The sequence below is a fragment of the Populus nigra genome, chromosome 13 (assembly GCF_951802175.1).
Source record: "Populus nigra chromosome 13, ddPopNigr1.1, whole genome shotgun sequence".
Lineage (NCBI taxonomy): Eukaryota > Viridiplantae > Streptophyta > Magnoliopsida > Malpighiales > Salicaceae > Populus > Populus nigra.
The window spans coordinates 7546788-7618230 of record NC_084864.1 but is presented as its reverse complement, the minus strand read 5'-3'; the positions used below and the strand labels follow the sequence as shown (position 1 = coordinate 7618230).

At 32.9% G+C, this 71443-nt stretch overlaps 4 protein-coding genes and 2 long non-coding RNA genes across 12 annotated transcripts in view; 3 read left to right on the top strand and 3 right to left on the bottom strand.

Annotated features, from left to right (window-relative positions):
• Window positions 1-4226, bottom strand: part of LOC133670565 (uncharacterized) — a 14696-nt gene extending 10470 nt beyond the window's left edge. The window contains exons 1-8 of the long non-coding RNA XR_009834108.1: window positions 4141-4226; window positions 3632-3684; window positions 3331-3548; window positions 3138-3247; window positions 2136-2190; window positions 962-1844; window positions 782-849; window positions 608-678 (exon numbers count right to left, since the gene is read on the bottom strand). This is a non-coding gene — a long non-coding RNA (uncharacterized LOC133670565). The remainder of the gene's footprint in view (window positions 1-607; window positions 679-781; window positions 850-961; window positions 1845-2135; window positions 2191-3137; window positions 3248-3330; window positions 3549-3631; window positions 3685-4140) is intronic.
• Window positions 4227-11728: 7502 nt separating this feature from the next.
• Window positions 11729-15224, bottom strand: LOC133671133 (uncharacterized). The gene is made up of 2 exons (XR_009834210.1): window positions 13007-15224; window positions 11729-11909 (listed from the first exon to the last, which is right to left on the bottom strand). It is a non-coding gene; the product is annotated as an uncharacterized LOC133671133 (long non-coding RNA).
• A 4972-nt stretch (window positions 15225-20196) lies between these two features.
• Window positions 20197-31274, top strand: LOC133670644 (DNA repair protein UVH3). 6 transcript variants are annotated; one of them, XM_062091194.1, is made up of 19 exons: window positions 20197-20466; window positions 20565-20815; window positions 20941-21074; window positions 21159-21279; window positions 21549-21620; window positions 21713-21763; window positions 21939-22078; window positions 22163-22223; window positions 22584-22655; window positions 22766-22819; window positions 23076-23260; window positions 23570-25556; window positions 25968-26162; window positions 26481-26566; window positions 26783-27080; window positions 27167-27303; window positions 27729-27813; window positions 29303-29824; window positions 30409-31274. In XM_062091194.1, exons 1-19 carry the CDS (start codon window positions 20379-20381, stop codon window positions 31063-31065), a joined length of 5196 nt encoding a protein of 1731 aa, XP_061947178.1. In that variant the 5' UTR covers window positions 20197-20378; the 3' UTR covers window positions 31066-31274. The 6 variants fall into 6 exon arrangements, with proteins under 6 accessions (XP_061947178.1, XP_061947179.1, XP_061947181.1 ...); XM_062091195.1 differs by lacking the exons at window positions 20197-20466; window positions 20565-20815; window positions 20941-21074 and having other exon boundaries at window positions 21162-21620; window positions 21951-22078; XM_062091197.1 differs by lacking the exons at window positions 20197-20466; window positions 20565-20815; window positions 20941-21074 and having other exon boundaries at window positions 21162-21620; window positions 21700-21763; window positions 21951-22078.
• A 4634-nt stretch (window positions 31275-35908) lies between these two features.
• Window positions 35909-43628, top strand: LOC133670566 (cystinosin homolog). Its single transcript, XM_062091081.1, has 9 exons — window positions 35909-36108; window positions 36785-37033; window positions 37117-37249; window positions 39050-39139; window positions 39227-39351; window positions 42395-42437; window positions 42812-42929; window positions 43024-43073; window positions 43274-43628. The coding sequence occupies exons 2-9, from the start codon at window positions 36915-36917 to the stop codon at window positions 43418-43420; spliced, it is 825 nt and encodes a 274-aa protein (XP_061947065.1). The 5' UTR covers window positions 35909-36108; window positions 36785-36914; the 3' UTR covers window positions 43421-43628.
• Window positions 43629-51440: 7812 nt separating this feature from the next.
• Window positions 51441-57310, bottom strand: LOC133671337 (glucose-6-phosphate 1-dehydrogenase 6, cytoplasmic). The gene is made up of 16 exons (XM_062092060.1): window positions 57139-57310; window positions 56685-56904; window positions 56487-56572; window positions 56046-56103; window positions 55772-55958; window positions 54957-55114; window positions 54803-54871; window positions 54547-54605; window positions 54216-54252; window positions 53834-53905; window positions 53400-53547; window positions 53145-53240; window positions 52853-52923; window positions 52443-52558; window positions 51992-52037; window positions 51441-51909 (listed from the first exon to the last, which is right to left on the bottom strand). Exons 2-16 carry the CDS (start codon window positions 56856-56858, stop codon window positions 51742-51744), a joined length of 1545 nt encoding a protein of 514 aa, XP_061948044.1. The 5' UTR covers window positions 56859-56904; window positions 57139-57310; the 3' UTR covers window positions 51441-51741.
• Window positions 57311-60516: 3206 nt separating this feature from the next.
• Window positions 60517-65783, top strand: LOC133671563 (serine/threonine protein phosphatase 2A 57 kDa regulatory subunit B' theta isoform-like). 2 transcript variants are annotated; one of them, XM_062092340.1, is made up of 3 exons: window positions 60517-60759; window positions 61418-62840; window positions 64913-65783. In XM_062092340.1, exons 2-3 carry the CDS (start codon window positions 61626-61628, stop codon window positions 65270-65272), a joined length of 1575 nt encoding a protein of 524 aa, XP_061948324.1. In that variant the 5' UTR covers window positions 60517-60759; window positions 61418-61625; the 3' UTR covers window positions 65273-65783. The 2 variants fall into 2 exon arrangements, with proteins under 2 accessions (XP_061948324.1, XP_061948325.1); XM_062092341.1 differs by having other exon boundaries at window positions 61358-62840.
• Window positions 65784-71443: the final 5660 nt, after the last annotated feature.

The window sequence follows — 71443 nt, the reverse complement described above, 5'->3', positions numbered from 1 at the left end:
AAATCCACACCAACACAACAAAGAAAATAAAAATATTCGTGAACAACCAATATGGAAGCATAAAAATAAATCTTTTTTGGATGAACAACCAAAACAGTAATGAAATAAGTAGCCAATTATAAACAGCCTAATAAAAAAATTAATCAAAATGGTTGATCTATGTGATAAAAATATTCACAAAGTGTCATGTGCACTTTCGAATAAGAAAAGAGTAATCAGGTTTCCTTTCACCTTTTGAGGGTTGGGAGGGATGAAGAAAATAGAGAGAAAAAAATTGTACAGAGCACCTCTTACAAGGTTTCCAATTTCATGCATGGATGGAAGGATAATGGCAGAATCTTAGATTGCTATCCCAATCGATGGTGGCCATAGTTTGACTTTCTGAACTACTCAAAGAAAATTATGCCTCGCGACAGAACAACTAATTCAAAAGAAATTCTGGAGCATAGTGGGAGAAGATTTGTAAAGATAAAAATAAGCTTATATGTTAGAAGAAGAAAAAAACGAATATAAAAATCAGGATCCTTCTCCTTTCGTAATAAGATGTGGACCATTATTTACACTTCATACCTCAGAAAAGAAAAGGAAGTAGGTTATGAAGTATTACCGAGATGCCATTGTCAGAATTATCAACACAATATCAATGAAAGCAGATAAAACTTGATGTCCTGCACCTCCCTGTTAAATAACAGCAATCATTAGAATACAAACTTAAAAAGGTGACATTGGAAATACCTCAATCTCATAGATCGGAAATGAGATAGTGTATGATGAAACATACATCGAGTAGTTAATGCTTGTCATAATTGCATAGGTTGTGGAAGAGATCACTCAATACAAAACGAATGGCTACTAAAGAAACATATTGTAAGCTCATAACAAAATTTTGATATCAATTAACTCCAATAAAAGTTTATTGAAAGGACACCAACAAAAATAAATCAAGGACATGATCACTCACAATGAAAAAAAATATTCTTGTCAGGTCTGTTATCTCCAACTGCAGAAGACAGTTGTAAGAGAAAGCAAAGGGTAGCCCACTTAAAATGGATCAAGCCAAAGTCAAATAAATTGACGAAACAAAGAAAGCACAAAAAAAATTAATAAATTAACCAAGATCCAATCAATTCCTGAAACAAGGAACTACAATAAAGAAATGCATCCCCCATCCCCGTCTTGATCCTCGCTCCCCCACTTTTAACTCCCATAAGGTGCTCTTTTCAGCCTCCCAACATCTTTGAACATATAACTCTCTATACAGTGTTAATATTTCCAGAATTTCATGATTTCAAAAGGATTACACACAAACACATGTATGATGACAAAGTGATGATATACATATTAAATGACCATACTTTTAATAAATGACAGATTTATGGAACTACCATGCTTTCTCGGCATGAATCTCGGTGCGCTAGATTACATGATGGACAATTTCTTACAGAAGATGCAGGAATTATACATTTCATGGGAAGTAGTTTCTGATACAGTTACATTTCTCTAGTAGTTTCCGATGACTTTGTACACTCTTTACTTCTTTAAGTATGTAAGATATGGATCTTGAGCAATGGTTAAAACATCTGGTCTCTCTGCTTGGTTATAGGTCAGACATTGACAAATCAAATCATGTAATCCATCAGATGCACGTACAAAAATCATCATCCACTGTTGCTGTGAGAATAAGACCTAAGAGAATATGCTGTGAAAACTACCAGACTCAAATCAAACTCACCTTCGCCTCATTTGAGATAATAGGCTTCGTAGGGAATTCAACCCTGCAAGCTTTTATAACTGTGTCTTCGCGTAGTATTCGTTCTTGAGTTTGGTCATGCCCAAAAGGGCGTCTGCCAAAGAGCATTTGGTAAAACAGAACTCCAATTGACTAAACATCAACTTGTATCCCAAGAAAGGCATTTTAAAGAAGGTTAAATAGATGAAGCTTAAGCAGTCAATTATATACGGTGATAACCAACTCTTTGGAATTCTCATGGAGACTCAATCATTGAACAGCAGGTGAGCAACGAGTCAGAGGACCATGAATCCCAAAAAATAAGGGACATTCTCATTTCAGTAAATGCATTTTATTCTCTTGGCTATGGTTGTGACTGAATGTCCTTAATGGGGAGAAAATATACCTTCAATGATATTAAAGGGGTCTTGCTGAGCTCAAAGCATGCTGGTGGAAAATACCTAAAATTACAAAAGAAAACGGAATCAGAATTTTGCCCATATAGCTAAACTAGAGAAGATTTATCGAGAGTAGGAAATATTTGTCTAGGAAACTGCAAGTGCATTTATTTCTTGAAGCAAAAGATCAAACATTTACAACATCCAAAATCACAGATGACAAACTTCAGTGTTACTTGCCAATAAGTTCCAGCTCCCTGAGATGTAAGTTCCATTCCCTAGGACCCAACATCTTTGAGATCAGAGCCAAAAGCCTTTAAGATCAGCACCAAATCCCCCAAAAACAGCAAGCCAAAACCAAGACAAAAGGAAAGAAAAAGAAGGCTGATAAGTCACGCCATCATTGCAAGGCAAATAAAGACACAAAAGCAATCCCACCTTACCCTAACAACTCAGTTCTTGGTGGCTTCGATGGAGAAAGAGAAGAGGAGTGCAGGAAAACAAGGAGAGAGAGACACAAAAAATTCACATAAACAAAGGAGAAGATGAGCTTAACCCAATAGCTAGCAGCCCCAATCCCAGCCCCAGCAAATGAAACCCAAACCAAAAAACATAATGTCCTATGCCGAATGAAGGGAAATTAACACAAGAAAAAAAATATAAGCATGCTCCTTGCCCAAGCCCACCAACATAAGCTGAATAGAAGGGGGGGAAAGCCAGCCAAAAAGAGCTGAGCAAGAGGTAAAAAAGCCAGCCAAGAAGCAGTTTGCATTGTTCCATTGAATAGGAAGTTGTCAAGATATACATTGGATTCACCAATCCTTTTACTTTTTTTGTTATTTCTTCAACGCATCATGCATGTTATACAATCCAAAACTTGCAGCCTGGATTATCTAATTTGGTGGTCTTTTTTATCAATATCTTTTATCTCTACTTTTATCACTCACAAAGAACACCAAGAGAGATCGTTCAAGCACATTCAGGACAAGCTTAAAAAGATGTGAGTATACCCGATAACACCCACACTACCAAGTCTTAAGGAATCTTGGTGAACTTTAATCCTGGCTTGTCTCTATTCTTTTGAAACAGATATCAGCAGATCCGATATGATTTTGGTTCTCTACATCAAGAAGAAGACGAGCATTAGATATGGTCACAAATCTGCTAATGAAAAACTTGTTACACTGCTGAATGAGTGGATACCCTGCCTATTGTTGGTTGCACAATGAAGAGAACTAAGCAAGCAGGTTAAATGCCTGAAAAAAAAAATGCCAGTATCAAGATTCCAGCTAAAGCCATATGCAAATGCTATTAACTAACAAGTTGAAATCAAGTCTTAAGGAATCTTGGTGAACTTTAATCCTGGCTTGTCTCTATTCTTTTGAAACAGATATCAGCAGATCCGATATGATTTTGGTTCTCTGCATCAAGAAGAAGACGAGCATTAGATATGGTCACAAATCTGCTAATGAAAAACTTGTTACACTGCTGAATGAGTGGATACCCTGCCTATTGTTGGTTGCACAATGAAGAGAACTAAGCAAGCAGGTTAAATGCCTGAAAAAAAAAATGCCAGTATCAAGATTCCAGCTAAAGCCATATGCAAATGCTATTAACTGACAAGTTGAAATCAAGTAAATCAACAGGCCCAGAACTCTTCACCGATGACATGCAAGAACGCATGCCTTAAATGCCATTGCCTTCAAGCTAAAACAAAGTTAAATGTTTTGTTCTTTCCAAGTTTCATCAACTCTATAAGCTTCCTGCACCATTTATACATTCCTTTATTGGGAGGCCATATTTAATCTCCTCCTCAACATTACATTTCCCACTTTAGAATATCCAATTATTAGTAAGGGTGCAAAATAAGAGACACCAAAAACTCAACCCTTTTGCTAAGTATCATATGGCATCATAGCATGCAATGAAACTTGAAACATTTGGGTAATTTTATTGCCATATACTACTTAATGAGAAAGTGACTCAATGAAAATGTTAATGAACCAACATTACCTGCTTTATATACATCCTGAAATTACAGAATCATCCGCCTTCTATCAAAGAGATTAAAGAGCAGCACCATTAGCGGAGTTTTCTTACTGTTAGAGACAGAAAAAAAAATAATTTAAATTTTCAAAATAAAAAAAAAAGGGATTAGCATGCCTATCTCTGTACGATCCAAAATCTGAAATTATTCCATGCTTTTTTAAGCAGGAAATTAAAAATAAATAAATAACAGTTTCCAAGATTAAAAAATAAATGCTTAAAAAAACTAACTGCTAACTAGGGTTTCAACTTCCAGAAATTTACAGAATATACAAAAATCGGAGTCTCAAACCCTAAGTTCTAAGTAACAAATACAGGCACTAAAACCACGGCGTGGCGGAGCAAGATTAGCAAGAAAACTTACGAAATTGTCACTCCATCGACTAGAAAGGGGTTTGGCTTGAAGAAGAAGAAGATGAGGAGGACTGGGTTTGAGCGGGCGAGTTAATGGTTTAGGTGTTGGGTGGGTGCGCAGGTTAAGGCCGTTGAGCAGAGTGCTCCAGCGGTGTGTTTTAGCGCTGGGCTTGCGGTGTGTCTCTATCAGATGCTTTGACATGTCTTCCTCTTCCACTAAGTTCTTGACCGTTGTCGCTGCATAATATGATCCAAGAAATCCTTCCTCTTCGCTACATACTTCTACTTTGTCTCCACCGTGGAACTCCAGTGTTGTTACAGAATTTAACAGGCAAAGAAAAGAGGAACTTGAAAGATCAAGGAATTATTTCGTGTACTGTAAATCAAAATCAATGAAGTGGAAGTGTAACAGACGGGTTGTTTTTTAACGTTACTATTTTCCTGCAGGGAAAAGGATTGTGATGTCGATTTGATATTTCTAGGCTGTTAACGGATAGTTTTCTTTCTTGTTCCTCGAGTACTAATGGGATCCCCATGAATCTAACACCCGTATTATTATAATATGTGATAAAAATATTTTCATTTTAATACACGGGTCTTCTTTTCATGTCATTTTGAAGGAAAAAGTTTTACTCATAGTTATTAAATTTAATTTGAGATTCATGTCGATAGAAATAAATTTATAAATCAATAAATCAATTTAAGTTTATAATAAAATGATATTATTTTAATAAAAAATTAAAAATAAAATTCATTGAAATTTATAATATTAGCATATCTCATTTTAGTGTTCATATATATTCAAAAAAAAAACCCTATATAGATTAGATTTGAGCTGATTTTTTGAATGATGTTAGGTTTGATAACTATGATTTTAAATAAGAGATTACTCAGGTAATGTCATGAGAATTTATATGCTTTAAGGATTGAATTGATAATTGAAATTTGTTTTATAAAATATTTATTTCTTAATAATGTGTATATTAATTCATTAAAGAAAAATAGCAGATAAATTATTATAGTTTAATTTAAACGATTGATCTCCGAGGAAAACTTCTCTTGAAAAACTTCTTAGGTATGGATGGTTATTGAATTATTTATCTCATGATTTGCTATCATTTTTTTTATAAGAAAATTCAAGAACATTATAATTCTGATTTACTTTCTTATTGAATATTCTATACCAATGGTGTTGTTTCTGACTAAATATCATCATCATCACATTTTTTTGTTGTTATTGATATCCACAACCATTATGCCCCCTAATGTTTCAAGATTCCTCAACCTCTACACGAAGGAGATGATTCTAGATTGCCGTCGTGCAACGTTACTAGGGGAGTTAATTTTTTTTAATAAACAATATTAGAGATAATTAAGAATTTTGACAATCAAGTTAAATTTTGATTGATTTAATATCACAATAAAAAATGAGGTAACAAAAAAATTAATATATAAAAATATTAAAGACATTCAATGTAATTAAAAAAATAATTACGATTTTAAAAAGGTTAAATAAGCTAAAAACTAACTTAAAAGGGGTTTCAATTGAAAAAAAAAATAAAAAATATTTTATTAAAATATATAAAAAAGGTAATAGTTGAAAAAAAAACAAAAAAAAAAGTAATTACAAAAAGGAAAAACGATCTGAAAACATAAAAAAAATTTAAAAAAAAAAACAATTTTAAAATTTAAGGGAACGCGGTGTCCCAAACATGCTTTTAATGGATGTGGTCTTCACTTTTAATAATGTCTAAAAAAGTAGATTGAATCTCATAAAAACTTCTTAACGTGATTAATTTTGAGTTTTTGAATTGATTATAATGTGTTTTGTTGTTAGAAATAGGGGTATAAAGGTTGATAAAATAATTTTTTTATATATTTTTAAGTGAAAAAAAAAGTTAAGATTTGGGTTTTTAGATCTAAAATATTGTTCAGATAATATTACTGAACAATATTATCAGATCACCAAAACAAAACTATTGTCCAAATAATTTACAAAAAAAAATGGCAAACAAACCAACCTTTAAAGATAAGAAAAAGAATTGGCGGTGTTATCTAATTATGCTATCATTTTCATATATGAAAATGTTGTTTCTATATGATTTTTTTCAAACTTATTATATATTTACATTAAAATAATTTATTTATTTATTTATTTTATTTAAACTTGCTTTTAAAATTATGAGAATTTTTTATAAAACAAGTTTTGATAAAAATATTAAAAATAATGCATTAATAAGGAAAAAAGTTTTTAACTAAACAAATACTTTTTTATCCTTATTTTAAGTCGTTTAATTTTTTTTTTGAATATTAATTTTGATCACTTTTAATTTTTATAAAATAAATATAGCTGAATAAAGATATGTTTTGAAAAACATGTGTTAATAAAAAAAATAATTTATACTAATAAATATAGCTGAATAAACATGTGTTATTAGAGATAATTAAAAATTTTGACAATCAAGTTAAATTTTGATTAATTTAATATCACAATAAAAAAATGAGATAACAACAAAAAATAAAAAAATAATTTTAAAGACATTCAATGTAATTAAAAAAAATAGTTACGATTTAAAAAAGATTAAATAATCTAAAAACTAACATAAGAGGGGTATTAATTAAAAAACAAAATTAAAACATATTTTATAAAAAGATATATAAAAGGTATTAGTTGAAAAAAAACATCAAGAGAGGAAAATCCCAGGCGCATGGGCCTTTAAGCCCAAGCCAGCGTGCTTGGGCCTGCTATTGTTTTCAGGTCATCTGTTCTTTTTCTTAAAAAAAAAAAAAGAATTGACAGATGACACGTCGCTCGTTATGGTAGACGACATGTTATTTGTTAGCCCAAAATCCAACAACTATTTTGATAGCTGGAAATTTGGGTTTATGGGTTTGTTTTACCAAACAAAACTTGTTTTGCAACCATTTCAACCACAAAACACCGTAAAAACATCTTTAAAACATCAAGAAAACCAACCTATCAACCTAATTAAAAAAAGGTCCAAACCACTAAAACAAACTGGAAAAAATATTGCATCATTAACCTAGATCTAGTTTTTAGGTTATATTGAGGCTTAAAACAACCACTATAAAACTCTCCTCACCTTGTGAAACTCGTTGACATCAATTTTAATATTTTTTGTGGTTGGGATCGTTGCTAACGAAGATCTCTTTCTTTCTTTCTCTCTCTTATAGAATCTAACGACTCCTCTCTCCCCTCCAATGAAAAAATTGCTGAAAAAAAAGAAAATAATTTTTCATACCAAGATGTATTTTTAAAAAAATTAAAGGGACCATGTAAACCCTCGTAAATAAATAAATAAATAAAAACAAACATAGGATCGAAGTAATGAGGTCTCAATGAGTAATGAAGATTCGGTATGAAATAAATGAATAAATAGTAGGAATGATAATAAATGTGTCATGTGAGAGAGAGAATGATCTCCATAAATAAATTTAAAGGTATCGTTGAAGTTGAAATGAAAGTCATGATTTTTAGTTTAAAACTCGTAACGTTGGTGAAACCAGTGACGAGTTTCATTGGATAAAAGAATAAGAAAAATGAGAAGATATGTAAACCCGGATAAAAAAAACTTATTTCGACAAATTAGTGATAAATGTGGTAATATTGAATTTATAGAGATAAATAAAGGGGAAATGTCACGAGAATCTAAGTAAATAAAATAATGCATGAAATGTGTGTTAATGGGAAAGAAATGAAGATGTAGAATAAGCATGTACAATGAATGATGTGTTGTTGAGGTTTTACATGATTATGATATGATTGAGAAATGAGTATAACTATACAGGATGATTGTCGTTAATTTGGGACCTCTAGGTATAAGGGAAACTCTACTGAAATTTCAGAGGGAATTTCAGCAAGTCTCAGATAAGTTCGATGGAAGAAAAAAAATACCCTTTTTTTTTAATTTAAGGCTCAAAGCTCTTGTACGAATGTATTAAATTACAGGGTGTTACAAACCAACCACCTTACAACAAAAAAAGATTTGGGGGGGGGAACAAATTTGAAAGTGTCACCTATGTTAATCACATTTTTTACTTTAGTCCCCTATCTTTTAATTCAACTCTCCCTCAAATAATGAACATGCAATTAGATGCTAATTTGAATTTAAAAGAACTCAATTGTGCAAAGAAATTTTTTTGGGGTGCCAAAGCATTAAATGAAAAATTTTGAAAAACATTACTGCTCCGATCCAAAATGTTTTCAACTACAATGAAAACACCACAAGACTTAATTTTGGTTAATATGCATTAATTTTAAGCTCTTATATTTTCATATGTAAGATTTAATTGTTGGAAACCACTAAGTTCCCGATATTCTTAGCTTAACATGTGAGAATAAGTGCATGTTGTTTTATTCAAATTTTTAGTTTTTTTTATTCAATTTGTTCTCCCTTTTGTCATTGTTATATAATTCACAAAATTAATATTGGTGATTAAGTGCTGATATAAAGCTCATTAAGTGTTTGTTTTTGTAGTGGAACATGCTTTTCAAATGAAAAAAATATCAAATTGATGCATTTTAAGTGTTTTTAATGATTCTAATGTGTTGACACAACAACTAAAAAAAATATGAAAATGTTTTTTGGATACATTTCAATTGAATTACATTAAGAAAGCATGGGAAAATTACAAACCTTTATAGCCTATACAAAACTCCAAGTTAGTCCAATTATGCTTTTGAAAAATTTTAAAATTTTTGACCCCGGCCCGAGTCTGACAGACCTAAGCGCGTGGGTCTAGCTTGGTTGTGAGACCCAAGCGCTTAGGTCTAGATCCAAGCATCATGGGTTTGACAAACACGCCTGATTTGACAAACAACAAACAAAGAGGACAATTGTGCACGTTAGTTATTAGGAGAGAGAAAAGAAAGAAAAAACACAAACAATCGATCACCGGCGGCAACCCAACTAGTATCTGTCTACACACGCCACACCACGTGGAAGAGGGCACGACTGCACATCTAGTGAGACGGTGGATGGCCAGATTTGGCCACCGGGAGGCATAACACGCACCTTTTTAATAGTGCAAGTGCCACCCTTTCCCCGAGAAAGAAAAAGGAGGCCAAAGAAATATCTTGCAAAAAGATGAGAAATTGAAAGTGAAACTATTATTACAATCCACAAAAAAAAATCTCTTAATCTACAGTGATTTCCCCACACCATTTAACTTTTAATATAATAGTCACTATTTAAAAAAGATTAAATAAGCCAAAACAAAATAACATAAGAGGGGTATTAATTAAAAAACAAACTTAAAAAATATTTTAAAAAGACAAAAAAGATATTAATTGAAAAAAACAAAGAAAATTACCAAGAAAGGAAAAACTTAAGCGCATGAGCCTTGAAGCCCAGACACGTGCTCTTGGGCTTGCCATTTTTTTTCCAGGTCATCTGTATTTTTTTTTGAAAAAGAAAGAATTGGCAGACAACATGTCACTCGTTGTGGCAGAGGGCGTGTTGCGTGTCAGCTCAAAATTCAACCACTATTATGGTGGCTAAAAAAATCAGGTTTGCGAGTTTTTTTACCAAAAAACTCATTTTTCACCAAAACACCTATTTTTCAACCATTTCAACCACAAAACACCCTTAAAACACCAAGAAACCAACCTATCAACCTAATAAACCCAAAAAGGTCTAGACCTCTAAAAAAAACCATAAAAAATATTGCATCTTGGACCTAGATTTGATTTTTTTTAAGCTACATTAAGACTTAATACACCACTGTAAGAACACCCTTAAAACACCAAGAAACCAACCTATCAACCTAATAAACCCAAAAAGGTCTAGACCTCTAAAAAAAACCATAAAAAATATTGCATCTTGGACCTAGATCTGATTTTTTTAAGCTACATTAAGACTTAATACACCACTGTAAGACTTCCCTCACCTAGTGGAACCAGTTTAACCTTGATGTTAGATTCTAGAGGTGTTTAAATCATTGGCCCGCATGCATAACACAGGTCAAATCATATTTTTTTAATGCAAAAAAAATGGATAGACATTGCTAATGTGTTTTCTAGTACAAAAAGATTTAAACTACACGAGGGTTTGTATGAGGAAAAAATAATTATTTTTTCTATTTGCTACTAACATTTATTTCGGGTATAAACAATGTCTTTAAAAAGTGTTCAACAAAGAAGAAAAGAATTGTGGAGGAAAGACATGATAGAATGGAAGCTATTATGGAAGTGTTAATGGATAAGTTTGATAAAATGATTAGTGATTAGTAGACAAGGAGTTCCTAGTTGTAAGGAAAAGAAAGTTGAAATGCCTACCATTAGGGCTACAATGAATGATGAGAGTGTGGGCGATAATTATGAAGAAAAGAAATAGAAGTTCTTAAAGCCTGATGATTAGAAAGTTGCTATGAAATTGGTAAAGAAGCAACAAAGAGAGAACCCCTTTCATACTGGATGTCATATTAGTAATAAGATATGTAATATGATTATTGATAGTGAAAGTTGTACTAACGTTGCGAGTACTATTCTTATTAAAAAATTGGATTTGAACATTATTGAGAATGACAGACCTTATAAGCTTCGATGATTGAATGAATGTGGTGAAGTTATGATTATTAAATAGGTTTTGATTACTTTTTCAATTGGAAAGTATAAGGATGAGGTTTTGTGTGATGCGGTTCTCATGTATGCTAGTCATTTATTATTAGGGAGACCTTGATAATTTGACAGAAAGGCAAAGCATGATGGATTTAAAAATAAGTATTCTCTTGAGAAGGATGAAAGGGCATACACACTTGCATCATTGTCACCTAGACATGTTTATGAAGACCAATTAAAGCTGAAAAGAGAAAGCAAAACCGAGGAGACAAATAAACCATATGAGGTAATGTGTAACAACCTCAAAAGTTCAATCAATATATTCATTTAACTTCCACATAAAGGGTAAATGGAGCAAAAAAAATTTTTTTGAGGTCCCAAGTTATCGACAATTTATCCTACACATAATTATAATCGCATCCCACCCATAATAACATCTATAATTGGTATAAATCAATCATTTAATTCATTCGAGAATATACTCAGGACAAATCTTCATTCTCAATCTCCATCTCATATCACATACATAAGTTAGTAATTAAGAGAACCATCCAAGCACTGAAATTTCATATACAAGCACAACACAGTTTAGCATTTTGAACATAAGCTAGTACACTATAATTTCCCAAGCATAGATTAATACATTAATATTCCAAAAACAAAATAATATAAGGAGTATATTATTCTATTCAGGTTACATGTTTACTGCATAATAAAATTACATGAAAAATCCCCAAGTTCCTAACTTATACAAAAAGGGAGAAGGAACCTAAATTCTACTCCTGACAAGAATGGAAGGGACCTGCAAAACATAAATTTTCCATATAATTAAAAATAACTAAAATACAAACAATTCATGGAAGAAAATTTATACAGCACATCTACCTACTTAAGTCATATGCAATTCAATATACCACCACCAACCCCTTTTGAGGATTATCCAATTTATTTCCTTTAACTACTTCTCCCCACGTTAGAAAGACTACTACCGACACTAATGACCTCTATTGGTGTCTTAGTTGCCCATCTTGTGGTCAACTAATAATATTCATAAAAATGTCGACACTAACATGATCGTTGATGTCATTAACTATTTTTGGACCGAAATAGTTAATCAATGTTCTATGTTACCTTGGGAGGTCCTTGGGTATGCCAATGTCAAGGATTCTTGATTTATTACTTAAAAGTACATTTTTATCAAGGTTTTATATCATCATTTTGTACTTGAAGTATCAATAACTCCTTAACTAGAGCATGCTTTATAATAACATGTCTAATAATATAAGATACCTTTAAGGAATTAAGGTTAATCCCATGTTTTTCTTGTTTTTAGAAATTCATTCTCAATCTTTTGATATCTTGTACCTTTTTTGTACCATTTCTTAGTCTTGAGCATGTTTTTGAATTGTACCCCCTTTGAACACACCTACAATCTATATAAAAAAAATTTCTAAGTTGAACACACTTGGACCCTTATCCTAAGATTAAAAAGAGGAAGGTGACATTAAAGGGACTAGGATCTTAAAGCTTGCATAACCAATTCTCAACTAAATGAGAAATTTACTCTCATATATTAGACTACAAAGGGAAACCTGGTAGCCTCATTAGAGTTTCAAGTAACTTATTATGGTTGAACTTGAGCCCATAAAAAAATTCTATTATTGATGACGAAGTTGGGTTAGCTAGATTACCCATTCATATATAGATGAAACTTGAGCTCACAATAACTTATTATGGTTGAACTTGAGCCCACAATAAGCTCACAAAGGATTAAACTGAAAGAATAAGGGAAAGTAACAAACTTGAAAAAAAAAATCTATGATTATATCAAAAAGATTTAAAAAATTAAGGGACTAATTGAGAGAAAGGAGGAAAGTATACGTTAGAAAAACTTGTCACCTTTAGGCAGCGTTTAGGTTGTCCTTTGTGCTTTAATTGGTGGTGTCTTTGATGACGTTGAAATCGTTGAGATGTCCTCTTCCCTATAAGGTGGTGCATGTGGCAATAGGAAATCATGTATGGCTTCGACAACCTATTTTTCTTTTCTTTCTCTTTCTCTTTTTTCTTTCTCATTGCCTCAGTTTGCATGACTAAATTATTCATTTCTCCCTTTCAGATCTCAACGTTTTCCTATTCTTCAATTCTAGTTACTTGACTCTTAATATTTAGAAAAATAAAGAATTCAAATAATATCTTACAAAATTGAGTACCAGCTTAATGCTGGGATATTTTTCAATACTGTGATAACTAAATAAAAGCTAAATTAAAATAAATTATCAACTTTAAATCCTAATAAACATAAAATATAAGGACTAAATTAAAAATAAAAAAAATCAATAACAAGAAAAGGGCCAAAACACTAAAAAAAAACTACAAAACACTTTGGATTACTATTATAATCCATAATGTTTTATGGGTACGGGGGAACAGTGTTTTTCCCACACCCTTTAGTTTTAGTTGGAGATAGCATATATAAGCATATTAACCTTGTTGTTAGACTCCAGTGGTGTTTAGATTGTTGTCCCGGTAGCATAGCACATGCCAAATCATTTTTTTTAGTTCAAAAAATGGATAGACGTTGCTAACGTATTTTTTAATAGAAAAATATTTAAACTAAACGAGGATTAACCCGATGTGATTTAATTCACTTGGTAAGTCCAAAGGCAGTTGGACAACTAGCAAAAACAACAACAAAAATAAATATTCATAAAACCAAGCCCTAATAAAATAGCATGACATTTATATGAGACTATTTTAACTTCATAAAAAGCAAAACAAAATAAATAAATAAATAACCAACATTGAAAAGTGAAATTAAATCAAGAAAAAAACAAAGTATAAAAAAGGGCTTAGACGTGCATGCCTAGGTGGCCTAGCATGCACGTCTAAGCCTTAATAAAAAAAGCTTAGGTGTACAGGCCTACCAAGTTAGGCCCACATGTTTGGGCCTTCAATACTATTATTTTTTAAGGGGCAAAGGGTTATTGGAAAGTTCGAGCAAGGATGTGTTTCACTTAAAAATTATTTTTTAAACCATTTTTCACGTATGCAACACCCTAAAAACCTAAATAAACCCATTTATGCCTTTAAATAACCTAAAAAGGTCCAAAGATGAAAAAAATCAATTTGAAACTCAAAACCTTTTTTATGGTAGATCTACTCTCTCAAGCAATTTGAAGATGAAGTAGAACTCTATTAGAACTTTTCTCATCAAATATAATCTATTTACACCAAGATCGACAACTTTAGTAGTTTGAATCGGTGTTAACCAATTTTCTCTCTCTACGATCAAAATCTAATAACTTTCTCACTCGTAGCTCAAAATAGAGATTGAAAAAAAAAAGAGAAATGAAGTTTTTAATAAAATGAGAATTTTTGAAAAACTAAATGAACTGAAAATGGGTAAGTTGTGAAGTTAGAGGATTAAGGTCAACTTTATGGGTTAATTTTGAAGCGACCACTTTGTTTCTCTATTGTTTTTTAGTTTGGTATCTTGTCTTTCAGCTTTACCCTTGCTTAAAAAATTAGAAGCAACTGGCTTTCAATTTGACCACAAAAGGATCGAGTTGAAGAGAAAAAAGTTTGATGATCGATTTTTTTAAGAAGAAGATGACACTTTAGATTCTTGTAAAAAATGTCCATAAGTTTTAGTTTATTTTGTAATTTATAATGGCCTAAGATTTACACCCACAACCATTCGGCCCATAATATATAATAGAATAAAATTTATGCTACCCGCGCGATGCCATGAGAAACTTTTTAAATTGTGAATCAACTAAGTTTGCATTAAAAGACAATTATAATGTGAAAAAAAGGCATAAAAAGAACTACACAAAAAAAATATCAGGAACGTAAAGAAAAAAAGATGAAAGGCATAGAGATGCGAGTGTACATGCAAAAAGGTTTGTTTCAAGACTTAAAAAAGAAAGAGTTTTTAAAAAGTAACATTGTCATATATCTAATATGATCAATGATTTAACAAATAAAAACAAAAGGTGAGGTAGGCAGTAACAAATTGCAAGAACTATTAAAAAATATAACCAATTTACCTGTGACATGCCAAAAGTGTGTAGCAATGGATAGATAGTTAGTGTCTGTTTGGGAGTGTGATTATGGTTGCTTTTTAAAGTGCTTTTCGTGCCGAAATGCATCAAAATGATGTTTTTTCATTTTTTAAAAATTATTTTTGAAATCAACGCATTAAAACTATCCAAAACACAAAAAAAATTTAATTTTTAGCAAAAAAATTGAATTTTTGGGGAACACGGTTTGCACCGCGTTCCCAAATGGAGTCTTAATCTCTCTCCAATCACAGAAAGTTGTCAGCATCATTAATGGTAAGTCCAAGCTAGATGGCACATCTATTAGCTTTAAATAAAAGTATGTCCATAAATAATAAATCAAAACTAAACAAGTAACAAAGGAAAACAATGGCCATATCAAATCCAATCTAAAATCCAAAAGAACAAATTAGAAAACTAATTTATGTTTGGACATTATCTTTCGCCCTCGTTTCAAGCAAGGTGTGCAGGACGATAAAAATAATTATAAAAATCATACAATCATTTGACACAACCATTAATGATAGTGAAAGATGGGAAAACCCAAAAATAAAGCAAAGCAAGTAGTATCGGGGAAAAGAGGTGATTCTAATTATAGGTGCCAACAATCATAGATATAGAGAGATTTGAGCACAATAAAAAAAAATCACAACCAAGACATCTAATACGTCAGGGAAGAAATTTAAAAATAGTAGCTTAGGCATTTGAATAATGACAAAATAATTGAAACTATGGCAAGCCAAATAACCAAAGTAAAGCAACATTATTGAGTTTCTTTGTTCAAATTGATCAGATTCGAGGTTGGTACCATAATCAAGTTTGGTGTTGGGGTTTGGCATGTTGGAAAGCCGTCGCAATACTAAGGAAAAAAAAGCCCAAAAAAAAAACAAAACAAGCGAACAATTCCAAAAGAAATCTTAAAAATGGCATCAAATGCCATTTTGAATAATCATTGCAAGCATGAGAAGGAAAAAAAACAAATCAAAGAACCAATAACTCTTAAAAGTAGCATTAAATTAGTGAAATTCTAGCATTAAATACAAAAAAGAAATTAAAGAGAAAATCAACTCAGCAAAAAGCATATCAGAAAAGCTTGAGAAAACAACCAATAAAACTACATAAATAATCAATATAAGAACTTGTAAAAAAGAGCTAAGCGAATGATCCAACAATTTAAGAACCCTTTCCCAAGGACATCAAAACTTAGGCAACAACGTCAAAAGATGACTTATACGATGAAAGAAATGAAATCAAGCATGAGAGTGAGACATATCTAAGAACATGGTGGATCGAAAAACTTAAAAAAAAAATGAAAAAAATATCACAACAACAAACCAATACCAAGGAACTCAACTCGAAGACATTATAGATAAGATGAAAAAAATTCTCAGCATAACCATCCCCAACATTAAAGAAAAACACATAACCTAAATGAACTAATTCCATCCCAAACAACGTATATAACGAATTCAAACAAAAACAATGACATTAAAGTTAGTATGAAAATATTGAAAATGTTCTAATAAAGAATTCAACATTGAACCATCCAAAACAAGAAAGAAAAAAAATAGCCTAGATGAACTAAATTTATGGCAGTGGTCAACAACAAACCTAACTCTCATCGAACCAAACTGACACCCTTATCATAAAAATTCACCAATCTAACAACATTATAGAATGAGATAGTGTAGCAAGCTACAATTATAAACATAAAAACAACATTAAAAAAAGACATCAAACCATACCTCATTAAATAAAACAAAATAGAAAACTCGATACCAGACTTTAAAACTAAATAAAGATAAAATTGATTCATCTTAAAACTTGAAGATAAAAGACAAAATAAATCTCAAACAACCAAATAGAATGTTAAACATTAAAAAAATAAAAAAATTTACAACAACATATTGGCATAACAAAAAATCCAAAGAGAGCACAAATCCTCAGAAAAAGATTTCGAAGATGAACCACCCCCAGCATTGAAAAAAGAATAAACATGCCAAATGAACCAATCCTATCCTAAACAACAACCACAAATTCAATTTCTAAATAACCTAATGGCATTGTAGTTATCCCAAACACTTTGCAAAAATATCACACCATAACAAAACACAGGACTCGATGAAAGTTGAAAAAAGGAAAATAAAAATAAAAAAGTCGCCACCTAATAATGAAAGAAAACTATAGATTCTAAAATATACAACGATTCCAAAGATTCAAGTAGTGGGTTACTTATGCTTAAGAAAAGATAGACTGGACCCTTGTTGTATCCTATTAAATGAGAGGTTAAATTTACTATGTGTTTTTTTAAATTTATTCTATGTTTGCCATTAACTATATATTTCTATTTTTTGAGTTTATATTATATGATATTTATATTCAAAATGGATGTTGAAAACTTGTAAAAAAATTTGACATTAATCCCTGAAAAGGAGATCTTATCTGTGTGATAATTTCAATGAATTTTTTTTATATTAATCTCTAAAAATAGAAGATTTTTTTGGAATGAGAAATTTTCAAAAACAAAATTGACATTAATCCTTAAAAATAAGAGATTTCATTGAGATGAGAATATTTGTGAAAAATCTTGACGTTAATCCATAAAGATAGAAGATTCCATCAGTGAAGGGATTTCAATGAAATTTTTTATGTTCATCTCTAAAAATAGAAGATTTCATCGTTTTGGGATTCTGAATGAGAAATTTTGATGTTAATTCCTAATATATGAGATTTTTTTTTTAAAAAAAGAAAACTTTGATTTGTTTCAAAAAAAATTGATAATGAATAAGAGTATCCTAAAACACTAGATTAGACTCACTTTAGATTTTTAAAAGAGTTATGGAATGTTGGCTTATAAAAGCCTTTTTAATATGGGTCAAATCTCAATGAGTTTTATAAACAAGTTATAAAACCCCATGAAAATATGCAATATGATAAATATTTTTTTCTTTATAAATATTGACATGCAAATGTAAAAATTTAAAACATCTAAATGACACAATAATAAATAAAATTTAATGAAATTTTAAACAGATGCAAATATATATATATATATATATATATATATATATATTCACAATTCTCAAAACAATATAATATTGAATAATGAGATTGAAAAAATAAAAAAAGAGATTGAGTTGTTGAAGGATTAAATAGAAATAAATAAATAAATTTATTTTAAGGAATATAGTTTTGTGGGCGTGACTACTTTGATTTAACCATAAAAAAATATTCAAGTGTTGTTAATGTGTTTTTTAAATATTAATATAATGATATATTTGATGATTTTTTTCAAATATTGAAACGATAACAAATCTATGACCTATGTTAACCTGTCAAATCTGTGACACAAGTTATAAGACTGTAATAACCTGTAGATAACAAATTATATAGTTCAATTTCTAATTAATACAATGTTGAAGAATGAAACTAAAAAAACTATTAAATGAAAAGTAACAAAAAAACTACAGGGATCAACCTAAGTTAACTTGTTAAAGCCATAAACTCGATTCATGAGATCATGATAATCCATAGAAAGCAAATCGAAAAAAATTACGAAACTCAATTTTCAACCAACTAAATGTTGAATGATAAAATAAAAAAATCAATGTAAAAAAAGACAAAAAAAACTCAAATCAATCCATATTAACATGTTAGACTAGTCACCTAGGTTATGAGACCAAAATAATTTTATAAAAAAAAAAAAACTTTGATATCTCATTTCCAATAAATCCAATGTTAAAGGTTGAAATCGAAAAAAAAAACTAAATGAATGAGACTATGATAACTTCATATAAAGTAAATTGAAAAAAAATTTATGAAGTCCAATTTTCAAACAACATAATATTGAAAGATGAAATCGAAAAAAAACAAAGATTGAGTTGTTGGATGATGAAATTGAAAAACAAAACAATATTCAATTAAAAAAGACAAAAAAATAAATCGAGTCAACATAGGTTAACCTATGATCTGGGTTAGCCCGATCGGGGTAACCCATGGAAAGCAAATTGAAAAAAAAATACGAAACCTAATTAAAAAAATATTCAATTATAAAGGATGAAAAAACATTACGAAGGATCAGGATAATCAATAGAAAGTAAATTAAAAAAATTTCAAAGCTCAATTTTCAATTAACCGAAAGTTAAAGGATGAAATAAAAATAATCAATTTTTTTTTTTTAAAAAAACAACTCAAGTTAATCCATGCTAACACGTTAAACTACTTACTCAAATTATAAGACCGAGATAACTTTATAAAAGACAAATAAAAAATTTTTCGATGTCTCATTTCCAATAGATTCAATGTTGAAAGTTGAAATCAAGAAAAAAAAACTAAATCCATGAGACTACGATAACTTCACAAAAGTAAATTGAAAAAAATTACGAAGCTTAATTCTCAAACAACCTAATATTGAAAGATAAAACTGAAAAAAAAACTAAGTAAAAAAAAATTGAGTTGTTGGATGGTGAAATGAAAAAAAAAATTCAATTAAAAAAGATAAAAAATATACGGAGTCAACTAACTCAACTTGCCAAACTCGTGACTTAGATTAGCCTATTAGATATACCCCACACGGGAGGTAAATCTAAAAAATTTACAAAGCCCAATTAAAAAAAATCAATTTAAAATTATCTCAAAAAATAAATAGAGTAAACCCAGGTCTACTTATCAAATCAACAACTTTGATCATGAGATTAAGATAACCTTAAATATAAAAAATAAAAAATATTTATAAACCCAATTTCTAATCAACCTAATATTAAAATATATAATAAAAAAATTAATTAAAAATTATTTGAGTTTATTCAGGTTAACTAGTTAAATTTGCTTATGAAATTATGATAAATTCATAAAAATATTATTTTGAATAAATATAATATTAAATATTTAAATAAGAAAACAAAATTAATTTCATGAGATTAATATATAGAGTAAATATAAAAAAAGGAAAGAATAAATAATGTTTTGTTGGTGTTATTGCAATGATATAGCCTGAGCTGTTAATTAATTAATAATTGTTAATGTAGGGAAACATTCACCGAGTAAGAAAGAGAAGTAGCGACGCCGAAGTGGTAGTAGGTAGGTGTTCAAAATTGTTCGTGCCACAAATAAAAAGGACCCATTCTCGGTGTTGGCGGCAATGAGACGATGATGATTCATCATCATAACTAATAACTGAAACTGAAGTTGAAGAAAAGAAGAGCAACAAAATGGGAGTCCAAGGTCTGTGGGACTTGCTGGCTCCCGTCGGCCGTCGAGTATCCGTAGAAACTCTAGCCGGCAAGAAATTAGCCATCGGTACACCACTCTTCTCCTCTCTTCAAAAACCCTTGCTACGTATCCATTTCATTTCATTTTAATTTTGATTTTGATTTTGATTTTGATTTTGATTTTAGATGCTAGTATATGGCTGGTCCAGTTCATGAAGGCGATGAGAGACGACAAGGGAGAGATGGTACGGAACGCTCATTTGCTTGGCTTCTTTCGTCGAATTTGTAAGCTTTTGTATCTCCGCACTAAGCCTGTCTTCGTCTTCGACGGTGCCACCCCTGCTCTCAAGCGCCGCACCGTCATCGCTCGTCGGAGGCTGCGAGAGAACGCCCAGGCTAAGATCCGCAAAACCGCTGAGAAATTGCTTCTTAATCAAGTCTGTCTATAAACCGAACAAAACAAAACAAAACAAAACGCTCTTTAATTTATTTATTTTTGTTTTTATTTTTATTTCTAATCTAATTGGTGCCTAGTTTTTGAAATTTGATTTTTATAACACAGCTGAAGTCAATGAGGCTGAAAGAACTGGCAAAGGATCTTGAGAAGCAGAATGCTGCTAATAAGAAGGGCACGCAGACGAAGATTTTGGAAGAGAATAAACGTGTGCTGTCTGAGTCCGAAAAGCTTGATGAAATGTACATATGTATACCTTTTTTTGTGATTTTTTTCTTTGCTTGGAGAACAACTTTTGTTGATTATTTCGATACGAGTTGATTTAGGCTGGCAGCGTCCATTGCTGCTGAGGAAGGTGGGAGTTTAGATAACAATGCATCCACATCTGCTGCTGCTGCTGTGGAGGACATGGATAGCGATGGAGATGGAGATGAAGAGATGATTTTGGTAAAGAAATGGACAGGAAAAAAAAAGTTCTCTCTTGATTTTGTGGCAACAAGTGCTATTGTATCGGTCCATTTCTTCATTTCTTTAGTTTTGCAAGTTCAAACCCTGGAATTTGTTTTGATTATCACCATGGAACATTCTTCTTTAAGAAGTGAAGACTCTGCTCTTAAAGCTTCCAGCCATTCAGCCATTCTTCACTAAATATTATTTTGAAACTTTCGCGAAAATGATCAATATGTCATAGTTGGTGTGTTTAATTTATTTTGCAGCCACCAATGAATGAGGTTGAAGACCCAGCTGTCTTAGCTGCTTTGCCCCCATTAATGCAACTTGATCTTCTGGTATGGTTTCTTGATCAGACGTGCTGTTCATTCCATCTTTGTTCGCCGTGTTATTTTCTTACCTCTGCCCATTAATAAGGTCTCTTATGTAGATGAGAGAAAGATCATTTGCAGAAAAGGGAAAAAGTAATCAAGACAAGCAGGTCAGTTCTTGAATGCCTAGTTGTATATTGAGATTTATCTTAATATGACATGTGGTACAGCTTGCTAAAAATGCGTGCTTGTTGTGCTAACTAAGAGCCTGTGTTCACTGTGTCGTGTTTGTTTTGTCTGATTTGTACTTTGGAATGATGCTAAGTGTTTAATTTTTCATTGAAGTTGGAGAACCAGAATGACAAGCACAAAAATAATGCAAAGGGCAAGCAAATTTTGTCGGATCATACTGAATTTGAAGGGAGCAATATGGGAAGAGATCATGTGGCAGCAGAGAGTTACAATCAGGAGAAGTTAGATGATATGTAAGCTGTCGGTCCAATTGTCATACTATGCTCTTTCCAATTCTGGTTTAATATTCTGTTGATTGCGTTGACTAGTTAGTTTAGGTTGGCAGCATCTATGGTGGCTGAGGAGGAAGGCAGTGATGAAGATGAAGAGATGATACTGGTAAGTATGCACAACTTTGATACATGGAATTATTGTTGTAATGGGAGTTCATGCAGATTGTAGCTTTTATGCTTTTCAATTTTTCTTTGAAGTTTGATAACTAGTCCATATTAGAATAAAGTTCAAGTGCCCTATGAACCAGGGATGCATTGATGCTTTCTTTATTGGTTTATCTCTTTCTAGTTCATGTTTGAAATAGGAAATTTAGTGGTATATGCTATGTATGGTTGCTCTCTTAGAACTCATCTTCTAGAAGTAAACTCTATTCTTTCCGGGATTTTTTGTTCTTGTGCCACAGAGTGTCTGTATGCAACTTTGTCCTTTTTTTTACCTTACAGCTGAGCGTGATCCATTTTGCAGCCACATGGGAAGGTTGATCCTGCTGTTTTAGCAGCTCTGCCACCATCAATGCAACTTGATCTTCTGGTCCAGGTAAATGCTGGTGTGCAGCTAGTTTTGATTTCCTACGAGATAAAATGTTTCAGCTTTCTCCGCCACATTGCTTTTGTTGTGATGTTTGTTGTCCATCTCCTATTTTGTAGATGAGAGAGAAATTGATTGCTGAAAACAGACAAAGGTATCAAAAAGTCAAGAAGGTCAGTTCTTGAATGCACTGCTCTTGATAAAGATTTTTCATGTGAATGTTTTCTAGATTTTCTATCACTTTGCTATTTCTGAAGTTGATTGATTTCATATTTACCATGTGCTTGGTGACTATACTAGGACTTACGAAAGGTGGTGCTTGACACAAACTATTTATCATTTGAGTTGACATTTATCATATCATAGTGATGCATGCATCCCGTCAAATTGTGTGCATATTTCTTATTTGCTCATTTCATGTTTATCTAGGTGCCCGAAAAATTCTCTGAGCTTCAAATTCAGGCTTATCTTAAAACTGTTGCTTTCCGCCGTGAGATAGATCAAGTGCAGAAAGCTGCTGCTGGGAATGATGTTGGTGGTGTTCAGGCTTCAAGGATAGCTTCTGATGCAAACCGAGAATTTATTTTCTCATCATCCTTTTCTGGGGATAAAGAGTGAGTACTTTATTTTCATTCTACTATGAAATATGCTTGGCAAATGCCGTGTCTTTTGAAAAGGCATTTTATCAACTGTCACACTGTTATTCTTATGCATGACTATTAGGTTGTGTTTGGTTCAGGTTTAAGAATCAGAGGTTAAATGTTAATTGGTAGGGGTGGGTTGGGGGGGGGGTGTGGTAGATGCTAAGGGGTGTCAACCTTAATCCGATTCACTTTCATGCATACATCCCAATTGTTGTTCTAAACACTTCCAATTTCATGGGGCATTGCCTGTCATCTACTTACTTTTTCAAAGATGTTTAGGTTGCTTACAACTGATGGAGTGAAGAGAAGAAAAGGACACGAGCAACAAAAGGAACCATTAAAGCAACCATCTTCAGATTTTGTGGCTGGTGTTGCATCTATCTGTAAGTCCAATACTGTGACAGGATTTTCCCAGGATGAATCTAGCAGTGCTTTTGATGATGATGTTGAGACATATCTTGATGAAAGAGGTCGTATGCGAGTCAGTAGAGTCAGAGCCATGGGGATGCGCATGACCCGTGATTTGCAAAGGAACTTGGATTTAATGAAAGAAATTGAAAAGGATAAAACGCTTTCTATCAAGACTCCAAGTGCTCGGTCTGTGCATAACAGAAATAAGATTGGTACCCCCAGAAGTTTTCCCAATGAAAATCATAATGGAGAAAGTTCACATGGTATCGATGGCAACTCCACTAACTTGAACAAGATGAACGAGCAGTCCTTGTTGAGTAATGAGACTTCTGTGCAGATATCTTTTGAAGTTGGTGACGAGAGCAAGCATTTTAGCAGTGATGACGAAGTGTTTGCTTCTTTAGTAGCTGAAAAGCCTGTAAAAATCTCTTCTGCTGGCAATAGTACATCAAGAAGATATTCTGATGATTCTGCTTCTGATAGTGACTGGGAGGAAGGAATTGTTAAAGGAAAAGCTAATAGTTCTCCTAATGATGTTGAATTAAGAACTAAGCTGTCTCCTAAGGTTAGCAATGTTAGCGATGATAGTGAAGTGGAATGGATGGAAGGAGATTCTGATATTCATGATAACTCCTCCTATCTAGCTGAATCAAAAAGAAAACTAGTTTCCAAAGGTACTTTGGAAGAAGAAGCTGCTTTGCAGGATGCTATTAGGAGAAGTCTTAATGATTTAGTGGTTGGAAAATTCATCCAGTCGCAATCTAACCCGGAAAATATTAAAATCTCTGGAGAAAATGTTAGCAATGACAGTGAAGTGGAGTGGGTAGAAGTAGATCCTGATGTTCATGATAAGTCCTCATATCCAGCTAAATCAAGAAATCAAGTTTCTGGAGGTTCTATAGAAGATGAGGCTGGTTTGCAGGATGCCATAATGAAAAGTCTTAATGATCTTGGGAGTGAAAAATCCATCCACTCAGAATCTGACCCTAAAAATGTTAAAAGCTCTAGAGGACATGCTTATGAAGGTGTGGGCTTTCTCGATCAAGAAGATAATGGTTCAGCTATGCTCAGGAAGGATGCTACCCAACAAAGCAAATCAATCTCTGAAATTTTGGGTTTTGAAAACCTAGGTGATGCAGGTGAAGTTAATATCTCACAAGCCTTTCCATCTGTGGGTAGCCAATTAAAGTCATCTAAAGCTCATAATCCTGATGATGTGGTGATGCTAATAAATGAATCACGTGAAAGTTATGTGCATTCTAATCCTGCCTGGATAAGCCAAGATGTGGATAAAAGGGAGAATGGGTGCCAAGGCATGCCATCTATTGAATCAATTGGCCGTTTGGAAGCAAAGGAGAACCACTTGAATTTGGAACCTGCTTCTGATATAGAGAATGGTGGGTTATCTGCCTCCCATGAGAAGTATTCAAGAGACGGCTCTCATACCGCTATAGCAGCATCTACTTATCTACCTCTTACTGAGCTAATTGATGATAGAAATGATAAGAAAGCAGAGCCATCCACGTTCATTGGTGGAGAGAAAATTAGTTCTGAGGCTGAGCCACCATGCCTTTCAGTTGAGAACTCTTTCCCAGAAGATTCATTGAATGGCAGTGATTTTGCAGAGAAACTTGATGGAGAAAAAAAAGCAGAAGACCATGTTAGTGAAAGGGAATGCTATATCAGCAAATCTGCATCCATGGATAATGAGAATGAACAGGTCAATTTTACAGAGGCTAGTTTGGAGAAGGAAATGCTAATACTAGATCAAGAATATAGTAATCTAGGAGATGAACAGAGAAAGCTTGAGCGTAATGCGGAATCAGTCACCAGTGAGATGTTTGCAGAATGTCAGGTATGCACTGAAACTTCCTATCTGATATAACAGCTAAATCACATGGTGACAATTAACAAGTCGTTAGGACCAACTTGCTTCATGTCCTTATTGGAGTCTAGCATGCAATGATTTGTCCTTGATTGATTAAACTCTTTTATTTTTTTTTGTCAGAAAATTTGGTTTTGTTTTCTGTTTGGATATCAACTATGGAACTTCAAATACACTGACCACTAAGGATAACTGTTTTCTTCTGCTTACGTCAAACAATATATTGCAATGGGTGATCCTACAATTCTGGTATTACATGAGGAAATGAGAAACTTATGTTGTTTCGGTTAATGTTATTCTCTGTAGAAATGATACTGATTTTGGCATATCAAATAATTTGCAGCACCAAACTCATGTTGTTTGTCATTTTATAATCTGTAGGAGCTGCTGCAGATGTTTGGCTTACCATATATTATAGCACCAATGGAAGCAGAAGCTCAATGTGCATATATGGAACTTGCAAATTATGTCGACGGTGCTGTGACTGATGATTCTGATGTCTTCTTGTTTGGAGCTCGAAATGTGTATAAGAATATATTTGATGATCGTAAATATGTGGAGACATACTTCATGAAGGTCTGGTAGAATCCTTCAAATTTTTTTGTCTTATCGTTCTGTCACAACTGCTATGATATTGGGATCCAGTTCTGTGATTAAATAATAGAGAAAACTTGCCTTTCAGCATCTTTGCAATTGTTTTCTCCATAAAGGTCCCTTCTTTTTTGCATGTTTTTTTTCCAGCTAGAATGCTTCTAAAATTACTCTCTGACTTTTGGGCTCTTTTTTACTGCTTCATTTCTTTTTCTTACAGCTCTCTGCTGTTTTAGCACAAATTATATATTTTCTTTTTATTCTTAACATTCTGCCTTTCATACTCTGGCAATTTGCTTGCAGGATATCGAGAAAGAGCTTGGTCTATCAAGAGAGAAATTAATTCGCATGGCTCTGCTTCTTGGAAGTGATTATACCGAGGGAGTTAGGTAATTAACAGAAACTGGTTTGGCTTCTTAGTTTCAATAGTCATGCTTTCTTCTTATGCATGTAGGTTTTCCTTTATGTCTTTGAATTTACTCTTTTACAAGCACATTGTTTTGAGCTTCTTGATTTGAGTATTAAGAACCATTTGTATGCTTTATTAGACATTTATTTTTTATTGTTAAGTTTATGAACTTTAATGGAATGTGTGTTTGTTGTAGTGGCATTGGCATTGTCAATGCTATTGAGGTTGTGACTGCATTCCCTGAGGAGGATGGCCTTCAAAAATTCAGGGATTGGATTGAATCACCGGATCCAGCTATCCTAGGAAAGTTTGATGTTCAAACTGGTCTGGGTGCGAGGAAAAAAGAGTCAAAGGTTGGTGGTAGTGAAGCAAAATGCACAGGTAATGGCATGGAAGGGACGAATCCATCTGGCCTAAACATTCCTCAAGCTCATGAAGAAAAGCAATCTGCAGATCATTCTCAAGTGATAAAGCAGGTTTTCATGGATAAGCATGTAAGTTCTTACATAATTAGTCATTTCCTTGTTGACACATCAGCAATCAGCATGATAGAAAAGATCCCAAATTTAAATTTGTACAGAGAAATGTTAGCAAGAACTGGCACATTCCTTCTTCTTTTCCGAGTGAAGCAGTCATTTCTGCGTATTCTTGTCCGCAAGTGGACAAATCAACAGAGCCTTTCACATGGGGAAAACCAGATCTTCATGCTCTTCACAGGTAAGTTACCTCACCTTTGGTTTTCATAAATTTCAGTATGTACAGCTTGTGTTTGCTTCTAGGTATATGCTGTGGCGAACTTTTCTTCCCATGCTGAATTTGTTACTACACATGCCATAGGACTATGCTGATGATACTTACAATGCGTTATTTTTCTTTCCAAGTTTTAATGTGATCCATGCTAAAGTTCCTGCTGTTGAGAGCTGTTGTCAAGGGAAGATTGCATCATCTTGGTCACCATGCTTTCAATCATTTGCTCCAACATTTTGAAGTTAGAAAACACATACCCAATGCTAAAATGCACCCAAATCATGCATTATTAGTACACTAAACTGATTCTCTATGGTTCTCAAAATAACCGGCAGCATATTTTCACATATAAAATCAGATGGTTCGTTTCAATGACCAGCTGTGGTTACATACAGATTATGCTGGGAAAAGTTTGGGTGGCACATTCAGAAGTCAGATGAGTTGCTACTTCCTGTTCTGAAGGAGTATAATAAACATGAGGTTGTGTTCCTCTCTCATCTGCATGCTCAGACACATTTGCTACTCATTTTCGTGCATGAGATTCAAACAAGCTAACATGCCCTCGCAATGATCTACACACTCTTCTCTACCATGTGCTTATGCAAACTTTCTCTACCAACATGCATCTGCTTTATTACGTAATACAGAATATTTTTTGCATATTTTCTAAGCAAACTTTTTCTATCTGTTTGGTGCTGTGAACAGTGTCGGCAGTGTTTTTGGAAATTTTGAGCTGTATCTTTGATGGGTAATTGTTGGGTTGATTAGGTGTGCATGACAGGTTGTTTGGGGAATGCTGATGAGTGTTTTGAGGTTTGGTTGATGGTGTTTTCTACTGGACATTATAGAAATCATTAGAGTCATGCTAATAGGGTTTCTTGGAGTTACACCTATGGAAAGTTGAGTCATGCAATCAAAAGCAAAGTTGCTGGAATTTTATCTATAAACTGATTCTCTGTATTGAATGATTACATAACCTTTACATAGAGTTCCTTGGATTTATCTTCCTATTTACAAAATACTGATTGTCCTATTTAAAATAGCCTAATAAAGCTGATTTCTCTTTAAGACTAATAGAATACTAAATAGAGAGTAAACCCAGACTCGGACAGTTTTCCAGATTTGCTGCAAATCTGGAAACAGATACCCTTATCTATGAAAAGACTAAAGTTTGCTTCTTTTACTGTCTGCATTAATCATTCACCTTTGTTATGATTTGGTATCATCGTCTGCAACTAATCAAAGTGTCATGAAAAGCACGCTTTACTGTTAAATACCATTGTTTCCTTTTTTTTTTACTCAAATGTATAAAATCAATAAATTGTAATAGAACTTGCTGCTTAACTTGTATTTGGTTGTTGCTTGAAATTGAATATAATTATCTGTATCCTAGTATATAGATCAAGTTTATATAATTTTAGGACATTAATTGAACACACATCCCTCGCAAAGAACATCCTATATCTCTCAAGAGTCAGCTATGATCTACACACCGGAGAACATAAATTTTGTTGAATCAGAGCTCATACCAATTTAGGACATTAAGTGAATATAGTTTGCATCTGTTATGATTTTTTCTATTTGAAATTAGGAACTGAAAGCTGGAGGAATTGTAAAAATGCCTTAATTTGTTTTTCTTTTAAATTTTGATTTTTTTTTAACATGGAAGGATAAACTGAATATTATGGAGATGTGGTTGCAGTTGCTTTTTAAAGTACTTTTTACTTAGAAATGCATCAAAATAATGTTTTTTATTTTTTATATCAGCACATCAAAACGATTCAAAAGCATAAAAATATTAAGAAAAAAAAAATTGAATTTTAGCAAACATCTGTTTGGGCCACACTCCCAAACAGGGGCCACAATAAAATAACAGGGGTATTTTACTTGAATGAGATATCTTGACAACATACTCTATGTAAGATGTAAGGAGATGTTGATACGTTTCTACTTGGTTTATTTGTTGAAGACTCAACTACGACTGGAAGCATTTTACAGTTTCAATGAAAGATTTGCAAAAATTCGTAGCAAGAGAATCAAGAAGGCTGTTAAAGGGATCACTGGAAACCAATACTCTGACATGATGGATTATCCTGTGGAAGAGGTTTCTAAAAGTAGAACTGGAAATATATCTGGGAAATCTGGTGACAATGAACCTCAGACACATTCAAAAAGAACTGCAAGAACTGCTCCTGGCAATAAGAGTAGTTTTCTGGAAAAATCAAAACCAAAGTGGTCCAGGAAAAGGACTGCTGAGCAGCCTGTTTTTCCTGAAGTTGAGAATACAGAGGCAACTGTTAGGCAATGTAGCGATAGAGGATTCCTAAGAAACGGAAAAGGTAGAGGGAGAGGTCGGGGAAGGGGAAGGGGAAGGGGAAAGGCAAATCTTTGTTTTGAACAATCAGATTCAAGCTCTTGTGATGTTGATAGTGGTCATGATGAGCATGAAGTGCATGTTGATGAGTCAAGGGGCCCACATGAATTACGGAAGGTGAGATTAATTTTTATTTGCTTACTTCCTTTATGGCATAACGAAGTCTATATAATGTCGCATTGATAAATTCATGGAAAGCGAGCAAGTGGAGAACTTCACTTGTTTGTGGTTTGTTCTTATTAAGGTGCAACAGACTAGTTCAATTTCAAAACCTTTGCCTCGCCTGCTTGTTGATTTACTGTGGTTTATTCCAATGTTTTAGGTCAGCTATTAAGCATTTTAGGTTCTCTTTTGACAGTTTGAGGAGCCAAACTCCCCCATCTCATGTATGTAAGAAGGCCCCAGCCTGATAAATATGCACTGGAGTTATTCAGTACATGCATAGACAGCTGCATGTCTTGGTTTTGGTTTATCTGGTGCAAAATTAGTATAAAGGTTTCTATATGCTTAAATTTTCGTCACATGATGTCATGATTCTGACCATTATGCAAGTTGTGAAAATGAGCCTTCTGTATATTCAACATGGTGGAATTCCATAAAGTAGACTTGCATCTACAATAATGTTATTTCAAGAAGGCTTGTTCATTATTTTAAGCTGAATCTAACGAAGGTTTCTTTTCACCTATTTCCCCGCTTTTTAGTCAACACGGTTGCGGAAGCCTGTAAATTACACAGTCGATGACTTAGAAATTGATGATGTGGAGAAGTCCTTGGACCAGGGTGATAAAGAGGGGTTTGACAAAGAGGCACTGCATCAAGGTTTCTCTTCTGCTAAAGAAGCACGTGGAGATGGTGGCATTGGCATCAAAGACAATGAACAACTTGAAGTGGGAGATTCTTCACTTCAGAGCTTCTCCAGGGATTATCTTGAAGGGGGAGATGGATTTTGCTTTGATGGAGAGGAAGTTGGTGTCCCTGGCGTGGACCAAAATAGCTATTTTTCGAAGGTTGAACTTTCTGATGATCACCTTGAAAGGGGAGGTGGTTTTTGCCTGGACGAAAGTGACGCAGGCATGGACCAAGGCACTAACCAAAACCCACCTAGAACGGGTGATCTTTTGGAAGAAGTTGAGCATGGCACTGAGCTCTTGAATGAAGTCAGAGATGGAGGGAGGACGAGTGCTTGTGAAACTGAGTTGAATGCGGACAGCGTGGTTGCAGCAGCACATGCTGGTGGTCGTTTAAGGAGCAGCGTCTCTGGCCCAGAAATAACTAAGAATGAGACGGGGGCAACTGGTGGTGCAGGAAGTCTAAGTGCAATGCCGTACCTCCTTAAAAGAAAACGGAGGAAAATGTGATTTTCTAGATCAGTCTTTCCGCCACTGCTGCGATGTTTATTTTTAGGGTTCCCACCGCCATAGAGAGTAATCAATAATATAGTTATCTGTTGCATGCCTGAAACATGCAAGATGTGTCTCTTCTCACCATTTGTTTTGTGCTGTCTGAAAATGAATTATTTCTTTTTGTATCACTTTTGCAAATTTAAAGTTTCAGAAAGATTTGATGACTTCGTCTCTTCCCGTAAAGAGCATCCTGATTTATACATTAACGGGCGGTCGCGTATGAAATAATGGCCTTCTATTCTATTCTGTGGTTGCAACCCTTTTTTTTGTTTTTTAATAATAATAATAATAATAATAGAGGAAATTTACAATAAAATTATGCGGTAATAGTGTAGTAATGATTATTTTTTAAAGTAATTTTTATTTAAAAAATTATTAAAATAATAGTTTTTTTAATTATTTTTTAAAATAGTAATGATTGTCTTTGTTGTCACAATATAATAAAAGAAACTATAAAATAAAGATTTTTTTATAAGTGATGATTAGATAATTTGTGATTTATTATATTTATTACAGCTTAACTTTAAAATAATTATTTAAAATAAAAAATAACATCTATAAACCTGAATAATCCTAATATATAATTTGTTTGTTTTTTTGTTTAAAAAATATTTTTGAAAAAATTTAAATATTTTATATTTTTTCTTTACTTTAAACTAATTATTTTTTTTAAAATCGTTTATCAACTCTACTACAAATATCCAATGCTTGGCTGTACATAACCGCAAGAACATAATTAAATTCTCACTTGCTAGTTGTTGTTATTATTATTATGAATCTTCAACGAGATGGCTTGCCAATAATTGAGGGCCATTAACAAATTCTGGGTTCATCCCAGAAGACGAAAATGATTTATTTTTGCTTAAGTAGCTCTACACTGTACAGAAAAATCGGACACCTCTTATCACAAAAAAGAAAAATGAAAAGGAAAAGATAAGCTCGATGGCTGCTAGTTGCTTGCTTTCTCTTGCAGAAATTGAGAAGCATAAACAAGCTAGGTTCTGATTTAGAAGTTACCAGTCAATATTTATTTATTTATTTATTTATTGCAGATGATACCTGTAGCTGCAAATGATGTTGCTTTTTCAATACATGCTGTTTTTGCAACATCGTCGATTATATTCTTTCAAATTGTAATCTATGATGTAAGTGTTATACCTACGCTAGCTTCAATGCTTAATGTTCTTTTATATCATGTATTCTGATGCCTGGTACCGTTCTTTATTTTCAACAGCGTGGAGATCAAAATGTCTCCAAGATTTCCATATCAATTGTCTGTGTTGCATGGCTATTTGCTGGAGTATGTTTTTTCATAACTTTGCCTAACCACTCCTGGCTGTGGCTCATCTCCATCTTTAAGTAAGTTGCTCTTTTGACTTTCTTAATTTGTTTTTGGCTTGCTGATATTGAGCAAATTTTGTCAATTCATAGCTGGTTCCAGATCCTTTTCTTCGATCTGTCTGTCACCCTCTCTAATTTATATCTCTTTCCAGCGAGCGTATGATGTTCAAAACATACGAGAAAAACTCTATGTATTATATATTTTAGAATTTTTGCAGCAAGGGAGTGATGTGGTGCTTTCTCTCATTGCTGTTGTCTGGGGAGGAAGGTCATAAGGTGGGGTTGGAATGCTCAATGATGTAAAGAGGTTGATGGCTGCAGAAATTTTGTAAAATGGTGGAGCATATACAAATCCAGTGGAGTTTCTTAACTGCCCTTCTGTTTAACTTTGCCCAGATGGTACCATCAAAGGAAATACCATGTTTGGGTGTTAGAAGGTCTTGTGATGATCAATGGCAAATTTTCCAGGTCAGAATTGCTTCTCCTTCATGTCATCAACAAGTCTTCGTAAGAGGTTAATTGCCAATTTTCCATCACACTGGCAATAAGCCTCGTTAACCTTTTCACAATACATACCATCCAAAACTCTTCTTCGTGTTTACTAATCCTGTTCTTCACCGCTTAGCATCAATAATACCCCACCCAACACATGCATGCATGCAGCGAAAAAGAAAACGAACGGAATTTTCAGAGAGAAATATTGTCTCTTAACCATTTTAGTATATTTAAAGCTTGCACTAAAGCCATGTTCTTTAAGTGCTGATTTAGCTACTAATCTTTACTAACGTAACAGATGTTGCAACTTAGCTTCCTCAGAATTTTTCCATTGATATGTTTGTTAAGTGATAAAATAACCAATTAGAACCATATGGATGGAACTTATATATGTTCCAAAAGAATCATTTTCAAAACATTTTTCACTTACCAAATAAGCCCACCTTTGTCTGATCCTCGAGAATGTATTCTGACTCTTGCATGTCGTTTGTCATTGCTTTGAGAACAGGCAGTGATGAACTTCAGAGGCGAAAGAGCACGGATGGCTTCAGCATCAGATTCTATATATATATATATATATATATATATATATATAGAATGCTAATCTCTCATAGCAGTGATGATCAGGATTTAGTAGTCTCCATGTTTGGGTGTTAGAAGGTCTTGTGCAACTTTAAAAGCAATGTAGAGGTAGGTGTTCAATTCAATACACACTTCCGGATGTGCGAACAGTTGTGCAGATGCTCTGGCAAAGCAAGGCACTGGACTTGCATGAGATTTCGTTTCTTGGCTGTATAGTCCTTTTCCTGGTATCTTGGATGCGCGCAGGCTGTTGAATTTGGTAAAACTTTGTTATTTGTTGAATTTGAATCTTTTTTTCATAGTAAAATCTTATATTACATTTCTTTAAAAAACTTTTCTAATTAAGTAAACAAGTACACTGGAATAATAATTAACCATTTTAAAAGACAAAATATTTTTTCATAAGATTCATGATATTATGAATAAGCTACTCGTTATTATTTATGCTGATAAAATAAATATTTAAAAAGAAATAAATTTTTCTTAAATAAAATTCTGAATTTTTACTCAAGTCTCTTGCTTTGAAATCCACAAAAGTAAAAGATCATCTCATGATATACCTTCACCGATTACAATATCACCAATATAAAAACAAATGATCTCTTTCTCAAGAAACATTACCAAAGAGTTACAAGATTTCAAAAGCAAATCGTTTTAAATTCATATCAAGATAATTTTTGTTTTCAAAATGCAAGATCAATATTTCAAAATTCATTCTAGATAATGATTTCTTCATTGAAACCAAATAAAAAAAGAAAGAAAGAGAGGTTTTGTAAAGCCGTTGTTTGTTTGAATCACTGACAAAGTATACTTAGAGGTAATAGTCAAAACAAGAGGGGCAATGTTGTATTTAGAAGGTTATTTGATCCCTTCAAGGTAACAGTAAAAAGAGAATACTTCTGGTATTGAGACAATGAGGCATTGCTGTTTATAGGAGAAATTCTCGATGAAATTTGTCAAAAGGAAGGCCACTTTGAAATGGCTAAAAAATAAAAACACTTTTTAAAATTTTATACTTTTGAGAATTTTTTGTATTTTTCACCTCAGTAGGTTGTCTATGAGAATTAGAGCAACCTGAAAAAATCTTCATATTTTTTATCAATAGACAGATCACCCATTACAATGAGATCAATATTGAAAAACTTTTATATTTTGTTTTCACGAACAATTAGGTTACCTGAAAAAACGAGATCAATCATGAAAAATATTTGTATTTTTCACCTGGACAAGTCACCCATGAGAAATAGAGTACCTAAAAAATCTTTGTATTTTTTACTAGCGGCCAGGTCGCTTAGAACAATTAGATACTTTTAAAAATTTTTTTGTATTTTTCACCAACAAGCAGGTCGCCAAGAATAATTAGACCACTTTTAAAAAATCTTTATATTTTTTACTAATGGGCAGGTCGTTTAAAAAAATTAGACCACTTTTGAAATCTTCATATTTTTCACCAATGAGCAGATCGCCTAGAACAATTAGACCACTTTTAAAAATTTTTTATATTTTTCATTAACGGACAGGTCGCTTAAAACAATTAGACTATTTTTAGAAGTTCTCTAAACTTTCACCAATGAGTAGATCCCATGGAATTGTTAGACCACTTGAAAAAATAAATAAAGAGAAGGGTTTTCATACTTATTTTTCTTTATAAATTTACTACACAACCAAAATAAAATAAATTTTTCAATGTTTTTGCACCGTAAGTATTGTAAAAAGATGACAATTATCATAACATTTGTTTTTAATTTAATTTTTAGAGAGGATAAAAATTAGATATTAAATTATTAGGGATTGATTTTAGTTAAAGGTTTGATTTGTCGACTCGTGGAAAACCAATAACTATAGTATGCTTTTTATCATTTTTCACCTTAATTTTAGTTTGAAATAGATCATTAAAATATTTTCAATTCTTTTGATTTTTAAATTTTTTTAAAAAATATAGTTTGTGTTTGGAATTTTGAAACTTCTGTATAATAAATACAAGCCACAGATAATAGAGGTAGATCAAAGATTTATAGCGAGCAGACCTGTTCCACAAAAAGACAAAAACCTCCTTTCATTTCCCTAACACTGTGCATAACCTCTCACCAGTGTTAACCCCACATCAATCCAGTCTCCACCGTTTCCCTTCGCCGCCTCAATAGTCTCCACCATAACCAAACTAATGATATCAAACCATCCGCAAAAGCTTATTCATCGTCTTTCTTCAAAAGCTTATTCAAGAATGGTGAATTTTCTTTTTATTTTTGTATGAAGGATATTAGTAAATGGTGAATTCTCGGATTAATTCCAATTAATCATTAAAAAAGGAAAATCTAAGATGCAGTGCAGACAGTCTATGTTGGTTTGTTCAAATAGCTAGTTTTTGTAAATGGTTGGTTTTGCAGAAGATGAATTGTCGAGAATCGAACTGCGAAAGCTTTGTTTAGTTATTAACGGAACCACTTGATTCTCCACCCCGTCAGTCATCGCGACGGACGAAGCCAAAAAGCGCGCGAAGAAGAAGAAGAATACAGAGTAGAAGGGTAACAACATTTTTTTCATTGTCACAAACAGAGGGGCTCCAATCCGCATTGTAAGGTATATAATTGTTTTTTAAAATATTTTTTATTTAAAAATATATTATTTTATTTTTTAAAAATTATTTTTAATATCTATATATTAAAATAATACTTTCATAATTTATTAGAATAGAACAATGCGAACGTTTTTATTTATATTATTTCTATCCTTATTATTCACTTTAAATTAATTTTTATAATTAATTTTAATTAATTTTTTATGAAATTATAACAAATTCAAATTCTTATTTTTGATTTGGTGAGCTTTTATTTTTGTTATCCTATATAATTAAGTATAAATTTTTTAAATAAAGTTATTAAATTTAGTAGAGTTTATAATTTAAATTGCGATTTAGTAAATCTAAATTGATCTAATATATCATCGTTTTAATATTAAAAAAAATATTATTTTGATTTTTTTAAAAACCAAATCATTTTTTATTGGTTATCTAACTATTTTTAAATTCATTAAATCAATTTAATCATAAAAAATTAATTCCAATATAATTTTAATTTAAATCCCGATAAGAATTTAGCCTTCCCATATAATTTCCCAAGAAGATTAGTGTTCGGTTATCCGAAGAGTGTATTTAGCCATAATCTTGGGCAAAGCCATTCTATACATATATAATATATTAATTATTTAGAAATAATAATTTGTTGTCCGTCCACGTCACTTCTGGTGAACGGTTCAGATACAACAAGTGCATTCAAAGAGAGTTTCTATAATTGAAAAGACCGCCTGGGGGTTCTTGCGGTATGTAAAGTCTCCTCCTCCTCCAGGCTTCAGGCAAGTTGGAAAGGGAAAAACAGGATTGAATTGCAATGGCATCATGGAATTCAATTCCATTGGAAATCACCTACGAAACGTTTGGATGGATCGCCTTCTTTTCATGGTCTATCAGTTTCTATCCTCAAGTAATCATGAATTTCCGACGCAAAAGGTAATTCATTCATCGCTTTACTTTACTTTTTTGATTATCCATTCCAACAACACCAACACGATATATCTTTGTCTTTTGAACAGTGTGGTGGGGTTGAACTTTGATTTCGTGGTGTTGAATTTGACGAAACATTCTTCGTATTTGATATACAACGCTTCTCTTTACTTTAGCTCTGCTATTCAACACCAGTACTTTGAAAAATATGGCCATGGAGAGGTATTTCTTTTCCTTCTTTCTTCCTCTTTTTATGTCATATACAGCTCCTTTCTTGTCTTCCCATGCTCAGTTTTAGGTGAAGCACAAGTAATAGTTTGGTGGGTCAATTTGATCTTCCATCAACAAGCTGTTACTTGTGTTTTTCGTTTATTTACCCACCTATTCAAATCCCTGAATGGATTTGTTACGATAAGTAGAGAAATGAAATGTTTCCTATTTTGGGTTTTTTTGGTTGACGGACTTTTAAAACTTGAATGAGATGTCTTGCCAGTAAGCAATGCTCGTCAACAAATTCTCTGCTCATTTTAATTAGCTGAAAAATCACCTTCATTTTCTCTTATATTTTGAGGTTATAGATATAAAATAAGTTAATCGTTAACTTCATGCCTGCCTGCTAATTGCTTGCTTTTATAGAAGTTGAGGAGTGCCCATTGATTTAGCTGTACATATGAGGGGTTTGTGCATTCTGTTTCCTTAATCATCGCCATCAGAAATGGTCGAATGAGACCCTTCCTTTGAACTTATCTAGCAAATGATTTAAATTTTTTTTCTCCCTAAATGCAAATGGATGTTCACCGTGATTGATACTACTAGTATTTAGAGATGATGATTCTAGCATAACCATAACCATGTCTAAATAAAAAACTAATAACCATAAATAACCTAACATCATGTAAGGATTTTTGATAACCATATCCATATTGTGGACACCCATTCAAATAACCATCATCAGTCAAGTTTTTTTTTTTTAATATATAGACTTAATTAATTGAATAAATAGTTTCAATAGTTTCTTAGAATCAATAATTTAATTAAATTTGGTTAACCATATGTTAACAAAACATTATTAACAAGAACCAAATAAATTTCAAAACATAAAATTATTTTAAAGCATATCCATCCATAATACAACAACCAAATAAATGTTTTAAGGTGATTATAAAAAACAAAGTTGTTCCATTATGAAATAAGTCTTCACAATCCTAAAAACTATAATAACCAACCCCTCCATATCATCGATAAATCATTCCACAATTGAACTCGCTATATAAACAACAAACTAATGGTTAATGCACAAACTATACATGTAAAAAAAAAAATAGCAGGAATTTTTCCTTACATGTTTTTAGTTTAAGTTTCACACCTCCTTCATCATTATTAATATCATAATACATGTGTTGGAATTTATAGTTTTTGAAAACTAATAATGACAACACACACACACACACACACACACACACACACACACATATATATATATATTACGGATTGAAGTATGGAAACGGTAACCAAATCTGTTCTTTCAGATTTTATCCATACATGAACGAAAACCACTTTTCACTCAAATAACCCACCCATTTGGATTTGGATTGGTTTGGATGGCTAACCATGGCTAACCACTTTTCCTTCCTACTAGTGTTACTCATCACTCCAAATAGTGTGTAAACTGCTTTTTTGAAGTAAGATTATTTAAAATGGAGCAAGTCTGTTAGAACCTATACCCAAGGAAAGTGAAACCCTATTCCAGTTCTTCTGAATGTCACCTGAAGGCAATCTCTGAACAAGATTTCATTAAAATTTGTGACCTCATGTTTCAGACATAGATAGAGAGCGAAATCAAGAAAGGAAATTTTATAGAAAAAATCTATTGATTTGTAATAGGATGTTGTAGTAAGTATAAACTCTAGCCACTTTTATCAGTTATATAAGAGTTCATATCTGTCTGGTGTTCAAGAATCGACTCTTAACATTGGACTCCTGTATCTGCTTAGTTGCTTACATATTTTTGGTTTATTGCAGATGATACCTGTAGCTGCAAATGATGTTGCTTTCTCAATTCATGCTGTTTTGTTAACAGCAATTACATTATTCCAAATTGTAATCTATGATGTAAGTGGTTTGCACTTTATCAGCGTTTTACTGTTTTCTTTTCATCTCCTATTGAAGCCTGATGTAGCCATTCTTTCATTTGAACAGCGTGGAAATCAAAAGGTCTCTAAGATTTCTATTGCAACTGTGTGTGTTGTGTGGTTAGTTGCTGCAGTATGTTTTTTTATAGCTTTGCCTAGCCACTCTTGGTTGTGGCTCATCTCCATCTTCAAGTAAGTTGCTCTCTTTGTCTTTTTGATCCTTAAATTGCAAATTTTCCTTGATACTTAAATTTTGTCGAAAATCTTCATGAGATAACTATGCCTGAGGTGGTTGTGATGGATTTAACTCTTTAAGATATTGCAGTCTTGATTCTTAACTCAATGAGTGGGAATAAAGGGTATTTTCCATTCAGTTTTTCACTTCATATTCTATTTTCATACTCAGATGAAGTTTATAGCATCAAATTCTTTCTCCGTGCGCGTAGGATTGAGATTCTGCATGATATTATTTGAAAGTAAAACTTTTCAGTTCTCACTAATGATTTAAGATGCACCCTGGAATGAACATAAGGCATGGACACCTGTATTAGTTTAATATGCCCTGTAGTCAATCGGTTGGTTACACGTGTTATTATTATATTAATGTAAATACATATTTATTATTAACAGATACTTAATTTATCTTTAATATTCGTATAATATTAGATTAATGAATCTAGAGTAAAGATAAAGTCCATGAGACAAAAATACTTTGCAAATAAAATTATAAAGTTGTTATAATTATGAGATTCATATTGTATCAAAGCATTGTTCATAAAATGTCCCTGGTCGATGTTCTTTTAAATACTAGACATTTATTAAAGCCGTAAAGACTGGTACATGTTATATTCTTTTTTTTATGAAAGGAAGCAGCTGTTCTCATAAGTTGAAGTATAAGAGATACCTAGAACTAATACGTAAATGCTTGTCATAAGACAAATACATTGAACTGACCTGCATCAAAATTCCATATGAAGAGATCATCTATGTCTATGGAAAGACTCATGTGACGGTTGTGTAAGTGATCCTTAGACTTAAGATTACTAAGTCATCTTATATAGAAAATGATATATTTTGATCCTATTACATTCTATTAATCGAGGTAACGAAAGGGCAAACTTTGAGTATAACATGAACTATATGAAGGTAATTGAGTGATCAAGAGAGGATTCATCATCCAAGGTGAATTAAAAAAAATGTATTATCTGTTCTCAAATAGTATTGACTAAGAAATCCTTAATTAAGGTGGAATGAAATTTGAAAAATTTTGAAAAGAGTTTCAAATCTTATTCAAATGATCAATGACTATTATGTAGAGAATAAACATGATTTAATATGACAAACATACTTCATGCTTTAATATTAAATCAGAACATTATTGATGAAAGGATATTTAACTACACTGAGAAACAAACTAGTCACTGAAAGGTTAAGTCAAACCACTAATGATTTTTCTAACATTGGGGAGATCATGATACGTTGCTAGATAATACACCTGATTTTCAAATATAAAGTAATTGATTATTTAATTGATAATAAATTAAATTGTTTAATTTATTTAATTAGAATTACAATTTATATTTGGGCCAACATATTAAGAACATAATAGGTCATTCACATTAAAAACCATCAGTAAAAAATTAAATTGAGATAATTTAATTAAGTATGACTTGATTAAAATATATTTTAAAAATTAAAGACTAAAATATAATTAATACAAGGATTATATTTCTAAACCTAGTGAAAAATCAAGTAAGGACTTCATTGAGTTAATTTCTAAAATTATTCTAAATTAATATATGCATATTATTCAATGGTAAAATTGATAGTTTGTCAATTTTGTCAATTTATAAGGTTTTTTAGATTTCCCTAAAAATAGTAAGTTATGCCTTTTATTTTTTAATGGTTGTCTGTTAGACAGAAAAACTATATAAATACAGAATTAGAGCTAACACTTTAGGCATAACAATCTCTCTCCCCAAAATAGGAAGTTAGAAGATTTCTCACGGGTGGTTCATGTGGATTACCGTTGGAGGCCGGAAAATTAGACGACTTGTAGTTTGCGACAATCCTGCCTTTAAAGAATTATTTAAAGCTGAAAAGATCAGATCTTTAGGTAATAAATCCCAAAACAACTCTAGATCTGTCTAACGGTGCCATTACCAATCTAATAATGCTTGAATAATCTTGACACATTCTAGGTGGAGATTATTTGATAGAATTCAATGAAATCTTCAAATGGTTCAACGAGATCCTAAGGACTCTCGAATAATTTTGTTTCATAGTTTCCGCCGCATGTATAATATTCAGGAACACAACAACCTGCTAGATGGATATTAGAGTCTGTATAAGATTTTAGCTATCTATTTTCAGATTTTTCTCATGTAGCTGTAATTTGGATACCCATATTTGTTTGAGGATTGAGTTCCCAAGTTCTCTTATAACAGGAAACTCTATTATCTTTAATCTATCTTCTATGATTTAATCTGTTTCTTCACTGACCATGTTCCTTGCTTTTGGTTTGCTGTTATTGCGGGGACCTGTTCCTTTGCAGTTGGTTTCCAGACTGTTATTTCAACCTGTTTGTTCTCTAATTCATGTCTCTCTTCAATGAGACTCGTAATCTTGGAGACTCAGAAAAGCACTAGACTCCTTTCTCTCAATATAAATTAGAATTTTCATCAACATAGGCAATGGGGTGGGGTGCTGTCATCTCTCGCTGTCATCTGGGGAGAAGGGTAAAAGGTGGGGCTGGGATTATAAGTGATAGAAAGGTTAATGGCCAAGAAATTTTCTGAAAGAGTGGCCCATATTCAAATGCTGTGGCAAACTTAAGCACCGTCCTTGATGGACTGCTTTTTTAGGTTTGTCAGGTGTCACAGTGATTTAGAAATACCTCGTCTGTGAGATTTGTTAAAGCTGTTGATAAAAGAAATAGTTAAAACCTGATGTCTGGGTTGCAATTAGTCAAGTTTGATAAAATGAGATCCCAAAAGTGCATTAAGGGGATAATGTAAAACCCTTAATTTTGTTTCCTGCCACTGGCTGGAAATGGCCAAGCAATTATAGGCATATTACTCAGTGATGAGAAATCATTTTTTTTTTGTTCCAGTTCTGGATCTTTTCTTAACTACTTCCGTTATTTTTTTTTCTTTCACTTGCCATTAAAGAGTGGATTGATCAATCAGTTGTGTGAAATTTCTTTCTTATTCCTGCTATTTAAATGCTGTTGCAGCTCCATTCAAGTTTTTATGACTGTCATCAAGTATATTCCTCAGGTCAGAATTGCTTCTCTTTCATGTCTTTGAGAAGTCTGTGTGGGACTCATTGCCATCTAGTCTGGCTTTAAAGCCATTGGACTTGCAAAGACAATCTATAAATCAGATAAGATCTTTGATAGTCTATTATAGCCATTTTATCCTCATAAAACAGATGATGTAAACTTAGTTTTCTTCAAGATGATGTAAACTTATATCACAATCACACAGAACCTGTCCTTTCCTACTCACTAATCAGCAGATGGAACTTATGGATGCTTTAATGAGATGACCTTTTCTTTTACAACCCCCCCCCCCCCCCCTTTTCTTTTTTAGTTTCTAGAATATTTCTGACATGACACCTCACATTTATTTGTGCTTGATCTGAGACACAGGTGATCATGAACTTCATGCGAAAGAGCACAGATGGCTTCAGCATTGGAAACATTTTACTTGATTTTCTTGGAGGGGTGACAAATTATGCTCAAATGGCAGTGCAATCTATAGACCAAAGTGTGTTCTCTTTCTTGGGGGAGAGGGGTGATAATTTTGCCAGTTGAATCACGTTTTATGCATGATGCTAATTTGATCTTATTGTCTTTGCCAGATTCTTGGGTGAACTTCTATGGCAACATAGGAAAAACGTTGTTATCTTTGGTATGGAACATTTCTTCTATTTTGGATAATTCCAGTACTCTATGCAAATATTTAACTGTTACCAATCTCATGCTGGTAGTCTGGTTTTACCGCTATTGGCAAATTATATGTTGTCCATCTAAACCAGTTCTTTCTTTCACGTTCCATCTCAATTCTTCTTTGCTCCCTTCTGCTCTGGTTTTGATGGATACATTTTGCAGGTGTCCGTGTTCTTTGACCTTGTATTCATGTGTCAACACTATATCTTGTATCCTGAGAACAAAGCTGTTCCTCCCAAACTCAACAAGGAGGGAACAGAGCCACTTATCAAGTTTTCTGAGGAGCCAGCTGCGCCAGAAAATGTGTAAGGTTAAATTAATATAGGAATGCAATGCATCGTTGTGTTAGGGAAAGAGGTGCAAACTTATGTAAATTTATGTCAATCTTTACACTGTTTCGTCTTCCAAATTCACTATCGGACGTCGAGAATCAATGTCTCCGAAGCTAAACTAGTTGGCCATTGTATAATACAACAGCTATATATTCCAAGGCAATTCGAAGTGTTTGATTCTCTAATGTGGGTATTTGTTTTGATAATTTGGTTCACAGCCTTGTACATGGTGGGGTATACAAAGAATGATTGACGAAACTGGAGACGCACCCGCAGTGATCAAACTATAGGGACCACTTAGATTTGGTCCCTAATTTATCAGTTGAGTATCAAACATCTTGATTTTATCAATTTTGCTCCTAATATAATTGACATTAGACGATATACTGTTAATGAAAATTATAAGCTTTTCCTTGCTTTGCATTTGATTTGAACGTGACCATTAGCGCTTTCATTGAAGGTTTTCAAAGCAAGTCTCAATTTGTCTTCATTCATATTTGTAAATTTATAAAATTGTTAAAAAAGGGTCTTTTATGGAAAATTGAGGCTTATTTTGGCGAAAACTTTTATGACATTGTAATTTGGATCCCACTAAAACACACTGGACATAGGTCATTCCATTGTTTATTAAAATAATAATTAAGCAATATTTTAAAAGATGTTGGGAAGAGACTGTTTCCTATCCCTATTGTTCATCAAGAAATTTTATTTCTTTTTTATTTATTGCACCTTTAGAGGCCTAAATTGATGGCTAATTAAAGTTAATTTATTAAGGAAGAGCAAGATTCAAAGATAGAAGACTGGAATGAAAAACATGGTAAAAAGAGATGGTTTTGCTAAAAATAGGGCTAAATGTACACTTTTAGTCCTCGAACTTTTCAGATTATAAGCTTTTAATCCCTAAAAATTATGAAATTTAATTTTGATTCCAAACTTTATTTTCTTTAATTTTTTGGTCTCCTGTTTGGAAGAAGAGAGAGAATGATTGGTTTTTAGTGGTAAAGAGAGAGTTTTGGTTGAGACTAATTCTAGAAATAAAAATGGGTGATTTTGGTTTCAATGGATTTCTTTTGATGAGTAAAGTTTAGACAATGTATTGTTTTTTCTTAAACTTGCTTGAAAATGGTAGATCTGAACCTGAAAAGAATTTTGATTTCAGGTTGATTGTGGGTTTTAGAGATAATTTTTGAGTTGTTAAAAGCTATGAATATGTTTTACAAGATGCTCAAGATGTTTTTATGGTTCTTTCAGGTCAATATATGTTTAAAATGAGTTTTGTTTGGTCTGAAACAGACCAGTGGCAACCTTAGTAGAGATGATGTGTCGCCTCTATTTAAAATTTTTTTTATTAAAGGTCAAATGACCTGTTGTCTGCCCTTTAAGAAAATTAAAAAAAAATAAAGTTTGGGCTTGTGGGTTGCTCCAGGCCTAGGAGCTTTGGGCCTTCCTATCCCGAAAGACTAAGCTTTTTTTATCCATTATAATTGTATTTTTTAAAATTTCTCGTCTTTATTTTTTTTAAAATTTTATCACTTAATATTTGATTGATTATTAATTAACGTAATTTATTTTAATTTAATTTTTTTTACCAATCACTTTGATATCTTGCTGATTTTTAATTTTATAAATGTCTATTTTAGATCAACGATTATAAAAAATTATAATTGTTGAACATAATTAAGTTCACAACCCAGGTTATTGGTTTGACTAATTTACTTTGGCTAGGTAGGGATCGGACTTGATAATTGTTTTGTTGCATAATAGTTCTCAATTTATTTAATCAAATGTATGCATAAACTTTTTGAGTTCCACTTGAGATTATGTACAAAAACACGTCATAAAAGTCAGTATATATATTTTTTATGAAAAAAATTTTGATCCACGACGAAACACAAGTTAAATAGTTAGTAACTCTTAGGTTTCGTGACATCTTTGTACAAAATTGTGTTAATCCTTCTAATCTTTCTCTTTTTCTTATTTGAGTCCCTAATTTCTTCAATTGTCAATTGCCATTTCAAAATAGAAATAACAATGAATCAGTTTGGAATTAGATTTTGCTCTATTCATCACTGCCCTGAAATATATAAATTCATTATATGTCTTTGCCTTTAATTCAATTGGATCGGATCAGATGAAGAACTTTCTCCACCCAATAGATACTATATTTGATCCATTTTTTTCTTTTTTAAAATAAAATAAAAAAATGTAAGTTTGAAAAACAAACTACATTCATATTCATGAATCACAAAATCATAAAAATGAGTTGAAACTTCAAATCTAATTATGAAACCACAAAAATTCTTCATGAATCATAAGATAAAAATCAATGAATTATATTGAAAATCAAAATTATAATTTAAAAAATGAAAAAAATTAGGTTAAAAAATCGTACTAAGACCTGGTCGGATGAACCCATCCCTTACTTTCACACCCCAACTCTTATCTAACTAGATCAAATTTTACCCATCTTTGGTTTGTTTTTGATTAAACCAAATAAAAATCCAATCTAACAAGATTGAATGATACAAAATACTCAATGGGATGTGTGAAATTGTCACTCCTATATTATGAGGGCATATTATTGTCTTATTACATGTGTTGGTAACATAGTTATATCAAGCACATTGAATTAAAGGATTTAATAGAGCAAGCAAATCAAATATTGTAAATGGGACATAATTTTTTAACCATTGGTTTGTCACTCACAATAGATAGATTAAGGAGTGACATTGTCTCTAATGTTGATTATATTTGAGATATTTTGATAAAATTAAAAAGATTTAAAACTCCATTGATAATATAATATTAAATTAAGGATAAAATTTGAGGTTTCTCTTAAACTACTTAGTTTAGCTAAGACCATGTCTATTTATGAAGTTGGAAAAACTAAGTGACTAGAGTTGATCACTATTTGACAAGCCCATGAGCTAATTAGACTTGGTCACTATTTGACAAGCCGATGATGTGACTGGACTTGGTCATTCCACTCTCTCCTGAAAATACAAGTCTCCTCTCAGAATAGAAGACTCTTTGATGCTTAAGTTAGTAAATGTAGGTATTGGAAAAAGAAGATAAGTGAAGAACATATGGTTGTTCTTGTAAAATTATGTTTTGTCTTGTGTAGTTATTGAATGAATTACTTACCTAGTGACTCGAGCTATTTATACACCTTGTTCACTTAAGCTTACCTATTGGAGAGTGAAGTAATGACTCTCATAGAGAGTAGAGCAATGATGGATGATGATTATTTTTCTTGTAGGCATATTGGTTGTTATATCAATGGTAGAAAGGTTAGTGATCACGAGTGAATGACGAGAAAAGTTTATGCTTATTAAGCGGACAATTTGACGAGAGATAATTATTGACGAGAAAGGTGTAAGCGTTATTTGAGACAAATCAAAGAGGAAAATAACAATTGGCAAGAAAAGTAGGTGTCATATCGATAAGTCATGCGTAAGCATAAGAGAGTGTAACGTTATACTAACTTTCTTAGAGGTCATGACTTTGCACTATGGTGTGTGAAAATTATAGGTTTTTTTTTTAAAAAAAAACTCTCATTAGAGGAATCAATCCAAAGATGGTTGTACAAGGACTAATTTGAAGTGACTGCTTGAGTTACATAGTAGTCCGTTGGATTGGAGAGCAGTCCCTTAAGCTAGTGTATATTATCTTGAGTTGGGGAGGTACCTTGAACTGCTCATGAGACTAATAGAAACAAAAGGGACTAGTCTAGTTGGGCCAACCAGATTTGAGAGCAGTTTGGTTTGGTTGGCTTAACCGAATTGGAGATGGGGTAACCAGTCTAACTGGGTTGGCCCAACTAGACTTGGTTAGGTTGACCAAAGTTTGTAGCCTTTTTTTTTTTTTTGCACTGTCATCCCTTTAATATTTGAATTTGTATGTAATTGCAAAGAATAACACATATTTTCTTCTTAAACTATAGAGCACTACTAGCATCTCTTGTGCTTCTTTGGTTAGAAAATATCTTTACAAGTGGAGAACTTTTTGTGGTAGTGGCAAAGTGTTGTATATGGAGCGTTGCATGGAGACGTGAAGATTTTATCAAAGACATGAAAATCTTTGTTAGAGATATGCATAATTCATTGTAGATATAGAGATCTTGTTATGGAAATTTTGTTTGAAAACATGAATTTTTTTATTAGAGACTTGGAAATCTCTTTCTAGAAGATTTGTTTAGGGACAAAGAGATTTTTATTGAAGATTTAAAGATATGGAAATCTCGTTGTGAAGATTTTGTTTGGAGACATGAAGATTTTCTTTCAAAACATGATGATTTTATTGAAGATATTAAAGATTTTTTTAAAAGACAGAGATTTTATTTGAAGACATTAAGATATTTAAAATATGGATATTTGGTTGGAGATATAAAAATTTTATTTAACTTAAAAATTTTATTGAAAACATGGAGACAAGCAACGAGGAAAATGTATGAAGACTACCTAGAGTTCATGCTTGGAGCATCTTCTTACAAGAAAGGCTCTTTTTTTTTTTAATATCATCCATTAATTAAAATTTTAGTGCTAACGATCATGATCGATAGAATAGTCTCTATGCGGTAATGAATATCACGGTAACACTTTACATGATTTCTTGAAGGGGTGAAAAAGTATGGCCAAATAAATAGATGTGCAGGTCATAGACTAAAATGCCTTGCATTATAGGACAAATTTATTGGTAGGGAAGAGGGAAAGAAGAAGAAAGAAAACTGAAAAATCGAACTATATAACAAAGATTGGTATTAATATTTTAAATATGATATGGAAAAATAATTTAATTGGATATTTGAGATTCTTTGTAATTTCCCATTTAAGCAATTCTTTTGTAAAAGAATTCCCTCCATTTAAACAGAGAAAATAGGATTCTTGGAATGTGGACCGGTAGCTCTGCATGGATGTGCCCATGCAACCAAGGTTGTTAAAATCGCGTTTTGACTCATAAAATCATACGATTTTTAGAGTAAAAAATACTTTACGTGCTGAATCGTTTGAAAAAATCAAAAATGGATAAAATCGTTAAAATCAGATGAAATCACACAAAATCGCAAATTCAAGACCGATTTTACGATTGTAACAAAATGCATGCACTGAAACAAAATACCCCCCCTGTGGTCCAGCTATCAGGTGCCTATTGGTTGTGGAAATGCACAGTCACGCCACGCGGTCTTCACTCTTCAGTCACAAAAGTCTTCAGTCTTCACTCATTCTCTTTCACCGAACAAATCCCTAATCCCCTTCTCTAATTAACCAACCGGGCACCGACAACCACAAAAGTGGCGGCGATGATCTCTACAAAAGCGGTCACGGTCACGGTCACGGTCACGGTCCAGTCTTCACTCCTTCTCTTTCCTCACTCCAGTCTTCACTCCTTCTCTTTCCTCACTCCAGTCTTCACTCTAGAGTCCAGTCATCAGTGCTCACAGTTGCGACTTCCTTTTCATCAGCAGCGACGACGATCTCCTCAACAGCTCACGGCTTCGGGCTTCCTCTTCAATCTTCATCAACAGCGGCACACCGGCAATGATCTCCTTTCTTTCCCATCATCAACAGTTGACGGCTTCCTCTTCATCAACAGTAGCAGACGACATCGGGCCTCTTCACCGGCAGCCGTTTAGCCTTCATCATCAACGGCTCTTCACCGTAAGTTGATTTTGCCTTCATCATCATCACTGCAGTAGTTGATTTTGCCCTGTAAATCGTAATTGTATATTCTCCTGTAATAGATTTTGATTTTGCTCTGTTACCTTGTAATTATTAATTACAGTTTGATTTTGCCCGGTCCTGTAATTTGTATATTTATAATGTTGAATTAAATTGGATGGAATTGATCAAGTGAAAATTGGACTGAAAATCGTTGAATTGGACTGAATTGAATGCCATTTCAGTATATATCTTGACTGAATGAATTAATTGGACTGAATGAATTAATTGAACTGAATTGAATTTAATTGAATTAATAGGGTGAAAATTGAACTGAAAACTGTTAAATTGGATTGAATTGAATTGAATTAATAGGGTGAAAATGAGACTGAAAATTATTGGATTGGATTGAATTGAATGTCATTTCAATATTATAGGACTGAATTAATTGGACTTCTTTGAATTAAATTAATGATTTTAGGATTTCATTTCAATATTATAGTTTTTTTATTTGAAACATGAATTTTTTTCTTAATGTATTTTAAAATTCCTTATAATTTTATAATTTTACAATTTATTTTTATTATTCAAATTTATATTGTATTTTCTGTGTTGTGTTAAAATCACTATTTTAATACCCTTGCATGCAACTATCCTCGTTCGTGGACTTTTGACTAACGCTGCCCGAACAAAATGTCAAAAAGAAGTAGTCAGGCCTGAGCCTAAAAAGTGACCCCTTGAAAACGTATCATGTCCCTCCATGCCACCACAGCAACATACGGACGGTGATGATGAATTGGGTCATGAGCATCCTTGACGAATTATAAGAGCTGAAAAGGAGAGCGCGCGTGCCTTGCATGTAAATGAATCCTCCCTCGCTTCTCTTCTCTGTGGATTCCAGACGATAAAACAAGGAGAATGATTAATGGCACCGATCGAGGGATGGAATATATACAGCTGGAAATTACATACCAAACATTTGGATGGACTGCCTTTCATTTTATGGTCCATTGATCAGTTTCTACCCTCAAGTTTTCTTGGATTTCAAACGCATGCATTTCTTGTCTGGTCATCATCTGATCCAATCTCACTTTTCTTTCTTTTCTCAGCACAATTCAGAGTGGTGGGGTTGGATCTTGACGAAGCATTCCTCTCCGTACTTGATAGATACATAAGTACCCTTCTCTTTATTTTAGTTATGCTATTCAGAACCGATACCATTGTAAGTATATATGGTCATGAACAGGTAATATTGAATAAAAATAGATAAACTAATGAAATCAAGCCTTACCCAAATCTGAGAGTTCTGAACAGCGCCCTGTTAGAGTTCATTTGCTTGCTGGTCAATGCAGCTCTGGTACATGTGCATGGCAAGAGGTGCATTACAAGCTCTCAGTTTTTTAAGGGTAAGCTAGATTTTGTTTTTTTCATAATGGACTTTGTGGTGTTGAATGTGGCACACTAGCTAGGAGACTTCAATTTGCTTCCATGGGAGGCTATCAACACATCATGGCTTGAGGATGCATTTTGATGCCCTGTGAGATGCAACAGATTAATTAATTGTTACTCATGGAGACCAAAAACGGATCGAATCAGTTGTGTTATTTCTTGGCCCGTGCTGAGTGCAGTTGCCACTGCATGATTGTGTAAATCTGGACAGTTCTTGCGCCTCAAGCACATATATATTGGCCTTCAAGCGAATGAAGTTACCTCGTGGAAAACTCTTTAAAATGATAGAGAGCCAAATCATGGTGGGAAACTCCTTAAAATGATGCATCCACTTGATTTCCTAATACATACATGTTAATTAGGAGGGTTTAATTCATTCTATAAACAGTTTTGGAATTCGAACCCAAGCCACAACTTGGATTCAAGGGTGGTTGCTATCAATGAACTAAGAGAATATCATCATCATCATCTACTAACAGCACTACCTGGTATTCCTCGTATGAAAACTTAGCGCCATAAAAACCATAACCCCCACCCCTAAAGCTTTAATTTCCAAAGTTAGTGAGAAACTATAAATTTATAGTTATATAGCCAATCTTGTTTTCCTATATCTTAATAATAAGAGAATTCCCGTGGCCTTCATGATAGGTGTTTTCTTCTCAGTATAAAAAAAGGAGCTTCACATTAACGGTAAAGCTCCATTAAATTTCCAAGTTTATTAGTATTAAAGGGCAATATACGAGCAGAAATTCTGAGCACTTGCACTCTTGCAAATGCAAGAGCGTGCCCGCACTATAGGGACTGAATAAAAGCACAAAAGACAATTACAGACTCACTAAAAAAAGCACTCAAAATGATGTGCAGCACAGGAGAAAATTAGAGATTCGAAGGTAAAAACAAAATTCTGATGATTTGCATTATACTCTCGCAATGGCTTGAAGCAATTTTTATTTCCTTATTTTCCTCAAGTACTTAAAATGCACACCACAACAGATACATATTTCAAGTAGGGGGCTGATCAAGCTTACATGTCAAAGCAAATTCTCTCGGCATGCTAAACTGAAGACCGAGGTACATAAACCATTAAAGGTGGGATTTCATAACTACATATTACACGAGCATTACAAACGGGCTCTAGAAATACTCATCTTAGGGAAACTGAAAAAAGGATTGTTCCAGGCAGGCTGCATTTCTATAATGTGGGAGGAATCCAGATATAGCCATGTGTTTGAACATAACCAGCTTTTGCCAACAACTCATCTGCTTTGACTGGACCTCGGCTGCCTGGTTGGTATTGCAATGGCTTCATCTCGCCATCGTCAATCCTATGCAGAAGGGGTGTGAAAATCTCCCATGCCGCCTAATGATTAGAATGAAGCAACCATCAGATTTTGAAATCCCATTTCAGTCAAGATATTTTACCAAGTTAAAACAAAACCTACCTTCAACTCATCTCTGCGAACAAAATGCTGCTGATCACCTCTAATTCTGTAAAACCAAAAACCACACTAGTTATCAATTTTGTTATTGCTTTTGTAAAACAATTACTGTGTGTATGCGTGGAATGGACAATAACATGGATGTTTATTATGACATCGCAAATTGAGAAATATCCATATAGGGGATCTTCCAATTGAGAAGATCCCTCGACCTGAGACAAAGAGAAGGTTCTATCTATTTTATTTAGTTATTTAGTTAAACCAACGATTCGTTATTGGAGCAGATAGCAACAACCACCATTTCATCCGACATATGTATTTTTATATCCTTCATTTGTAGCTTACGCTAACCCTTTTAAGCTCATTACTTTGATGCATCTTTCTGGACTCTCATGACAAAAGCAGAACTAAAAATTATAGTCAGAAAAAAATGAACAAAAGGCATGAATCATACGTGTCAAGAATCAGACGTTCATATGCCTCCGGGATGGCAACCCCTTGATAACGTTGCTTATATGACAAGTCTAGTTCACTTTGAACAGTAGACATCTCAAGTCCAGGCTGCTTCACCTGCATGAGAGACATCGAGCAATTCAGAGATAAGCACAAGGATAACTAAATATTCATTTAGCATGTAATCTCCAATTATAGATTTATCATGTCTCGTGCATTCAGATCATATTCCTAACTACTTTGGACCTATTTTTAGATCAGCTATAATTTTGTGAACACATGGCAGAATAATTTTTCAGAAAATGTATGTACATTCTCTTTAGCACCAATTTCCAATTTTATTGGACAAAACATTCATGCAATTTAACAAAGGATAAAGCTTTGCATACAATTACCAAATTAGACACATACCGTAAGTTTCATGTACATGGCTTCTGAGGGTTGCAGGCGTATCACAAACTCATTTCTTCCTTGCTTTTGACCTACAAAGTAAGATATAATTCAAGTAACAAGATGCTTGTTGGGAGCAAATTAAATGATTTGGGAGCAGCAGATAAATTAGTTTGTAAGAACAAAATTCCTTTGAAAAACACCACTATAATTTATAAAATTAGCCAGTTTATAAAATCTTTTCCAAAGCTCAGAATCAACATAAACCATGGAGGAAGTAGTGATGCAGAACTCTAAATTTCAAGAGTCGTACATTTGAATATATCACCAGGAACATCCTTAAATTGAACACGTATCTCTGCCTTCCTTGAATTCAATGCTTTCCCGGCCTTTAGTATGAAAGGAACCCCTGAGAAACAAAGTATGGCAATAACAATGAGAACTAATTGCTTTGGCAATCTGATGTCTAAAGTATATCTAAGGTTCCAAGAGATTCAGAAATCACTTCCACTGTACTGTGAAAATGTTCTATAAATAGCAGAGTAAATGGATCCTAAAGGAAATATACCTTCCCATCTTTCATTATGTATTCTCAGAACAACAGTTGCAAATGTTGGGGTATTTGAGTGATCAGGAACTGTTGGGTCATCTCTGTAGCCTTCATACTGTCCAAGAACAACCTCTTCATCTTTGATTGGAAGTACTGATTGAAGAACCTGAATGTCACTGTGCAGTCAGCATTTGAATGGAATAGGTACTCTTAAGACTCAGAGCACCAACCTATGAAGAGATAATATCACAACGAAAATTAATTCTAAACTACAAGCTTTTCTCTAAATGGACACCTAAGAGGATCGAAGATTAATGTTTTTCATCCGTCAAGGAACTAAGTTACTGAAGCATCTTAGTTCATGATTATCATTGAAGACCCTTCAGATTACAAATATCAGGTGATCATGGAATGAGATACTCTCAAAACTAATTGAGTCAACAGATACTCACCTTCACTTTCTCATCCCGGATATGTTCAGGTTTGAGAGAAACAGGCTTCTCCATGGCAACCAAACAAAGAACCTGTGACGAGAAGAAAATTGATTGATAGATTAGCCACAAATGAAACTCCTTTCCATTCTCATAATTTTCTCTTGCATGGTGATGCTGGAGAATAAAAAATATGCAACTTGCTCAGGACATGAATGCTTAAAAGATCAGTCTAAGTACAGGCTGAGCTATTTCATATGACAGACTAAATTCTAAAAGTAGACAGTAATCTTATATCAGAATGGTCCAGAAAAACGCTTATCCTACTATATTCAGAGGATATTGAGACTCCAAAAAAGATGAAGAAGATATAATAGGTCCAGATTAAAGCCATGGCCCATACCTGTAATAAGTGATTTTGAATAATATCACGGATAATCCTGCCGCAGAAAAACAAGATTAAAACTTGTCACCCAAAGAACTTCAGAATATAAATTATCAGAAAACAAAAGGTTCCATAACCCAAAACTGCATTTTCAAGAAAATTTTACCCTCAGTTTTGCTAGAAGATACTGATCAAAGATTTAAAAAAGAAAAACTACATAAAGAAAGTAAAATTAAATATGCTACATATTATAACAGTATGAATATGTCCTGAAGAAGAACAGGTGTGGTTTCTTGGTAAGAGATCCTGCTCTATCGACTGTATGTGAACAGGTGTTTACAGAGCATACCCGTATTCATCAAAATATCCACCACGACCTTCAGTTCCAAAATCTTCTCGGAACACAATCTGGAAAACAAAGGAGATGAAGATTGAAATTTATGATGCAATGCTTTTAATGAACAGATAATTTGGTAAATAAGACTCATAATTTGATGTTCTGAGATGACCATTGAAAGGCATAAATTCATAGCTAAAAAGTGTGTCACATCATCCCCACTATTAGCATTAGTTTTGTTTGGCACACAGTGACAAGAGATGCTCACCTGTACATTGTCAATGTTGTCGCGGTTCCAAAGAGGTAAAAAGAAGCGATTTGCAAAACGGAGTACTAGCTACAAAATACAAGCAACAAAAAGGATTAGGAAGAGATAGCAACCTTGATGAACAATGAATGCTAGATACTTCTATGTATCTTACCATGTTCTGCACCAATTCTTTTCCCAAATAATGATCAATTCGGTAAAGTTGTGGTTCCTCAAACAACTCTCCAATCTGGGCACTGAGTTTTTCTGCAGATTCCAAATCTTTGCCGAAAGGTTTCTCAATGACAATTCTAGTCCATCCACCAAGATCAGCTGGAAAGGATTACATGAATAGCAGTCAATAAAATCAACGCAAGAAGTTCCAGTCTACATGAACACTGGAAAGTTAACACAGCTACTTAAACTGATGATTTTGTCAAGTCTAGCAAATTTATCTAACCAAGGCTAAACAAGAAAAAGGGCAAGTTCAATAAGCTTTCAAGGATGAATTAAACGATGTTAAGAAAGTAGCTACAAGATAACAAAATCTCATTTAGAGGGATAAATTGAAACAAACACATAAGATTCTCCATCATTAGCAGATCCAGTGATGGCTCAGTATAACAATGGGGCCTCCAGTTTTTGCCAATCAGGAAAAGTTTTAAGAGCCCCTGATGAGAAACATTCTTAAGCAAAAGCAAGAAGGTCAAAAAAGGTAACTTGATTGTCAGTATCTGCAAAAATATGTCAGTTCTCTTATTCTTTTTCTCATAGTTCCCACAGTGGCTATCATTCAAATTCTTTTAACCATCAACATGACTGAACCAAATGAATATCTCATTGTGCTTATTATCTTCTTCCAATAAATACCAGATGTAAATGAGGATATTATAAAAAGAGAAAATGTCTGACTTTATGAAGTAAATGCCAAAAAAAATATACCTTCTGATATTGGAAGCCACACAAGCAAACTGGATCAGAAAAACTTACATCTATTCATGCAACACTTTCTGATCATCCTGCAGACTGGTGGATACACTGACGGGGGAAGTGCAAGATAAAATAGTCTTCGAGATGATCCTTCTACACTGTTTTTTGATACTTCATGCTCTGAAATTTCCTTATCCAATAGCCGAAAGCCATCCTCAGTATCATAAGAACCACTTACATATTTAATCTGCAAAGTTGCAAAAGCTTAATATCGTATTGGTGCATGCCAGAACAGATAAATAAATAAAAATGGCATAGAAAGAGCTAGATTCACCAGTTGCAAGAACTTTGATACATCTTCAGAGTGCTCTGAAGCATCTTTGCCAAAATATCTGCAATGATTGTTCAATGCGAATCATTTTCCATATTCATTAAACTTATCAATAACTTTCAGCAAAAAAATCGCACCAAAATATTATATGGAAGTTTGAAAGGTAGTATTTAGCACCATCGACCAATGAACTGACAAAATGACAAACAAAGAAGCAAAAGGGAAAAACAAGAAGCCACAGTCACGAAGTACAACTCCTACTTTCTTGCTTGTATGTTTCGATATGAACTTCACAAATCATATCAGCTTGCCCATTATTCTCTATCACTGTGAACTAAAGTAAAATCGCACACATTTCCGAGAGCATATGCGCACAACGGCACAAGCATGAAGCAAGCACATAGACTTCAAAAAACAATACAGATGCAAGGCAGGATATCTCACCCACGGATTCGATTTCTGAGATCATCATCTGAAATCTTGGTCCTTGCATATCCAAAAATGTAAACTTCATTTGATTGCAGAAATCCCTGCCCACCATCCCATCAAATAAAAGATCAATCGAACTTCTCTAAATTCACCAGAGACCATTCAATTATTAGTTTCAAAATTAGCAAGCAAAAGGATTGCCCTCTATTTTACCCGGCGATAAAGATTGTAGAGAGCAGGGAAAGTCTTCTTCTTGGCTAGATCACCAGAAGCACCAAGAACAATAATTGAGAGGCACCCAGTTTCAGGAACAGTCTCGTATTCCTTTGAAAATGAATCACTTCTAAAACTAGATCTCTTCTCTACCATCCATTGACCTGATCCCATGTCTTTGGTATATCAAGATTTGCCTCCTCTCACTGTCTTTTGTGATCTGTTCTCGTAACACAAAAATATTAGCTACAAAGCAAAGGTTATTCGTTTTGACCAAGCAACAAAATACTGAGAATTCTGTTTCTTTCCTTGGGTTTCATCGAAGTCAAAACGTGGTTGTTCTATAAAAGAAATGAAACAAAAGCTTTACTAATGAAATGGACCAAGGAAACCATTAGAGAAAGAGCCTCAAGGGATCTTCAATTAAAATTAGAAGAAGAAGAAGAATGCAAACCTGAAAAATGGGGAATGAATCGAATCTAATGAGATGATAGAGATCAAGAAGTGACAAATTTGATCCCAGATTTTGGTGTAACGTTTTCTGCAAATATTATAGGAGTTGGTGAGGAGATATCTATATCGCAAGTCATAAAGGGGCACATAAAGGGTGTGTTATTTTAATGTTTTGTAAAAATATTTTCATGGGATTTGCCCTCGTTGCGTTGCTCACCAAACTCTTGTTTTGTCTTCGGCCGCGGACGACCAACCGCACAGTACTGGTAAATTTTTACCCTCATGTTTTTTTCCGCGTTCACACGTGTACACAGTTTTCTGGTGCATTTGGTGTTACAGTGAAAAGAATATTATGATTTTTTAACTAATTGTATGTTATTTTAATTGGGGTAATGAAAAGATAGATATTGAACATGAACTATTTGAAAAGTATTGGTTAATTAAGAAAGGATTCATTATCCTAAATAAATTATAAAAAATATTGTATCTGTTTTCAAATAATATTGACTAAGAAATCTTCGACCACAACAGAATAAGATTTGAAAATAATTTCAAATCTTATTCAAAAGATCAATAACTATTAATTAGAGAACAACCATGATTTAACATAGTAGACATATCCTATTTTTTAATGTTAAATCAGAACATTATTGATGAAAGGATATTGATTACACTGAAAAACCGATCACTGAAAAGTTAAGTCAAATCACTAATGACTTTTTTAATATTTAGGAGATCATGACACATTACTAGACGATGCACCTGATCTTCAAATATAAACTAATCAATTGTTGAATTGGTAGTAAATTAAATTATTTAATTCTATTTAATTAGAATTAGAATTAGAATTTATATTTGGACCAACGTATTTGGAACCTAATGAATTATACATATTAAGAACCATTAGTCAGAAATTAAACTGTGATGATTTAATTAAGTATGACTTGATTAAAATTTATGTTAGAAATTAAGGACTAAAATATAATTAATACATAGATTCTATTTCTACACTTAGAAAAATCAAGTAAGGACTTGATTGAGTTAATTTCTAAAATTATCCTGAATTAATTAATATGTGGATATTATTAAAAGGGTAAATTGATATTCCAATTTATAGAGTTTTTAATATTTCTCTATAAATAGTAAATTATGCCTTTTATTTTTATGTAGTTGTTTGTTAGATAGAAAAATTATGCAAGTCACAGAACGAAGAACTAACACTCTAGGCATAAAAATCCATATTTACTAAATAGAGATTTAAGAGATTTCTTACCGGTGGGTCGTGCGGATTACCATTGAAGGTCGGATAATTAGACAGATTGTGGTTTGCGACAATTCAACTTTTAAAAAATTATTCTAAGCTAAAGAAGATTAAATCTTCGGATAATAAATTTCTAAACAACTCTATATTTATATAATAAAATTCTAAAAATTCCTGAATAATTTTATTTTATTGTTTTTGTTGGGTGTAATGTCTCCTCTTTCTAATCCACGTTGCTTTCGGTTAGAAACAACTTGTCCTGACACAACTCTTATGCACTTTGAAATATTTGTTGTATTTCATCTTCATTAGAACTCATCGTCGAACTTACAACATTATCTAAAGCAGTAAGACCTTATGAATTTACCCTCTGCACATCCATATTAGTCTGATCTGCTACAAGAAACTTTACAATCTACTCCAAACAGTAAGGTGTAACACATTCTCAAAGCAATATAAGACCTTCTGAAATGTTTCATTGAGCTTTCATGGTGCTCAAGGGTTGTATGTTTCATGGCGGACGAGAGGCTTTGTCAAAGCAGGTACTTGGATTAAACATACAATTGTAGAAAAATTTTAGCGTTTTTTAAATTGATGATTCTAATCGGCTGTTTGTTTTAGTTTTCATGATTGAGGTTGGATATGATCTAATTATGCATGAAATTCAATTATAAAAACTAGTTTTTCTTGTTTTTTTGTGGATTCTATATACAAATCTCATCTTCAACCTTTAAAACAAATATATTTTTATAGTGTTTATAGTTCAAATTTCTAGGGTGGTTTAAGAGAAAGATCATGAATTTCAGAAAATACATATCAAGATTAGAAAAAAAATAAAAATTGAATGTGAGTGCGAATATGATATGTCTCTTTTCATATATTATATATTTGTGTAACCTCATCTTTTAATTATTTTTAAGATTTTTGTTTGATCTATAATTTGATAATTTTAAGTGTAAATTCTCAAAGTACAATAAAAAAGTAAAAATCAAATCAAATCTTAAGAGGTTTTTTTTATATAATCATCCCTAAAATTAAAAATTAATAACAACAATTTAGAATAAAATAATAATAAAAAATGACTTATCCAAATAATAAAACTTAGAATACTCAATTTCCCAAACAACCTAACAAATTTTCACCGCTAATTATACAAAAGGTAAAAAGTTTATATGTTCTAATTTTTCAATAAATCTTTTATCCCTTTGTACGTCTTATGTGTATACATCCATACAAAGCTTCATTGAAACCCTATTTTTTTTTTAGTTCTGTCATTAATTTTTTTTCTAACTTATGCTTAACACAAATTTATTATTTTTGATACCTTTTGTTGTTTTTTTTAATTCAAATAAATTGTTAAATAGTTTGGTTGTTTTAATTTTTAATTATAGTTTGTTGATACATAACATTGCAAAGTTGTTAGATGTTAGATGTCAAAATTAATAGCACTCATTGATATTTTTTTAAAAAATACAAACACCCAATTAAAAAAATTAAAATCCATACACTCAAATAATAAAAAAATCCATATACTTAATTGGAAATAAAGTGAAAATCTCATGCACATTGTCTGACACATCAATATAATGGCATGCCAATTTAACAATTACGTCTTGTATATATTTAACAAAAATAAAAATTAATTAATGAAGTGAGATCAATCTAATGGTTAGAAAAAATTCAAAATTCTCACATTGTAATATACTCAATTAAAAAAAAATTGGAAAGCTGGTACACAAAAATAATAATTTATGTGCAATTTCCCAATGGATGAAGCCGGTTTTTTTTTTTTTTTTGATGACTTATCCGAGTTAATCCCCGGGCTGATACACTCTGGATCTGGACAGTGGAGTTCGAGACGAACAACCATGCAGCATGCTTCCCAAAGTTAAGGAAGACCCACCGCAGACACTGGCGCGTGTCCAGTAAAGATTTATCGAGGTTTTGAAACCTAATTCCCATTTCAACCCTGACCTTCTTTGTCACCACAGTTGATGAAAATGAAAATATATTAAAAAGTAAAGTATATTTTGGTCAAACAGTTGGGTGGAGAAAATTACAATGAAGACAAGAATATAACCACAAACTAAATACATAAAAATAGAAGATTAATGTTTTTTGATTTTAAGGTTGAAAATGCTGGGAAAGAAACTTTGCAAAAAAGCAAAATGGGAAACAATAACAGTAAAATTGAGCTAACAAAACACAACAACAGTTAGCAGCAGCAGCAAAACAACCTCCAGTGATTGCTGCTTCTTTTCTGCTTTGATTGATTCCCATCTATCTCTCCCCCGCCCTCTTTTACATGGATACAGACACAAAGAAAACACAAGAAAGACCAAATTGTGTGTAACTTTATCTGTAAGTATAGATGAAAATCACCATTCCTTTTTTGTCTACTTTGATTCGCAACTCCCCCCCCTTTTGCCATGTTTGCTGTATCTGCTGGTTTTTAATGTTAGTTTAATGTTTAATTTGTTTTCTTTTTGTGTGTTTTATGTATGCTGTCTTGCTTGAGAGTGTTTGTTTTGCTTTTTTAGACCAAACCCAGATCTTGTTAGCTTCTGACCTAGCTGAATTCTTAGTCTATCATGGAGGAGCTGAAGTAAACAGAGGGAGTGGTTTTGTGTCTGTTTGAGAGAGAGGGGTGAATAGGATTATCTCTTACTTTCTTATTTTTTTATATAAGTCAACTGCTATGGAATTTGATCAAAATCCAACTAATTGTTGCTTTTGTTAAAATGCATCTGGGTTTCTTACTAGAACTCAAAAGGTTGTTTATATCTTCTTTTTTCTTTTGGGTTTAGAAGTGGAAAATGCGCTATTAATTGCTTGAGATAAAAAAAGAAGGCGCTCATTTGATTTGACCTAAGTAATAGTATCTCTATCTAGGAATGGCTTTTTAATGTTCCAAATTTTTTGCACGCTCAAGTTAGTTCAATCTTTGTTTTGAGATCAGGAAGGGATTTTCCCAGTTGGATTGAAACATTTTTTGGAATTGAATGTTGTTCTGTGACAGTGGCGAAGATTGGACACATAAGGATGGATTATCTCATTCATAGATCATTTGTTCTGTCCTGAAATTACTCTGCTGCCTTTCTGTCTGCTCCATCTCATCGAATTCTGCCTGTTGTCTTTCACTATTGCTGCTTCTGCTTTGGAGGACCTGTCGACTAGCATTGGGTTCAAAAAGTCCTGCAAAAGGAGGCCGTGTTGCCTTATAAGTTATGATTAAACAGATACTCAATAGGCTCCCAAAGAAGTCCTCTAAGTCAGCCGATAGTCGTGATGGAAGTGGAACATCTACCTCATCATCAAATGCTTCTACAAGCTCAAGAAACAGCGATCTAGTCAGTAACCGATATGGAAGCTTGAGTGCTGCATCTCTGCCAGATTTTAATTCAGGTCCAAATTTAGGATCAGGTTATGGCAATAAGCTTTCACAAGCTGTGAATTCAAAGCTGAATGGGAACCAACCCGTTCCTTATGAGGCCTTGCCTAATTTCAGAGATGTTCCCAATTCTGAGAAGCCGAACTTGTTTATCAGAAAGCTAAACTTATGTTGCATTGTGTTTGACTTCAATAACCCTACAAAGAACCTTAAAGAAAAAGATATCAAGCGACAAACTTTGACAGAGCTTGTGGATTATGTTTCTTCAGCCAATGGGAGGTTCTCAGAAACTGTAATGCAAGAGATTGTTAAGATGTTGTCTGTAAACTTGTTTAGAACGCTCACTTCTCCTCCTCGTGAGAATAAAGTTTTAGAAGCTTTTGATTTGGAGGAAGACGAACCTTTGATGGACCCTGCATGGCCTCATTTACAAGTTGTTTATGAATTTCTTTTGAGGTTTGTGGCGTCGACTGAAACTGATGCAAAGTTGGCGAAGAGGTACGTTGATCACTCATTTGTTCTCAGGTTGTTAGATCTTTTTGATTCAGAGGATCCCAGAGAGAGGGAGTATCTGAAAACAGTTTTGCATCGTATTTATGGGAAATTCATGGTGCATCGGCCATTCATCAGGAAAGCAATTAATAACATCTTCTATCGCTTTATTTTTGAAACTGAGAAGCATAATGGGATTGCAGAGCTATTAGAGATTCTGGGAAGCATAATCAATGGGTTTGCTCTGCCTCTGAAAGAAGAGCACAAGCTTTTCCTTGTTCGAGCTCTCATTCCACTTCACAAACCAAAATGCTTGCCAATGTATCATCAGCAATTATCATACTGCATTACTCAATTTGTGGAGAAAGACTGCAAGCTTGCTGATACTATTATACGGGGGATGCTGAAGTATTGGCCAATCACAAATAGTTCGAAAGAGGTTATGTTCTTAAATGAGTTGGAGGAGGTTTTAGAAGCAACACAACCAGCAGATTTCCAGCGCTGTATGGTGCCCTTGTTCTGCCATATTCGCTGTTGCTTGTGTAGTTTGCATTTTCAGGTTCGTAGTTTATTAATTTCGTCAATTTTTACTTGTTACTGGTTCTCCTTTTTGCTCCTCATGAAAATTCTTAAGGAAATGGCAAACTTTAATGAGCTTTAGATGATTTGAATTACTTGATTGGTCTTCTAGCCAGAACTGTTGTATCAGAGAAACTAGTTGAGGCATAAATCATTATTTACAGTATTTTTAAGGCCAAATGCGTGCTGTAATGGTGAGCAAAAATGCATATTCAAAGTTGTAAATAAAGATTTTTGTAATTTCTGTTGAGAATCTGAACCATCAAGAAACTGCAATACAAGTCCCAGATTCATGTTTAATTGTTGATTATTCAGGACCCTGACATAAGTGATTTGGAAAGGAGGGTTGTGCCACTTTTGTAGTTGCTTGCTATCTGATTAATTATGTTTTATAAGTTTATGTGTACATTGCTATAGCTGCAACCTTCCGTAATGGAGTTTTCAGAATGCACTTAATATGAATATCTTGTGGATGAGCGGACTTGTTCCTGTCATGCACTTGGTTAATGTTTCTGATACCAATCCATCATCACACCAGCTTGAAACAATCACTCTGTATATGGATGAAATATGGGTTACGATGGAGTGATGGACCATGGTTTTTGTTTGCTATTAATAATTCACTTCAATGATACTTGTTGATGGCAGTCACTTGGTTATGGTACCATCTACAATCCCCATGAAGCAGCTTTAATATATGCAGTTTAGTGTGTGCACAATGACTGTTTTTCTTTAGTAATTATATCATACATGGACCACATATGTACGCCCCCTGATAGAGATTGCTTTATTTTAGCTTGTTCTGTATGGTAAGGAATCATGTAAAGCATACGGGCCTGATGGCTGTGGTGGGAGGGAATGATTTGGCAACATATATGCAGTGATAAAAGGATTTAACTGAAATCAAAAGGATTTTCTTTGTTGTCTTTAATTTGTGGGAATTGTGATTTGGATCCTAAGTGATAGCCTGATTCACTTCAAGTGAATCTTTATATCTGATTAGACCCGATCATATTGTTAGAAACATATGTAGAGGGTGGATTGCACCAGTCACAGAGAAAGATCATATTGTTAGAAACATATGTAGAGGGTGGATTGCACCAGTCACAGAGAAAATGATGGAGAATTGATTAAAGATGATTCATGAAAGAGTGACTTGCTACAATTAGAAGGCACTAAAAAGAAGTTATGTGGATCAGAATTATGGAAAATGATATCGTAGTGTACCCTGGGCAGAGTTTTGCTTTTGAGGGGAGGAGTTGCTGATGAAGTTCCATCACATATACTTGGTATCAAGGCATATAGAAGTTAAGTTTTATTTAGGGGAATTGTTCTCTTAGCTCAACTGTGCTTTCTTCATACCTGGAAACTGTCTTAAACGGGAGCAGTTTGTAACTTATTAGCAATCATAGTGGGGCAGGTTCAGGATGGATCATACAATTCCTGTCCCCACACCATTATCCAAATCTATCCCTGTCCCTGCAAGCTATAGACTAGATAAAAGTTCTAATTAATTTGGGGTCCTTGTTTCCTTAAAATGCTGCGTGCAAGGCAGATGCTCTTGTATAATTTAGATGTTTTACAGTGATTGCAATAAAACTTGAAATTTAAACTAGAACCACATACATTCATGTGAGACTTTACAAAGCCCACAATCCAACATGCCCACCCTCTCAAGCACACAATGGAACTAATTTCAGGATTTGTATAGAAAGGGGTCATGCCACTGTGTTCTTGGATAGAGGCTTTTAGTCGGAAGAACTCCAAAAAATTGTTCTTTCTTTGACATCATATCATTGTTGAGATGAACTTGGATTTCTGTTTAGAGTTTTCTTTCATTCTTTTTCTACATTCAACATTTCTGTTTTAGACTTAGTAGTATATACGCTGTGTGGCATTATAATCAGTGCACTGGTCTCTGTCTCCCCTTTGTCTTGCACATTCAATTTGTTACAAGCTTACATGCAGTTTAGTGCTAAAGTATAGTATGGTTATTGGTATGTTGTTATCCCATGCTGTACGCATTCAATCATGTAACTCTTTTATTTGTAGGTGGCAGAGAGGGCTCTGTTCTTGTGGAACAATGATCACATTGAGAACCTAATCAAACAGAATCGCAGAGTCATACTGCCAATCATCTTCCCAGCATTGGAGAGAAATGCAAGACAGCACTGGAATCAAGCAGTACAAAGCTTGACACTGAATGTTCGCAAGATCTTTTCTGATATCGACCCAGAACTCTTTGAGGAGTGTTTACTCAAGTTTCAGAAAGAGGAATCACGAGAGAATGAGATTAAGTCGAAACGTGAAGCTACATGGAAACGCTTGGAGGAGATTGCTGCAATGAAAGCTACAAGTAATGAGCCAGTGCTCATCTCCCCCAAAATCACGAGGCGGACACCGTCTGGGTAGAGAGTTGGACTCCTTCTAGTGATTTTGAAACTTCAACTTGGGAATTGGCATGCAAACCATTAGCCGAAGCTGGAGATGCTGTTTTAAGAAAGTGGGATATATAGCTGGTTATAGATTCCCTTGCTCACTGGCTTCTTTAAAGTTTATGGTCTGCTAAGATGATTAAGACACAAGTTCAAGGTGCCGTGGTTGCATGCAAAATACCTGCATTTTGTTTATACTTGTGAATTGCGTCTAAGAGGTTGGGTGGACAAGACAAATGTGTGGTGCAGAGCAATCTGAAGGGCACTTTCTGTGAGCAAAATTGGCCAGTTTGATGGTCGACTACGTTTTCAAATGGGTTATGAAAAAAGCTCGAACTCCAACTCTATGTACATGTAAAATTATTAATTTTGGTTTTAATGGTGAGTGTGCTATCATCAGACCCTTCTTCCCCCTCCCCCCCTTCTTTTCTTATTTTAAATTGTAACCTAAACGTTGATTTCATAAAGAGGGCTGAAGTTGAAGATGCTACAGAGTGCAAAATAGAATAGCTCCAAGTATAATGGAGCCTGCCCATTAACCCACGATACGTTTATCAGGAGAAGAAAATGTGAAACGGCAGGTTTGCTAGGTGTTCACTTGATCATTGTCTCGTGTTAAGCTGATTATTGGCATGCGACAAGTTGCGGGCCATTTAACATAATTTTTTTAAAAAATATTATTAACATATTAAATGATTTTTTTTAAAAAATATTAAGATAATAATATATTGTATTAAATTTTTTTAAATGAAAAAAAAAAATCTAGGTTTCAATGTGTTTTCTAGAAAAAAATAATCACATGAGCTTGAGGAAAGCATTTTCATAAACTCAAAACTTGATTTATATTCAATAATATTTTTTTAAAAAATATTAAAACAATTACATATTGAATTAACTAGGTTAATCTATGTTAGTCTGTCAAAAATATGACTCGGATTATTAAATTAAATTATAAAATTTAATTTTTAATTAATTCATCTGAATCAACCTAAGTTAACTTTCTAAATTTACTATATTAAAAAAATTAAAAAAAAGACAAAATTCAATTTTTAACCAACTCAATGTTGAAAGATAACGTTACAACATAAATTTTTTTTTAAAAAAAAGAGTTGTTGAAGAATAAAATTAAAAATTAAAAAAACAGAAAGGCATTGTTTCATTGAATTGCGAGTAGGTGAATTATAAATTCTTTAGTTCATGTAAAATGTAATTAATAGAAAGAAACAAAAACGTTAATCATTGATGGATGAAGAGTGTGTTTGGTATTGCGATTGCTGTTGTGATTGTGATTTGAAAAAAAATGTTTTATAAAAAGTACTTTTAGTTGAGGTTGGTTTGGAAAAATATATGTTTGGTTAAAACTATGGTTGAAATTGAGGTTGAATGAAAAGTAGTTTAATGTGTTTGGTTAAAAATGCTTTTTAAATTGAGGTTATAAAATAATTTTAAAAAAATATATATTAATATTAATGATTTTTAATTTAAATAATATAGATTTAACTATTGTTATTACATCATGAAATAAATAATACTTTATATAATTTTTTTTTATTATTCCATTGAACTATCTACAATTCCATCACGTTTGAAATACATCCGATAATTTTCTTGGTTTCTTTAACACGCAACAACATAAGTTGTAAAATATAATCAAGAACAAATTAGAATTGTGATCAAATTCTGCAAATACTACGTCATCAAGCGAATAAAACACAATTAAAAAATAAAAAATATATTTTTTTTATTTTACTAGGTCGGACCCGATTCAATGCATTTTGCGCGTTGGACCAGACCCGGTCCGGCCGGAATAGTGGAGCATGCCTCCCCTGTTCACTGAACAGGACACATGTCTCCACTGTTTACTGAACAGTGTAGCATGGTTGAATTTCTTAGCGGCGCAAGAAAGCAGCAGTTTGCTGCTTTCCATCTCCCAGCATTTCGCATGCAACTTGTTGTGGGATCCATGCATAGTAAGCATCTTTTTTTCTTAACCAAACGTTTATTTAGTGTGTTTTTGAAGAAACGCAAACGGTAACGCGTAGCCAAACGAGCTCAAAACCCATGCCCCTGGCTTTAATAACAAAGGTTACGTCTGATGGTTTTATTTTATTTTAGAGAGTGATAGGTGATTTGTCATCATCTAAATTTTTTAATGAATGGAAAATTAAAATCTAAATCTTTTAAAACAAAAAACTCAATGTTTAGTTTTTTTTCTTCTAAAAACACCTCCAAAACACAAGCACTGAATAATTCAAGACACCCCAAAATCACTCTAACAAATAAAAAAATAAACAGATCCCAATATAATTTTTTAAGTTTAAAAAGAGATACCATCTCTATTGAAACTCTTCTCAATAAAAGAAACGTATTGATATAAAAATTATTCTTTTTAATGTCTAGAATGTGTTCTTCTCCAATGTTTTTTTTTAAATTCAAAAACTAAAAAATAAACAAAATAAACTTTTGGATCAAAATCAAATTTCTAAAAACTTTAAGATTCCCTATATTTTCTCCATGTTTTACATTGTAGTCCTCTTTTTTTTAATCTTGTGTTTTTACTCTAATTTAAAATTTTATCTCATAAAATTAGGTAGTACCCTGTACCAGGGATTAAATAAATAAAAAAAAATATGGGGATGACATTTAAAAATGGGGGGGAAATAAAAAAAGAAGAAAAGATGAGAGGAGCTTCTTTTCAGTCTTCATTTTTTGTTTTTGTTTCCACCAAAATGCATAAGCTTCTTCGGTCAAGTTATTTTTTTTGTTTTGAAAAAAGAAGAAATAAAAATTAGGATTCGGTCTCCAAAAGTTTTGAGAACCGAAGAAAAAGAAGTTTTCAAAAGATTTCAAAATTAGTTTTCACTTTTAAGGAAAATTCTAGGGTATGTTCAATAGATTTTTTTTTCTACTTTTAGTTTTATTTTTAGTTTTCATGTTGTAAATATTTATATGATTACCATTATATTCTAAATAATTATTAAAATACCCTTATAATATTAATATTATTATTTTACCATCAAACTAATAATTACTAGTTTTTCTCACAATACACACCCACCATAGTTATTAAATATGGACCAGCTCGATGTGTTGACCCGGTGGCTGGACTAATCTGGATAAGGTAAGAGACCAGTAAGAGAAAACAAACAATCAAACCTGATCGATCCGCTAGGTTGATCCGTAAACCCGGACCATATCATAGTTCTTAAACCCGGACCAGCCTGACGGGTAGATCAAGGACCTGTGGCTGGACCCCGATCCGGGTAAGATAAAACACTGGATTAAGCAAAAACCTCGGCAGAACCCAGTCGACTTGCCAGGTCGACCAGTAACCCGAACGACTTGGCAAAACCCGGTAGAGACCTATTTTTTTAAAATATGTTTTTTCTCCTATCTAGAGACTCTTTTTTTTATATTTTTTTAATTGGTTATGAACTTTTTTCATAGTTCACTATATAAATACTAAAAGAATGTTATATTTTTTTAATGTAGGATTTGAAACCCTTTAATATATATGCTTTATGTTCACAAGAAAAAAATTATTTTTTTAATGTGGAATTTGAAGCCTTTTAGTATATATACTCTATCTTCACAAGAAAAAAAGTTATATTTTTTCAATGTGAGATAAAAAATCTTTTGAAAAAATCTTTTAAACTTCATTATTTACAACATGTATAGCTTATATTTACATGGATTGTTTCTTAATTTTTTCATATGAAATATTAAAATTTTAAATATTTTTTTTAATTTTTCCAGATTGACCTGGGTCAACCTGTTTAACCCTGGACCCAGATCCTTGACTGGTTCAACCCCTTTATAGGGTTTGATAACAATGAAGCCCGTGTATACGATTAAATCATATGAATTAAAGAATGCACAAAATATTCAAAGATCACCCAAGGAAAAAAAGCAACAAATTTATAAATTTTTCTCACAATACACACGTGCATATAATTTGTTTCCCTCGTATTTGAATGCATGGACTTATATATCAATGCACTTGCATAATGTCATATCACTCCTTTATATAACTGATGGTCGTCTGAGGTAGCAAATGGATGGCTTGGTTTGAACTTTATATAATAACAAGGACATGGCCATCCTCTTTAACATTTTTCTAAGCACCTAATTTATTGTTTTTTGACATATGAGCAATGAAGAAAGCTCTTGAGTTAAGTATTTCATATTTTCTTACTATTCAGGTACATTGGCAACTGATCGTATGATAAAAAAAATACATTTAGTTTATTTATTTTTTATATTGAAGTTTCTATCGTTATGTTTTTGTACATGTTTTGCCTACTATTTGTGGTGCCTCACTTGTATCCTATGGAACAACTTTTGTAAGATAGCTTCTTTTTGCACATATATATACATTTTATTTCTATACATATTTAGCTTTAATTTGTATATATTCTTTAAGAGTATATAGATTTTAATATGTGTTTAAATAGTTCTGAAAAATTAACCCTAATGGATTTACCCTAGTAAGTTGAATCACCCACTTACAAAAACTAACCCAAAATCTTTACTAGTAAGCCCAAACCCTGATCCAAACAAGTCTTGAATCTTAGTTGAAAACAAAGTATTAATTAAGCCACATGTGTTTTCTAAGTCAGATTGGATTCCTTTGTTTCCTTTATTGTGTTTTCTTTTCACCCGATAAGGAAATAAAAAAAAAATCCTAATATTTAAATAAAATAATTAATGTTCCAACACATAATAGGAAATCATAAACTAGTTAGAAATCCACAAAACACATGGAAACATCACATAACAAGGCTAGCCAAAACTGATACAAAATTAACAGTCTTGTTGTCGAAACTACATGACCTAAATAAGGGTGCATTAAGACCTTCGTGCACACGGTTTAAATGCACTAAGGCCTCCTCTTAATGGTCCAAAGGATCCCTAAGTTCAATCTTAACCGAAACTTGCACAACTAGCTCAATCAATGCTTCTTTCAATGCCTTCGCTTTAAACCTTATGATGGGTTCATTTGGAATGTGTAATGGGTCCTTGGTGTTTGTGGGCCGATCCACATCATCCCCGCTCTCCTTAAAAGGATTTGACTCGAATCAAAACTTGTGTTTGTCATGACGTGTATGACATCATATGGCGAAGCTGCCTCCTTTAATTAAAGGGGAATTTTAGGTTTAATCATGAAATTATGATTATAAGTTTCAGGAATCGCCACCTAATATTATGGTTATCAAGAAACCTAATGGTCTGCGAGAGTCTGGGTAAGGGGACTAGTTGTGTAAGAGGAAAACGCATCACCCTCAATACTCTCTACCTAAGGTAAGCTACATTGTTGATTGATTATTTTTCTAGATTATGTTTTTATCTGTTGATCTCATCTAAGGTTCAAGACAGATCTCTCATTGTGAGGAAGTCTATACCTTATTGGGATAAATTCTAACCGTTCTAAGGCCTAGATTTAACATCACATTTATTTTCTATTTTGTATCTTCAATACCTAAGGGTATACTTTATGATATAATTTTTTACCCCTAAAATATTAAAGTCTGTAGCTAAATCCTAACACTCCGAATAACAAATTAATTGCTATGAGATTTTTGGTATTTTAGCCAAACCCTAATGGATAGTCATAAACCAGTTACGATATTTATTTTGTATTTTTAAAACATGATAAAAATGTTATTTTATCCTTTTTAGAGAATATGCATGAAAAACCTTTAGGATTTGACCGTATGCACGGAAATAAAATATATATTTTTTGTGTTTTAGAAATGAGGTATTTTTTTTAATTTTTTTTGAAACTTTAGAGAAAAATCAGATAATTTTAATATCAGGTTTGTATCTTATAGTGCAAGTTTACGACCTAATATAGGGTAAAATTATTGAAAAAACACGCGACGGACCCATAAATGATTTCAAAATGGTGTTTGAAATATTTTAGATTTTTTTGGCTTTTTATTAGGCTTGTTTGGCTAAACATTAAAACAAAGATAGATTAAAAACTAAGAGAAAAACATTAGGGTGTGTTAGACAAACATACCTTTAGTCTAATAAATGGGTTGGTTGGGCATGAGATCCAAGTCCAATCCAGTCTAGTTGAGCCCGAGAGCCAAGCCTGATAATTTTTTTTTAAAAAATGAGTTGGACCCAACTAAGTGTGTGTTGT

What these genes read in the sequence shown, in the direction of transcription:
- LOC133671337 (XM_062092060.1), bottom strand. Translation starts at nt 56,858, where the DNA reads ATGGGATCAGGTCAATGGATGGTAGAGAAGAGATCTAGTTTTAGAAGT. An exon ending in TCTACAATCTTTATCGCCGG is followed by an intron (nt 56,573 to 56,684) that starts GTAAAATAGAGG and finishes GATGGTGGGCAG; the next exon opens with GGATTTCTGCAATCAAATGA. An exon ending in AAGAATTGGTGCAGAACATG is followed by an intron (nt 54,872 to 54,956) that starts GTAAGATACATA and finishes TGTATTTTGTAG; the next exon opens with CTAGTACTCCGTTTTGCAAA.
- LOC133670644 (XM_062091194.1), top strand. Translation starts at nt 20,379, where the DNA reads ATGGGAGTCCAAGGTCTGTGGGACTTGCTGGCTCCCGTCGGCCGTCGA. An exon ending in TCCTTTTCTGGGGATAAAGA is followed by an intron (nt 23,261 to 23,569) that starts GTGAGTACTTTA and finishes AAAGATGTTTAG; the next exon opens with GTTGCTTACAACTGATGGAG. An exon ending in AGATGTTTGCAGAATGTCAG is followed by an intron (nt 25,557 to 25,967) that starts GTATGCACTGAA and finishes TATAATCTGTAG; the next exon opens with GAGCTGCTGCAGATGTTTGG.
- LOC133670566 (XM_062091081.1), top strand. Translation starts at nt 36,915, where the DNA reads ATGGCATCATGGAATTCAATTCCATTGGAAATCACCTACGAAACGTTT. An exon ending in ATGAATTTCCGACGCAAAAG is followed by an intron (nt 37,034 to 37,116) that starts GTAATTCATTCA and finishes TCTTTTGAACAG; the next exon opens with TGTGGTGGGGTTGAACTTTG. An exon ending in AAAAATATGGCCATGGAGAG is followed by an intron (nt 37,250 to 39,049) that starts GTATTTCTTTTC and finishes GGTTTATTGCAG; the next exon opens with ATGATACCTGTAGCTGCAAA.
- LOC133671563 (XM_062092340.1), top strand. Translation starts at nt 61,626, where the DNA reads ATGATTAAACAGATACTCAATAGGCTCCCAAAGAAGTCCTCTAAGTCA. An exon ending in TGTGTAGTTTGCATTTTCAG is followed by an intron (nt 62,841 to 64,912) that starts GTTCGTAGTTTA and finishes TTTTATTTGTAG; the next exon opens with GTGGCAGAGAGGGCTCTGTT.